General features: G+C 27.3%; 1 protein-coding gene and 1 long non-coding RNA gene across 3 annotated transcripts in view; both read right to left on the bottom strand.

Annotated features, from left to right (window-relative positions):
- Positions 1 to 42,687: 42,687 nt before the first annotated feature.
- On the bottom strand, positions 42,688 to 47,974 carry LOC136079670 (uncharacterized). The gene is made up of 4 exons (XM_065795837.1): positions 45,210 to 47,974; positions 43,887 to 44,184; positions 43,437 to 43,520; positions 42,688 to 42,902 (listed from the first exon to the last, which is right to left on the bottom strand). The coding sequence occupies exon 1, from the start codon at positions 47,721 to 47,723 to the stop codon at positions 45,798 to 45,800; it is 1,926 nt and encodes a 641-aa protein (XP_065651909.1). The 5' UTR covers positions 47,724 to 47,974; the 3' UTR covers positions 42,688 to 42,902; positions 43,437 to 43,520; positions 43,887 to 44,184; positions 45,210 to 45,797.
- A 22,864-nt stretch (positions 47,975 to 70,838) lies between these two features.
- LOC136079034 (uncharacterized) overlaps positions 70,839 to 72,089 on the bottom strand; it is a 2,347-nt gene continuing 1,096 nt past the window's right edge. The window contains exons 4-7 of one of the 2 annotated variants that reach the window (XR_010637884.1): positions 71,883 to 71,912; positions 71,780 to 71,800; positions 71,575 to 71,598; positions 70,839 to 71,499 (exon numbers count right to left, since the gene is read on the bottom strand). This is a non-coding gene — a long non-coding RNA (uncharacterized LOC136079034). Of the gene's footprint in view, positions 71,599 to 71,779; positions 71,801 to 71,882; positions 71,913 to 72,089 lie in introns of both variants that reach the window. The other variant, XR_010637883.1, reaches the window with a different exon arrangement.

Here is a 72,089-nt window from a genome sequence, read left to right on the forward strand (position 1 = left end):
ACATAATAATAATATAGATGCCAAAATTATCTGATTACCCGCGCATATCTGATTACCCTCATAATAATAATACAGGTCCGTAAAATATGTTTCACCGAGCAGTATGTTCAGTTGTTACTTAATTTCAAAAAATATGAACAAGAATTTAATTCGTACGGAATAGTAGCGAACAAAATAATGCAAAACATCGTTTGAAACAATTGAAGCTATCCTATTTGCAACGACATCGCAAATGGCAAACGCTTTTTTTTAAAGACTTTAAAATACTTTTTAAACAGTGTTTACATTTTAAAAAGTTTACATTTATTTATCAAAAATAGAATCAATAAAATAAAATAAACAACGAAATATCTAAAAAGTAAAAATTTTATATTATGCTTCATTTTTAGTTTGTTTAACTTTATGCTGTTAATTATTATTTTTTCATTTCTTTATTTTTTAGTATATGTAGTTCATATACATTTAATTATTATGTTTAGTTAATCATTTACTGCTTTATTCTATTTTTTTAGTTTTGACAAATTGTCCTTTTTTATAGCTGAAAAGTAAATAAATATATACTTATTTGATAATATTAATCATTGTTATAGTTTTAGTGAATATGGTTTTAGAATATTAAACAGGTTAAAACCATATTAAGAGAAAGACATAAATATAGAAAATTTGAAAGTGGTTTTAAAAAACAGAAGAAAACGGACAAAAATAGAAAGTTTTAAAATCACTACAGAGCGCGCCAGATAAATCTTTAACACAAGATGGAGCTGAACTTTATAATTAAAATGGAGGGTTTGCTGCTGTTGAAGGTTTGTGTATGGTAGGTAAGAAAACTGAAATATTTTTAGATCAATCCAAGTACAAGTAACGATAAAGAAGTAAATGATTTTTTACCATTTGATCCTTTTGATCATCAAAACTTTTCAGTTTCTACTGGATGGGTTAGTGTTTGATGTCAACGATTTTTCCTATAATCTGGCCTTTAAAATTTCTTAGTTTGTATTGAAGCTAAAAGAATTGTTTCTGACATTAAAAATCCAGTTGTTTGATTAGTTATCCAAACTGGGTCTTTGCAAGTTTTTAGGAAAACAAATTTTAGTTTTCCTAAGAACTCCGAAAAAGAGACTTTTCCGCTAATTATGACAAGAGAGTCATGAGCAACGGAGAAGAGGTGCATAGGTAATGGCTTGTTTAAAGTAAAACTAGTGATAAGGCGTTTCGTTTTTGGTATAAGTTGTTTGGTAACTAAACTGGGTCTAAATTATTTTGCAAAGGTTAGTTAGGCACATCTTGGCTGAGGACTTAAATGTCATAATTTATTGTGACGTTATATAAGCATGTTAGCTACTTCAACCCCGTCATTCAGCAGCATGTTAGGCGAATTCCATACTCTGAAAATCACGATCACTACCTAAGAGAGAACAATTAAAATGAAATAATAATGCTGCCATCTGAAAAAGTAAAATGTAAGAATGTTGCGGATAAAAAAGCAGCGAAGTATTTCTCAGTAAAGGTTTACTCCACAGCTAACCCTAGTCACAAGGAGCAGTATCCTTGGTCATATGATTTGTAAAATTTGATATTAATCGAAGATGTAAATATCCAAGAACATTTCCTTGGATTCTTAGAGATTAAACGAACAACGGAAAAAAATTCAATTGATGTTCTTCTACAAAAGCGTGATTTGATTGCAAATCAAGGACTGCAAGGGACAAGGGTATGAAAACAGGTCTAATAGAAAGTTATCCACCTGGAGTACAGACACAGATTACTTACATGTCCTGCTCTAGCCTCAACCTCTTGTGATGCTGCAAAATGTTCCCATAAATCTGTTTATATTTTTTAGTGCTGTGCAATAAATTTATGTACTTTTTTCTGCGTCAACAATACAATGGGAAGTTTTCATAAAACAAGTATTGAATCTGACTGTTAAAAGATCCTGCGACACGAAAAATTAAACAAAAAAGCGTAAAAGAACTTCAAATTAAAGAAGTTCATACTGCATTAGTTGAACTAGTTGAGTTCAGGATTCGAATGCCAATAGTGAAACACGATCAGTTATGAATGAAATAAGTAGTTATGAGTTCTTACTAGTCCTATGTATTTGGTATGATGTACTGTTTGCAGTAAACAGTGTAAGCAAAAGCCTTTATGATCAAAAAATGTTTCGAGTTACGTCGCAATTACTTCAAGGGCTAGTTGAGTTTTTTCAGAAATTTAGAGCTGAAGGTGGCAGCAACAGAGCTGAAGGTGGCAGCAACATTGATAGCAAGAGAACGTAGTGAAACTCTGAGTATTCAGCCAAATTTCAAAGAAATCAGGCAAAGTAAGAAAACAAGAATGTTTGAGCATAAAAGAGAAAATAATATATCGTTGGGCAGAATCCGCCAAGTAAACATATATAGTAATTTTTTGCAATTTCAGATACTGCAACACAGTTCTTGAGGCATCTATATTGAACAAATATCTAATAAAGATACTATGTTTTGATTTTTCTATCATGTCAAAGAACTAAAAACTGTAAACGAAAAAAATTGTTTCAAAAATGTAAAGACCTTGAATCATTTCTAGGTTTTGAAAAAAAAAGAATGTTTTCCGAAAGGATTTGCGGGGATTTTGAGATTTACTAACGGGAGTCAAAACCCATTTACCAACGGATTTTCAGCGTATAGATCTTTACAGACTATACTTGTTACTATGACAAGCGCAGAAAGGAGTTTTTCTAGCTTAAAACTCATTAAGACAAATTTAAGATTGTCCGTGGGTCAAGAAAGGCAACGTTATCAATTGAACCTGATACGACAGCCCAAATAAATTTTGATGACATTATTGACAACTTTGCTGAAATAAAAGCGAGAAAAGTATGGCTTATATATGGTGACTCATAGTTTATAATGCTTTTGACGCGATTTTAAAAATTATCTAACCATGGACAATTGTATTTACAGTATTATTAACAATAAATGTTATTTTTTTCTTGGTTAAGAAGAACTACTTTTTCTTATTATTACTTTACTAGAATTCGATTATGAAATTATGTTCTATTATTTTAGAGATGTGGACACTTATTATATAACATCTACTAACCTATGAGCACTCTTCATATCAATTGACAAAAATATTATAAATGCAGTCATAATATACACATAAATAACATAATTATTTTGTAACAATATGTTACATTATTTATAAATGATTATTTATTGATAACCCAAAAAAAAAAATACTTGTTATTCTAATTCAATATTAGGCCTATAACAAATTTAAGAATAAACTTTATTTTTATTATGTTAGATTATTTCATAAAGCAATCAGTCTTTTTTATAAATCTATGCGAAAAAAAGCGCGACATTCATATATCAAAGAGTCACCAACGAGTTCAAATCAAAAATAAATGCAGGACTATTAAAACGCGGCATTTCAGATCACTTTCCTGTATTTCTTATCTCACAAAAATGTGATAACATCTATGCACAAAAAGTTGAAAAATTAGCAAAAAAATAAAAAATCTATTGAAAATTTTAATATTCTTCTATGAAATTTAAACTGGTTTAAATCTGATACAATTTATTCTTGATATTAAACACACAGATAGGCATACGATAAGTTTCTTGATAAATTACAACAACTTTACAGTTGGGCTATTTCCGTCGTTACAAAATGTGCGGAAAAAAAAATTTCACTTATAACGCCGGTGTCACATTAAATAAGTAGATCATTAAATAAGTAGACAGTCAGTTCTGCTCAAGCGTAACGCATGCGCAGAGACGGCGTAGAGCTTCCGTTAGGTATGTTTAATTTATCGTTAAATAAGTAGCCTTGCTTCCGTTCGGTATAAGCTCAAAAAACAACAAAAATCATATTTTAAAATGTTTCAATACTATATAATTAAAATGCCAGTCAATAATTACTCTGTTGAAGATGTTAAGCAGTATTTCTCTGATGGAATAACAAATTATTATAATAAAAAAATGTTAACTTTGTGGTATGCGTATATATAACCCACTATTTAAGTTAAGTATATATCGTATGTGTATATATAATCAACTATGTAAGTTAAATTTTTACATAATTTATTATTAAGAGTTTATTATTATTGTATATTTTATATTATTGTATGTTTCTGAAGTTAATTTTGTACTATGTCTCAGCTCTCAAAACCCACAGCTGTTTTGGGACTTCCATTTTATGCATTGACTGATTTGTCAATTTTGCTCAGAACTATTAGTCAATTTTGTTATATATTTAAGTGTTGCAATTAAGTGTTACTAGAAATATTTATTGAAAACAATCTAAAATTTAATTAAATAAAAATTTATGAATTTGAACCTAATTGTCAGAAAGTGACCTTAGGTACAATTCAAAAAAAGCTTATTGTACCAAGGGCCACAAATTTTTAAACCCTTCTACTTGAATCAAGTAGAGGGGTTTAAAAAATTGTATAAGTATATTGACTTACACCAATAAAATTCTATCAAGTCTTGATGGAATTTTATTAGCGTAAGTCAATATACTTATACTAATACAAAATAATTAATATAGAGATGTGGTCGTATCAGTTTTGCCATTTTTAGACAAGTCTTTGGCCTTGAATTTGGGCATTGAAAAAATCTGGCCATTAGTACACAAACTTCCCTTAGACCTTATTGGACCTCTTGCCTTAATAAAACTTGGAAAAAAAATATTATTACAATTACTGATCATTGAAGTAAATATATTGAAAAAAGTTATGTAACTACTTTATTTTATAGATTTTTGGTACTTTTCATAAAACTCTAAAGTTTTAGATTATTTGATAAAGTCTGCTTATTTTCTTCAAACCAATCAATGAGAAAAAGGTTCAGAGTTTAAATTGGTAACAGGTAATGATACTATCATTTGTTAATGATATTATCATTGTAAAAAGGGGCTGTCGAAGTTTAAATTTTTCTATAGTTTTCTTTAAGGTTTGTCAATAAAGTCTTAAGACAAGGCCTTTGATATTTTAAGAGAATCATCTGGCTGGCTTGATGACACCTTGATTAATATAGCACAATGTTTATTTTCACATCAGTTTTCTAAAATATTTGGGTTTCCAAGTTTAAATATCTGGGTTTTTTGGATTTTTAGTTGTTTTAATTCAGGCGGTTTTTCAGAAATTTACAGTTGTATGCAAATGATTAATGTTAGAAAATCATATTGGGTGTTTCAAAGTAATGTGTCCTGATGTTGTTTCACATTGGAAGTGTGTTTAGTTTTATGATTCACTCTTTAATAGTTTAAGTAAAGATGATACCCCATTGTTAATGCATAGAGTTGCATATGAAAATGGTTGTGATCTTTTCTTAAAAGGAACTGCAACAGCTTTGTGTAGCAGTATCAAGCTAAGTTTAATTATATAAAAAGATAATGACATGAGGTAGAATTACCTGAAATGTATTGAGAATGATAAATTAGAGATGTTTCCTTTCGTTACTGTGTTATACTGTCATAAAAGGTGTGTCTTTAGTCCTATCATTGTTTTGAATGTATCCTATTATTTCTGCTGTTTTTGTCTTTATGACTTATTTGAATATTTAAATTCAATCAATATGCTTTTTTGTATTTAATTGTTGATTTTTTCATGTACCTAATGTTTTTGTTAATATTTAAAAAGTTCATGACTTATTTTATTTGTAAGTTTCTTATAAATTTCTAAAGTTATACAATTGGCTAATTTAGGTCAACTATTGTTTGTTCTTTATTTTGTTGTTGACATGATGATTTGTTTTGCTCACTTTGTAGTTGTTTTTTTCTTACTGTCATCAGTTATTCAGCTAGGGTTATTGATATATGGATATAGTTAATAGGTAGAGTTATTAAAGTCAGTTCTTTATTTACATACATTTGTTGCAGTTGCAGCTAACTATAGCTACTATTACAACTACACCAAAAGTAACATTTAAAAATATGGCTATGTAATTTTTAATTATAATGAGATATTTGATCAATTTTTTATAGAATATTGTAAAAGTATAGACTATTCTGGCATGTTCATACCATGAATGTTTTAACATTTTTAACATTTATATGATTTAAAAATTCAAATCCTTCTGGCACACAATTAGAGTTCATTTTGTAAATCAATTTATTGACATATACTGATCAATGCATTTATTAAGTACTCTTCTGGCACAAAAGCAGGTATTTTTATTATAATTTTTTTTTATTCATTGGGATTTTATGATACTATTTATATTATACTATATTTCTATTCTATATAGGCTTGTAATTCCATGCGGAAAAATCGAATTTCTTTTAAAAATGCCCAAGTTTTAACCAAGTTAAATTTTTTCGAAAGGACTTACAAACCATGTTATTTTATTTTGTTATTTATATTGTGCAAGCATATTTTGATCTTATTTTCAAAATAAAGTTTTAGTATAGTATGAAGTTTCTTTAATGTCGTTTTTATTCAAAACATTCACATAGTAAGAAATAGTCAACTAAGTTTAAGTCACATTTTATTATTATTGTGCTATACATACATTAAAACCGCTAAAATTGTCAAATAATACTCGTCTAGGTTGTTATTCAACGGTAGTACAGTAGTGGTGTAGTGGTAGAGCGCTCGCCTCATAATCGAGAAGTTCCGAGTTTGATCACCACCATGTCCCTGGCAGTACCGCGCTCAATATGTTTGTCCGCCAAGAGGTCTTGTTCGTCATGGTTTGTGTTTTGAAGCTATAGAGTTGAGAGAGGGTTGCAACAACAGCTAAAGCAGCCTCCTCGACTGTAGTGGCTTTTTCGGCCTTGAGGAGGTAAATTAACATGCAAAAAAAGGCTAGACACGAATTAATAAATTCTCTTCTTTTCTTATTTCTACAATAACATCAGATTTCTCTCCCTACTATTTATCTGCGTAGAATCAAGTAATAATTACAAATTTTACAATTGTTAGGTTTAAGGGTTAAAGATAAAAATTTAACGTGAAACATTTTGCTAAAATGCAGTTAAATTATTTAGGAATACAATAAACTTCCTTGTGAGATGACTATTTTATTTGATATTATCAATACGGTTGAATGACTAAAAAAGCTTACATTATACTATAAAGATATAAATTACAACTATAAATATTATTAATAGTAGTAAGTTATCACTATAAAAATGCCGTAAAATAATAACAATTCGCATGACAAAGTAAATGCTTTTAGTTCGGCTATTGTGTGTTTTTTTAAATTTGTTCGTCTGGGTTATTAAAAAAGTGCCTTGTCTGTTCAATTTGTCTACTTATTTAACGTGACTTAATACGTTAAATAAGTATCCGTAAACTAACGTATGTGCAAAATATCATTTTGTCTAATTTAAAGATCTACTTATTTAACGTAACACCGGTGTCACGTTAAATAAGTAGATCGTTAAATAAGTAGACTAATTGAACAACCAAGGCATTTTTTGTTAACCCAGACGAACAAATTATAAAAAAAACATACGTTAACCGAACTAAAAGCATTTACTTTGTCATGAAATTATTATTATTTTACGGCTTTTTTATAGTGATAATTTACTACTTTTAATAATATTTAACTCACGATGTGTATTCTAGTCGAAATTTGTATCATTATAGAATAGTATGACAAGATGAAATTTATATCATTATACAATAGTATGGCGTGTTTTTAAGAAAAAGCTTTTTTTTTTGGGTCACCCACTGAATAAGTATACTAAAATGAGACATCCTTTAATGATATCAAAAAAAAATTCATAAAATAGTCATCTCACAAGCAAATTTACTGTAAAATATTTCGCATTATTTATCTTTAACCGTTAAACCTAACAATTGTAGAAGTTTAGGATCTGTAAATACACAAGAATATTTAATTAAAGAGGATTTATTTAAAGAAAAGTTCTCACTAACAATTAAACTTTTCGATTAAAATTGTTGCTTGATTGTACGCAGATAAGTAATAAGAAAAGTATTCTGATTGTTTTTGAAAAAAAGAGAATTTATTAGTTCGTGTCTAGCCTTTTTATTTGTGTTAATTTACCTACTTTAGTTGTGGTTACAACCATCTCTGAACTCTATAACACCAAAACACAAACCATGACGAGCAAGGCCGGTGCGCGGAGAAACAAGTTGAGCGTGGTAGTACCAGGGACGTGGTGATGATCGAACTTAGTATTTCTTGATTATGAGGCGAGTGCTCTAACACTACTGCACTACTGTTAAATAATAACCTAGATGGGTGTTATTCGACGATTTTAGCGGTGTTATATATATAGCACAATAATAATAAAATGTGATACAAACTTAGTTTACTATTTCTAAATATATGAATGTTTTAAATAAAAACGACATTAAAAAAACGATACACTTCATGCTAAACTAAAACTTCATTTTAAAAACAAGTTCAATATATCGTTACACAAAATAAATAGCAATGTTTCTTAAGTCCTTTTTAGAAAGTTCAACTTGGTTGAAGCTTGGTCATTTTTGTAAGAAATTTGATTTTTCCTCATGGAGCTACGAGCCTATATAGTATAGAAATATAAAATAACATAACTATTAACATAAAATGATACTATTTATGTTATTTTGTGAAAAAAAATTGAAATTTACAATGAAAAAACAAAATTAAATCACCTGCTTTTGCGCCAGAAAAGTATTTTATAAATACATCGATCAATATATGTCAACAAATTGATTGACAAAATGAACTCTAAATGTGTGCCAGAAGGATTAAATTTTGAATCATATGAATGTTAAAAATGCTAAAACAGTCATGACATCTAGATGCCATGATTAAATATTCATAATAGTCAAAAATAACATTTTTAAAATACCAAATTTTTAAATACTTTTGTATTAGTTGTAATAGTAGTTATAGTTAACTGCAATTGCAACAATTGTATGCAAATAAAGAACTGACTTTTAATAACTGTACCTATTAAATATATCTTTTATAGATAACCCTAGTTGATAAAATGAATAACTGATGACAGTATGAAGCAACTACAAAGCTGTGTGAGCAAAACAAATTATCATGCCAATTACGAAATAAATAAAAAGCAAGAGTTGACCTAAATTAACCAATTATATAACTTTATGCATCTATAAGACACTTATAAAAATAAAATATATGATGAAATTTTTATTTATTAACTAAACATAAGGTACATACACAGAGCTGTGCATTTCCTCTCACAAAAAAATCCCAATCATTTTTATGTGCAACTCTGTGCACTAACAATGGTACATCATCTTTACTTAAACTATTAAAGAGTAAATCATAAAATTGAACACACTTTGAGTGTGAAACAACATCAGGACACATTACTAAAAAAACCCAATAAGATTTTCTAACATTCATCATTTGCACAAAACTGAAAATTTCTGAAAAACCACCTGAATTAAAACAACTAAAAACGCACAAAACCCAAGTATTTTAAAGTTTGAAACCCAGATAGTTTAGAAAACTGATATAAAAGCAAACTTTGTGCTATATCAATCAAGGTGTCATCATGCCAGCCAGATAGGTGTTTTACAATATTTAAGACCTTATCTTTAGACTGTATTGACAAACTTAAAAAAAAACTTTAGAAAACTTTGAATTTCTACAGCCCCTTTTTACAATGTTACCATCATTACCAAACAGCTTTCTTTAAAACTTTACCATTACCAGTTTAAACTAAGGTTTAAACTGAAGTAGTAGTGTTTAGTAGTAGTAGTGAAGTAGAAGTGTTTAAAGGTTAGTAGCCCTAGGTACAATATGCTTTTTTTGAACTTTAAGTAAATCCACTTTTTGAAAATTAAGTAAATCCATAAGAAATTCACAAAAAAGACACATTAACTTGATTTAAAGTTTATTTAATCTTAGATTGTTATTAATAAAATTATCTAGTGTTACTTAATTGCAACACTTAAATATATAGCAAAATTAACAAATAGTTCTGAGCAAAATTGACAAATAAGCCTATGCATAAAATGGTAGTCCTAAAACAAGTGTGGGATTTGAGATATAGTACAAAATTAGCTAAATTAAAATTTGAGAGTGTTGGCTGAGACATAGTACAAAATTAACATACAATAGCATAAAATATACAATAATAATAAACTCTTAATCATAAATTAAATAAAATTTTAACTTAAATAGTTGATTATATATACACATACGACAAAGTTGTCGTTTTTTTATCATATATTTGTCGTATTTTTATCATATTTTTTATCAATAATTTATTATTTCATTAGAGACATACTGCTAAATATCTTCAACAGAGTATTTATAAACGCTTTAATTAAATAATTTTAAATTATATAACTAAAATAAAAATATTTTTATAAATATGATTATTGCTGAAATTTGAGCATTTTGAATCTATGCCGAACGGAAACAAGTCTACTTATTTCACGATAAATTTAACCTACCTATCTGCGTATGCGTGACGCTTGCGCAGAACTGATTGTCTACTTATTTAACACGACACGGGGAATCATAGAGTCGTCAAAAAAAAAGTGCAACAATTATATAATAAGTTTCTCAAAAAAAAATGTTCAGTAATGAAACTAATTTCCCTAAATTATAAACGTATTTTTGAGATGGTTATTAAATAGTTAAAGAAATATTTCTATACCAAGCAGTTAATAAAAAATAAAAATGATCAGAAAAGCACTTGAAACACTATTTAGGAAGTATTTGGTACGAAACAGACTAACAAAAATAGTCTTCCCATTAATTTCAACATTGAAACTATAAACTTTTACAAATAAATCTTTAATCGCTGAAACACTTAACCTATATTTTGTCTGTGAAGGTTTCACTTTAGCGTCAAAAATAGAAACCATTGAAATAAACCTTGAGTCACATTTTACTCCTAATAATATCTCTAAATGAGATAATTATGAAACTAGTGAAAAGAAATTCTCAAATACAGTATATCTTTTAAAATTAAACAAAAGCGTGGGGTTTGATAATAATAATAGAAATGTAATTAAAAAATCGATAAAGTATTAGACAATTCCGCTTTTGCATATTCTTAATCTCTCTTTAAAACGAAGTGTTCATCCAGAGAAACCTAAAATTGCAAGGGTCATACCCATTTTCAAATCAGGAGACAATTCTTATGCTGAAAATTACAGACCAATTTTAATTCTCCCTGGCTTCTCTAAAACCTGAGAGTGAATAGTGTAGTGATTGAGAGTGAATCATGTAAAACCGAATTTTGACTTTCTAAATATAAATAATATTCTATATAATAAACAATTTGGATTTTAGCCAAGGTATTTAACTTACCATGCTATTAATTAATACTGTGCACAATATATTTAAAGCATTTAACGAAAGTAAGATTACCCTCCGAGTTTTTTTTAGATCTTAGCAAAGCTTTTAATATAGTAAACCACAACATCCTCATAAAAAACTCGAAAGGTATTAAAAGCACTAATTTAGAATAGCTTAACAGTTATCCGAAAAAACAGAAAACAATCCATATCACATGAAGAAGGAAAATCTTGTTACATGATTATAACTTGCGGTGTTCCCCAAAATAAAGCTGAATCCACTTTTATTTTATAAATAATTTTTATAAGTTCTTAAACAATTTAAACTCAGTTTTATTTGCAGATGACATGAATTTATTTTATTCTAATGAAGATATCAATCTTTATTTAAAAATGCGTCCCTTTTTTTTTTTATATTTTATTTGAAAATATTTCATCAAAACTTCGTAATTTTTATTTAAGCAAATCTAAAATAATTAGAGAGTTATCATTAAAGTTTTTAGGAGTGATACTTGACAAAAACGTGGCATTGAGAAAACACATAAAATTGATATAAGATAAAACTTCAAAAAATATTGGCACACTATACAAAGCTGAGTATTTATTAATTCAAAATTGCCTAAAAATCTCATATTTCTCCCTCATTCATTATTATATATAAACTATGCAAATATTGCATAGTGCAGCTCTGTTGTAAGTAAAATTAAAAAACTGCTTAGTAGATAAAACACACTGTCAGAATTATCTTAAGTGCAGGTTATTTCACACGTTCTAAAGAACTATTCAAAAATTATCACATACTCAATGTTTTCAATTAAACCTTCATCAGTTACGTATTTTTATGTACAAACTTCATAATAAAATAACTCCTATAATATTTAGTAATTTTAATTTTTCAAACACGATATTCCATTTACCCTCTCCCTCCCATACCTTAGTAATCTTTATTCAAGATGGCCTCGCAAAGTTTTTTTTTTCCAATGACACATATTTTCTAAGGACGGCTCTGTTTATATATGTTAAAATACCTTTAGTTTTAGCACACATTATTACAAACTTGAACTAACTACTTGTTGCACTACATTTTAGTTTTTTACTGCGAATTTCACATTTCGATTCGGATGGACAAATTCATTTTTTATTCAACTTTATGAATTTTCTTCTCACAAAAAACACTGTCTTCTGACTATACAAACCATAATACACTGGTTTATTCCAAAGTTCCATAATTATAATAGAGTTTTGGTTGAAAGTTTTTTCATGTATTTAAAAACATCTTTAAATGATTTTCATATAATAAATACTATTGCATATGAATATATATTATTATATATGAATATTCATCTCTTATCCACTAGTTTTTATATAAAAACTGTTATTGATACAGAATTTTTTTCTTTTTTATACTAAAAAGTTAAAAATATTAAAGTAGTTATATTAAAAATAATATTTTGCTACATTTTAATTTATGCAAGAGTTAAACATGCAATGCATGAATAATGTAATTTATGCAAGAGTTAAACATGCAATGCTAAATTAAATGTAACATTGAAAGTATGGTATAGTACACAATGTTAAAAAAAATTTTGAACAATACAAAATCTTAAAAGGTTTATATAATTTTTGTAAAATTACATTTTCAATCAAGACCGATACCGAAATATAAGTACATTTGCGTCGGAAAGCTTTAATTCATGTTAAATTTGATGTTAAAAAAAAACTAAAAATAAACTTTTAAAAAATATTATTATATTGAAATTTTCAACATTTGTTTTTAATGTTGAACTTACTTTGAGCTACCTTTACTTTTTTTTTCTGACGGATCAGTAAAAGAAACATAAATACGAAAAAAGAAAAGATATTTGATTTAACCTAAACTGAATAAAGTAAAATAAATAATTTGATAAAAAAATAAAAAATAGAAATTAAAATAAAAAAAATTAGCCAAATTCATTAGACGCGGTCCGCACACTTAGGTTTACGATGTAGGGAAAAAAATAAAAATGGTAGCTTTTCAGTTTGATAAAGTATCAACAAGTGTTCCATATCTTAATATTTATACTTTTTCTAACTAGATTTTTAAAACTTTGTGCTTCTGCTTTATGCTTTATAAAAATTTTAAATCAAAAGATTCGAATGGTCTGCTCAAATACTATCGTTTACCAAGATCAGAAAAGTGTACAAAACTATATGAAGTTGTTTAAAACAAGTTTATAAAAAGAGAGATTTAATACAAACAATTTGCCAGAAATACAAATAATTTGCCAGACATTATTATTTTAGTTAAATAATAAGAAAGAAGATGAAAAAAAAAACTGACTTGCTAAAATAAAACTTGAATCAATCATAAAAACAAAGTGGTACAGTAGAATTTCTCTAAATCGAATTTTATGGGGAAAAACAAAAGTTCGAATTAGAGAGATTTTCGAATTAAAGAAAGTTAATTTCTCTTATACGCATTTCACGGTGTCTTTGCATTTAATCGAATTATGGAGGTTTTCGAATTTGTTAAAATTGCTTTTATCTCAAAAAATTTACAATGGCAAAAAACTTAAGTTTTTTATAAACTTTCTTAATGATTTTAACATAACAAAACCAGATAGTCAAATTTGACTTTTATCACAACAAAATTAGATTGCAAAACTTGATTTCAAGATAATTTTAGTTTTTCATTTTCACACACATATAAACACACACACACACACACACACATATATATGTATATATATATATATATATATATATATATATATATATATATATATATATATTTATATATATATATATATATATATATATATATATATATATATATATATATATATATATATATGTATATGTATATGTATATATATATATATTTGTATTGTATATGTATATTGTATTATATATATATATATATATATATAAATATATATATATATATATATATATATATATATATATATATATATATATATATATATATATTTGTATTGTATATGTATATTGTATTGTATGTATATATATATATATATATATATATATATATATATATATATATATATATATATATATATATATATATAAATTTTTAAATCAAAGTTTTATTATGATTCATTACAATTTTTTCATGAGTGCTGTTGTATATATATCAATAATATTCTTCATCAGTTTTTTATTTTAAGAAGTTTAATTTGTATATAAGTTTTACAAACATTGTAATCTTAAGAAGTTCTACAAACTAGTATTTGATTGGATAAACTAGGTTATCTAGAAAACATGTAAAAATGTAAGTGTAAAAAAAGATTATAGTAAATGCAATAAACTTCATTGTAAAATATTAAACTTTATTGAAAAACAAAGGCCGGCTTATTAAAAATTTTATTTATTAAGTTAATTTATAAATAATTCTATATTTTTAAATTTTAAAATTATAAATTCAAATAAATTAAATTTATTTTTACTTAATAATAAAATTAAATTTAAATCAAATTTATTTTAAATTCTAAAAATATAATTTTAAATACTTTTAAATCTTAATTCTTAAAAAATCGACTTTAGCTTACATATAAGTTTTTAAAAAATTTTATTTTCAGGCCAACTCCAGCTTATTAGAACCCTCGCCCTGTTAATCAATTTTGAAGAAATCAAAAGTTTAAATGTTAAGTCCTTCTTTCTTATAAGAAAGAAAGTTGTCTTTTTAAAATGTGTTTTACGCACAAACCTAACTAATAACCTAAATACATATTTACCATATATCTCTATCATCGCAATAAATTGTGGGCGATAAAATTTCTTCCGATATATTATGATTCTAGAAATATTAGGCTTTTTTAAAAATTCTCTACGTTTCGTTTTTTATAGTATATAATATTTTCATATATGTTATGTAAAGATATCTTTTTTTTTATTTAAAAAAATATAAAAAGTATTAAAAAAACAAACAAAAATAAAATGTGCAAGCGAAAGGATTATATCTTCGAAAAAGTAATCCACAACAGTTTTGGAAAAATATCCGAAGAATTAAATCAAATTCAAACACTCGTATTTTCGCTATTAATAAAAAACAAGACAAGAAAGAAATTGTAGAAGAGTTTAGAAAAAACTTTGGTAGTATTTTGAACACTCTCACGAAAATCAACAACAATTACAAACACCGCCATATTCCACAACTCATAGATGAGCCTAATGAAATACTTGTGTCAACTTCCGACATCGAAACCAGTATTTTTAACCTTAGATCTAATAGATCACGTGGTTCCTGCAGAATTACTGTAGAACATCCTAAGTACTCCTATAACAACAACCTACTTAGTTGGCTTTCAAAGTTTTTTAACAATATCTTCAATAATGGAGCAGTGCCAGAGTACCTATCAACATCCCTAATTGTTCCAATAGTGAAATCCTATAAAAAATCTTGATAATCCCGATAACTATCGTGGAATTAGTATTATGCCAATTTTTAAAAACCTCTTTGAATATATTATTATGAAAAAATGTCCGGAAATATCAGATAGCCACTCTGATCAATTTGGCTTCAAGCACAATAGCTTTTCTTGGAATCTAATTGTAATCTAAAAATTCAATCCATAATATTTTTGTTAAAACTAAAGTTACATTAAAAGAAAATTCAGTCATCAATTATGAAGAGTCTTTTGCTAAAAAAATGCCGAGATCTTTCCGTTTTTGAACCTAACAAGTACATCAGACACTGATTAGCTTTGCTTGATGGATAGAAAGATAGTTATTTAAACATGCCCATAATTCATAATTTTGAAAAAAACTAACATCTAAATAATTAAGGACAGTCAACAAACCTTAAAATGTCCTCACGAGTGTTATAGTTACTGTCTAATATACTTAAAAATAATAGACACCCCTTTAAGATACTATCAGATGCTTAATCAGCTAAAATTGAAAAGTACTTGTTTTTATTGATTTCAGAAATGAGAACATCCTCACAAGTTTTACCACAACATTTCATTAATTGATTTTATATAATTTTCAGAAACATATGTGACATTTTTCAGGGCTGATAATAATGATTTTTTAATATAGTGTCACCTGTATAAACTCCAAAATTAAGTAGCTCAAAAATGTTTCCTACAACTTTACTTTTTGAGGAATCATCTATATTATGGGAGAGTCTCCTATATTGTAGAATAGTTGATTCTAGTGACAATAAAATCAACTTATAAGATCCTCTTTAATTTTAAGATTAAAGTTTTTTATAAAGAAATAAAAATGCAATATTTTAATTGTTTACATTTATAGCAAATGAAAATAGAAACTGTTTATATAGTTTTGTGGCAAAACTATTAATACTAGTATTAATCTGCTAAATAAAATAAGAATGTTATGGTTTAATGTTATGAGAATGTTATAACAATAAGCGCAAAAACACTTACATTTAAGTAAATATAGCTACAGTTTTAAAAAGCATGTTATTTTTTAGTCAAAAAATGTACTTTAAAGCAACAAAACCTTGATCCATTATAAAAGATGGTATAAAAACATTCACACTTGGGCATTTTTTAGCCAAAGATTTAACAATAAAATAAACTGGTAAGATATATAAACCATTTGGTTTTGTAAACAATTTTTTACGATATTTTATGTTTTAAATGTGAGAAGTATCAATAGCATTTTGAACAGTATTTATTCAAAACATATTAAGCATAATTACCAACTAACTAAGAAAATAATATAGGCGCTTAGATTATTTGAAGATAACTGGGCATAAAAAGACTGGGAAATGAGTACACCCACTAAGTAAAAAACAATCTAACCACGGGCTTGACGTTGACGGCATACGACACTAAAAGGATATTACTTTTAAAAAAAACAATAACTTAGTCAGTTTATGCCGTAAAATCAGGTTGTTTGTGGTTAAGCCGCAGAGCTATTTTATACGGTACAATGACCCATCTCTTTTTTCAATCCGGTTTTTCATCGCTTCTAAAGCCGATTTTACTCGGCAAAGAAAAAATAAACTGATCGTAATTGATTAAAGGCAATTATATGTTGAAATGCTATACATAGTTTTTTATTTTATTGATTATTTTTAGGTAAGCTTTAGCCGCAACGGCTATAATCTAGATCCACGCATGAGCTTATACAAACTACAATAAATGAAAATATTAATAAATAATACTCTGGTTTAACTCATAAAAAGCTGCTTTACATAGTTGAAATAGGAAACTGTTTCCACTAAATATATATACTATTTGTATTAAGAGCGATTTCCAAGACATATAAATTGTCTAATTTGTCCTCTTCAAGACGATCTACCCAACAAACACTGTACGTACAAAAAACTTATAATGTACGTTCCTTTTACGTTCTGAATATCCTAGACCTTTTCGAAACCCAATTTTTTTTTTGGTCAGCGTGGAACGTTTAAAAGATGTCTGACTTACATTCAGAAGTGTGTCTTTTCATAAAAAAAACACAGATCAAACGAACATGTAAACTAAAATTAAAATCTAGCTTTATTAGTATCGGTCAAAAGTATTTAGTTTTATGGCTAACTTTTTGTAGATATTATAATTTTTTTTAGTTGTTAAATGCACGCACAATTTTTTATTTTATCGCAAAATAACGTTGAAATCTGAATAATAAAAACTCACAGTTTCATAAAGAGTTTTTAGATAGTATGTTATTAATTTAATTATAATTAATAGATTATTTCTATATTTTTTTTAACAATTTGATTAATATTTAGTTCTAGTATATATGAAATAACAAATTTGAATAATAACTTAGACGGTATTTATATTTTTATATAGATACTTGTATCAAAACCTGTATTTATAGTTTTTGATACCCCGAGCAAACACGGGGACGTACGAAAAACGTACAATGAAAGTTCAGATGGAACGTTTTGGACGCGTTCTAAACTGATTCTAGATTAGACGCTCAAAGACGTCCTTTCAGAACGTTCTATAGACGTCGTACAAAGACTTAAATAAGACTTTCAGTTTAAGTACAATTATACAAAATTGGTCTAAAAAATAGATCTTTTAAACGTTCAAAAGACGTTCTAAACGTATTTTGAACGTTTAAAAGATCTATTTATAACACAAAATTAAAATTACTATAACACAAAATTAAAAGTATACACAAGATTAAATCATATTTCAAATTACAGATGCAAAAAACATCATAAAAACTGTTGTCGTGTTTTAGTTTTTCACGGTCAACGACGCTACCCGGCAATATTTTCAGGATTTCTCCAACGCAATTTTGTAGTTCATTCTTGGAATACTTGAGCATGGTCTCTGCAATATACAAAAAAAATATATGAATAAGATTTATAGAATATAAAATATAGAATAAAATAAAGATTCAATCAAGTTAGCTTATACAACGTGAAGGCTAACCCAACTATTTTTATTTTATGAGTAATTATATTTTAACAACTTAATATTATGCATAATATAACAGTTTGCAAATGGGTTCCTCATATACTAATAAAAGTCTTTACCAGATTTGCCTATGAAATTTTAACTCTCTTTTGCAATCAAATCCATATTTAAAAAAATGTATATATATATATATATATATATATATATATATATATATATATATATATATATATATATATATATATATATATATATCAGCGAAGATCTCAGAGTTTATTCAGGAATACCGCTTTTTTGTTTGGCAACGTTGGAAAGTGGGACGTGTGAAGGAAGAGGGGGAAAGAAGGTGATGTTTTTGAGTTTCTTTCCCCCATCTCCCTCTCTAGGTTATCCTGCTACCAAAGTTAAAACCGGTGCCGCAACAATGATTTTTAACTATTTACTTGAGACTTAACTTAAGAAATAACTATTTACTTAAGACTTAAAAAATGTATTTAATAAACGCTTTTATTGCAAATGCCACGCTATTAGTAATTATTGAAAATTATTTAAAGTATTTTAAATATTTATAAACTATATTTTTGTAAACTTAATCATAGTAGTTATTTATGTTTTAAATAATTAATACTTAAAATATTTTAAACAGTTTTTAATTAGTATTTACATTACATAATATATTTACATATATTTAAATTTTATATTTTCATTACGTAATACTGTTGTGTGTTGTTGTGATGTTGTTTTTTGTTACCTTATGAGTCGATTGACATTTGGCTTACCTTCACGTTGGTGTCTATTGTTAAAAATGAAAAATAGGTAATTTTATTATTAAATCTCACTGCTTTTAATCATTCACTAAAAGCCGAGACAATTTATTTTGTCATATATACAATTTGTTTTATAAAACTAAAAACTTAAAGCCAAATTATTTTATAAACTTAAAGTCAAGACAAACTATTATATAAACAAAAGCCAAGACAAATTATTTTGTCATATATACAATTTATTTTATCTCAATTTGATTTTTTGTCTTTAGCGCTGTTCATTACATGATTTTGTCATAAATTATTTGGAATCATGATGTACCAGCATAAATTATTTTCGAAAAGCTAACATGAAATAATAATATTTAACAACTACTACTCTGGTAAATCACAACAGCTATTCTCTATCAGGTACATTGATTTTTATTTTATGCAATGTTTTTCTTTTTTATGTACTGATTCGTTACATTTTTTATTTCAGATTTATCAAATGATGAATTTATGTGGTATAAAAGTACAAAATATTGTAAAGTTTTGTGAATTTTTTAAAAACGTTTACTAATAATTTTTTTAAAGTAATGATATTGAAGTTTAAAAATCACAATCTTCAAGATTTTTTGTTACCACTTTCAATTAAAAGTGAAGTTTAATTATACTATTTAGGCTAGAAGCAGATATTAGTTTAGAAAATGGAAATGCTAATTGGCAAGTTATTCTTTGCAAAAATGAAAGAGATATGCTTAGGCAAGATGAAATTAATACTTGAAAAAATCCTAGGTATGCTGCTTGGCAAGCAACAAATAATTTGAACCGAAATGAGGAGAGTGTGGTTACGCAAGTTGAACATAATCGTCACAGAAATGAAAGAGATAGGCTTAGCAGTCTTCTCTGTTTGAAATTTAATGCCAGTGGACAAAAAAGCGCTGTCAGGATGGTCTTTTTTAAGTCAGTCTGCGCGATTTAAAAAGTTCATTTTTTTCTACTATTTAAATTAAAATAAAAAAAGTGAAGAGAATGCATTGAATAAATACTTGATAAAATAATTAAACAAAAACAGGTAATAAAAAGCATTTTTCATAAAAGTTGAACAAATGAAAAAAAAGATTTTTGTTGCAATTTAAAACAAAACGCTTTTATTTTATTGGCAAGTGCTTTTTTATGTGCTTGCCAAAGTTTTTGCGGGCGTGTGGGCAAGCGTGAAAATACTTGAGCGCAAAAGCGTTGGCTAAACGGAGAAAACTCGTATAGGCGAGATAAAATTAATAGTCAATGAAATACTTGATACGCTGCTAGACCCGAAAGAATGCATTGTATAGCAAGAGGGAATACTATTTCAGATTATAATTATTTAGGAGAAATGAATTATATTTGTCAGCATTGGGGTGCTAAGAAATTTACTAATGAAACGCATTTTTATGTTGCCATAATAGAAAGCATTTCCGCAAGATTTATTTAAAGGAAATTATGCTGATGGAAATGCCAATCTGAATTTTTTTAAATATATTCGAAATTATAATAAAAGTCTTTCTTTTGCTTCATCAACGGCTAATGTAGTTCAACCTATGAACCATGGGCCGCCATATTTTAGCAGAGATATGACTTGGCAGTGTTTAGCTTCAAACTGTGTCACTGCTTTAGATCTAGGTGTTTTCCAGTCTTTATTATTAATTATTCTGGAAACACATAATAATGTCTTTTAATAATATTTTGTTTAATGTTGTTACTTATGTTCCGTTATATATGAATGTTATTTCACTTAAGTTATGTTATATACATGTTATATTATCTTATGGTATGTGCTATTGTTGTGTGTTTTTGTGATGATGTTTTTTTGTTTTTGTTTTTCTTGTTGTCATTTTTTGTGATGATAAACATTTGGCTTACCTTTATGTTGGTGTCAATTGTTAAAAATGATATATAGGCCGTTTCATTATTGGAACTCACTGCTTTTAATCATTCACTTAAAGATATTCACCAAGACAAATTATTTTGCTATATATACAATTTGTTTTTATCTCAATTTAAATTTTTGTCTTTAGCACTATTCGTTACATGATTTTGCTATAAATACTTTGGAACCATGATGTACCAGCATGAACTCTTTTCTAAAAGCTAACATGAAATAAAATTTAACAACTACTACTTTGGTACATCACAACAGCTTATCTCTATCAGGTACATTGATTTCCATTTTTTATTTGTAATGTTTTTCTTTGTATTCACTTTTTCCTTTACATTTTTTATTAGAGATTTATCATTTAGATTTCAGATTTTATTTATTCAGTAGTTATGTGGTTTAGAAGTACAAAATGTTGTGCATTTTTGTGAATTTTTAAAAACATTTACTTATAATTATCTGAGTCAACACACAATGTTCAACGTTGCATTCACCACTTTTAGGTAGTTTCTAGGCTTTTCTAAACACTTTTCTTATTCACACGACTTTACAAGCAAGGCCTTCAAGCAAATTTGAGCTGATAAATTTGTCTAATCTTTATAGAAGAATTGATGTTATTTTTTGTTTAATATAATTTGTTTGAATATATTAGTTTTAATAAATGTTTGTTTGTTTTTGTTTTTTTCTGTTTGTCAGTTTCTTTTATTTTATTACTTAGAGTAATTGAAAAGAGCTAAGTTGCTTTTTGGTCTCTTGAATTCTTTTTTTTTTATTTTCCTAATTTTCATTTTTTTTATTAGTTGGGGTAATAACAATAATATTTTTTTAGACAGTAGCGCTGATACTAATTGGTGTTAACAATTTTGTTTTATTTTGTATTATTTTTATTTTATATTATTTTAATTTGTATTTTTACTACGTTTTGGATATCGAAAGCATTTTCCATATATACAAGTTAAGGTATATACATTTGTAATATATATATATATATATTTTTAAGCTTTTTCACTCATCACTTATAAAAAATGAGGAACAATTAAAAAAGAAATATTGAAACAATTTAGCTGAAAGCAAAATCAATAAGAAAATAAGGGAAAATATAATTCTTGATTTTTCCCAGATATTTCACCCAAATAGTTTTCCGGATTTTAAAAATATGACCTGGATGATCTATGTATTTTTTATTTCTCTGTATCTATGTAAATACTTTCTCTTAAAGAAAATAAATAAGTTTTGTTGAAAGTAGTAAAAAAAAAAATTATTGCTTCTCCATCTTTTATTTTTTAAAGTGTTATGTTTCTTTTTAAAGGTTTTATATATTTAATTTATATATATATATATATATATATATATATATATATATATATATATATATATATATATATATATATATATATAAATGTTAAATTTGATCTTCAGTTCTTTCATCTTTAAGATTGTGCATTGTAGTTTGTATTTTTTTTTAAATAAAAAGTAATTAATGTAAATCAATATTGGTTTATCTTTTTAATAAACTCTCAGTTTATTTAATAGTCAGTTTGTATTTATTTTTTTGTCATACTAATTTTTAACTTATTTATACAACTATCTATACAAAGATATGGATTTCAATAAATCAGTTAAAATATAATCTTTAATTAGAAAAGGTCACAATTCCTAAGACTTTTTTTCTTTTATTTATTCAGTTGTAACAGTAGTAATATTAATCGTAGTAGTAATATAATCAAAATTAATTGTCAATAAAAAGAAAGTTTTGCTGCTTGACAAGCAGAAAGCATACTTGCCAGAATTCAGTGTCAAAAAGTGTTAAATTGATTTTACTTAAGACACTTGAGTGTAATCAAATTAATTTAAGAACAAAACTAATTATGAATTTTACTATTTATAATAACGATTAATAAGTCTTAAACTTGAATGATTTTAATCCTTTTTATAAATTGAAACATATAATTATGTCCTTTTTTAAGTTGAATTTGTCATCACTTGATTATCTTGCTTACTGTTGAAACGTGGTTTTAATTTAGTAAATTTATACGATGTAAAGTTTACTCTATTAATCATTAGTCAACAGTTAAGGAGAAAGGAATTTTACATGACAAGGTAAACAAATAACCATAAAAACCAGTTTTTATGGTTATTTGTGTTTTAGCTATTTTGTGCTAGGATGTTGTTTTTGTCGTTAACAGAAACACTAACTTTTCTTATGCTCATAAATGTTTATTGCGTGCCTTGTTTACTTTTTTTAGCATGCTGCCTTGGAAACACTGTTTTAGGTATTGGCAGCCTTTTCTTGAATTTCCTCTTCTGGTACCTGCTTTGTTGTAACAGATTTTAAAAAAAACTTAACTGATGTTAAGTTCTTTTTTGTCTTTATATCGTTAATTATAAACAATGACATTGCTGATAGAAGCCCAATTTAAAATATTATTTAAAGATAAATTTGTACTTAATTATATATTTTAAGATAAAACATCAAGTCATACTGTTACTAATGATTTAATTACTAATAAACCGCAATACGGGTTGGTCTCTATATTTAAATCGTGCAATATTTGTTGTATTAACAAAATTGTTTTACGTCTCGTATAACTATTCGAATAACTATTCGAATTCAAATTCATTTAACTTTTTTTAATTTAAAGTTAATAATTTTTAAAGTAATTTTAAGGCGCCTTTCAAATTAAAGATAATTAAAGAAGAGATAATTACGGCAACATAATTTTTAAAAATGTTATATTTTGTTAATTAAAAAACACACTATGTTTAAAATAATATCTAATACTTTTTTAATCATTAACTTTAATTAAAAAAGCTACCTTTAATAAATAAGTTACATTTACTATGGGTTATTTTAAACAGATCTTAATGAAACTTTAATTAAGTTATTGAATCGTTATTTTTAATATTTTAAAAGTCAAAAAGTATATGGAAAAGAAAAAGATTTTTGGTTTTCCTCGCGTAAACTTAAATAGTAAGCTAAATATCAAAAGTTCATTCATTCAAAAACTAAATTTACGCGACAGTTATTAAGACCCGTTTTTTCTAAGAATCAGGCAAATTCCTGAAACTGTGTGAAGTGACCTCCTCCAAATTGCTTGAATTTTTTATATATTGATCAGAATATAGAGAAAACCTGTTAGGAAAAAAAAAATTTTCAAAAATGTTTCGTTTACTCGGAATCTGGGCTTAAATTTTTGAGATTTTTTTAAAAATTTTTAGAAATTTAGTTTTTGCCACCTTTGAACCCATTTTTTTGGCAAGGCAAAAAGTTGCACATAGCTTTTGTAGTTAATATCAGACGTAACCCAAAAGCTCTCTCCAAAAAATATAAAAAAGTTGCGTGACACTGTGCGGTTGGCTAATTATCATAGTTCAAAAGTACAAAATCAATCACTTTTGTCAATTTTTAATCGGAGTTAATTCTAGCGGCGAAGTGTTGCACACAATTTTTCTTTTAGGATTTGAAATTATCAAAGGTATTGAGTCTAAAAATGCAAAGAAAGTTATGTGATACCTAAGGCCTATTAATATATTAAGGCTTGAAATTGGAAAAAAATGTTTTAGTATACTTACAAAATGAACCATTACGGCAGAGGCGCTTAGTTTTGTAAAAATGTAAACATATCCAACTGTCAATACAAAAAGGTCCTAACATAATAATAAAAAAAATTCGTGTGATTTTGTCACACGCATGATATAACATGAATTAAAAACTGAACAAAAATCTAACATCAAGATAACTATATTGCTAATTAAATAAAACATAAATCAAACATTTAAATGTTTTTCCATTTAAAAATTAGTTTTTCATTTATTAATAGAGTCATTTACACACATTATCCACCACATCACACATAATTTCTACTCTGCTGCAGTAAGTTTCTCTAAGAATAATGATATGACTGTATTATAGTCTTCTTCGGATAATGAATAATCGCCACAACCACTGATTAGAAAAGGAGCATTTACTAAACAGATAATTTTATCAGTTTGGTTATTTATCTCCTCGGTAGTAACTGGCCAGCGAAAAGTATTCTTCTCTTGCCCGTTAATCATACAATTAACTCTGATCCCAGTTATAGATACCTAAAAGTATTAGCGCAACATTTAAAATAATATAATAAAGAGTTTATGATTTGTTTAATTTTGCTTACATTCAATAAAACTTGTAAAGTCTTATATAATGTCATTCTGAAATTATTTTTACATTTTATTTATATTCCTTTTATTTTAGAGCACTGTTTTGTAAAACAAAATAAAAACTTGAAACTAAAATATACTTTGAATAATATTACCTCCACAATATATCCAATATTCCAATGTTTTTCATATGCAACAGCAACCCAGTCATTCACTTTCCATACAAGACAAATTTCTTTTGCAAGATTGGCGATGTCTTCCTCATATTTATTATCATCTTCATTGTCTCCTGCCAGATTAAAGTCATCATTTTCGCCATAAACTTCTTTGTTATCGTTAACCTGACTATTTTCATTATTTTCTGTTGTCGGTTCTACCAGCTTACCTTTTCTTTTCAGGTTACTAAATCTATAACAATATCAATTGTACATATTTTTAAACATATGTAAACAAACACACAAAATTATAACTTTCACCTAAATTTTAATTTCATATTTGTAAAAGAACTATTTAACAGTCAGAAACATAATCTAATTTGCAAAAGTTTTGATAGCAACAATGCCTACCTTGAAAATAAAGATCTTATCTGTTGGCTAGTTACATATTGACCAGGCGGAAGTTCTCTCCTCAGCTGCATGTGAACCTGCTCAGGGCTCATTTTATTACCTGATTCTTCTTCACGAATAAAGTATTTATACAACAGTTCTTTCTGCTGATTTGAAAATCTAAAAGAACTTCTAACTGGTAATGCCCAACCTTGCAATAGAAAAATGTTCATGCAATGTGGTTTGTCTTTTACGGAAGCACTGTTAGAGGATGAAGAAATTGGCATATTTAGTTGTGAAGTAATTTTCATCTTATGAACAACGAGTTGCGAACTTTATCCAATGATGTTAATGATTTCGGAACTGTATGAAGACCGGATAGCATGTGTTCTTCTAACTCAGCATCGCTTTCAAATGATAAAGTACAATTCATTTCAGTGCAAAATCTTAATGAATATAATTGCCTGTCAATTCTTTTCTGTTTTTCCTTAAGTGACTTGTTACGCTTAATTGAATTATCTGTTTTGCTATATGGCAACAACAACTTAATCGAGGGTTGAATTTTAAGATTTCCATACTCTTGTTCAATTCCCTCACCGATATTGAAATAACGCCACATCTTCATACTTTTCTCACCAAACTCAAATGAGTGATAGTTGCTAATGTTCTTAATCTTTGGTCCAGTAACTACAGTTTTATCATTGCTAATTTGAGCAACTGCTACTTTTGCATCATTAGCGCCAAAACTAAAATGCATAGCCTTGTGTATATCTTCAGCAGTCAAAAGATTATTACCAGAGTCAACGTAACTCCTTAAAATTGTCTTTACAACTGCACTCTCCCTGTCACATTGATCTTTTCCACAACAGGGTTGATTATAATCATATCTCAGCAACTTTATATCTCTCTCTTTGCATACATTGTAGATTGCTTCAGCTGAAAGATTTCCCTGATAACAGCCGGCATTATCAGATTTGGTAAACATTTTCTTGATATGCGGTTGATCAATTCTGAATTGGTCTAAAACTGCAGTGGCTAACGAAACAACATCACCTATTCCCTGATCACACCTATACATTGAAGTAAAGTAAACACGTTTGAATAACTTTCCTGCTATTTTTATGAAGAATATATCCACATGTAAACTCATTCCTTTCTTGCCAAAATACTCTCTTTGGCCCTCTCTGTATCGAACCGGAAGAATTTTTTGACAAAAATCTTTAAGCCAGAAAGCAGTTTCATCGTTTAATTGCTTAAAAGCTTCGATTTTTGCCTTTTTCTGTTGAGAATCTCTCATCAGGTGTTTTATGTAGTTGAATACATCCTTTACAGCAATTTTCAAATCATAAATAGAATCAGCATCGTCAGAATTTTGAATTGTTAGTTCTTTGATCATCTCGATAGCTTTGCACAAATCATAGCAATCGGCACATACCACTTCTGATATCTCTGTGTTGGATTGAAGATTTTTTTAGATGGATCTGATAAGGCATGTTTTGAGCTATGAGAAGAAATGTTTGAGTCATTGACACTACAATTGGTTTGATAACTTGTTTTCAAATACCTTTTTCCTTTTTCAAGGGCAGCTTCGAGAGATTTAGAACTAAATCTTTGTGCCAATTTTTGTAATGTTTGAAAACCATTCATGCCTGAAGCAGTAACATCATCTAATCCAGCTAAGCTTTTTCGACTTGGAGGTTTTATTGCATGCAATACTTTCCACAAACTTGAATCAGATAATGGTATATAATTGTTTTCACTACAACTTTTTCGATAGAACATGATAGCGTGGCTATATTTTGTCGTCAGTATTGCATGCACTATCTTTTGTTCTTCACCGCTGTCGTATTTTAATTTGGTTATTCCATAAGCAACATCATGCAAAATACCGCTTGTAAATATAAAGTCTAAGAAATGTTCACACTTTGTTTAATCAAGACTAGATCGGACGAATACTTTCTTCTCTGGAAATGCCAACCCTTTATGAGATGCATGCCATTTTCTTGCTGTTTCTATACGATGTTTGGTACACTCAAATGTGTTCATTATAAACTTTTTGGTATACTTGGTATGGTCTAATAATGAGAGGATAACTAACTTTCCCATGGAATCACTTTGCTTATATACTTTCTGAGCACGAATAATTTCAATTGGGAGAGGGCTATTTATTTCATCAACATTTTTACTGTTAAGAAAATCTATAAGTATTTCCTCTTGTCCAGGAGCAACAGCTTCCGCAAATTTTTTCTTTAATAAGTTTTCTAGGCGAACATACTTGCGTTTTAACTTATCTTCAGTAGTATCTTCCAGATATTCGAACTTCTTTTTTAATCTAAATTTTATTGGACTTGCATTAAGAACCTCAGTTACACTCTCACGGCTTCTTAGAGATTCGTCCAAAATCTCCTGTGAAACATTAATTTCACCGGGATCAAATTCTTCATCTGGAGTAGCAGATGTCATATATGTTTGTTCTTGCTGTGTTTGTGTTTCTGTACATAAATTGGTGTTTTCGTTGACTCTAGATAAAGCAGTTTCTTGCTTTAAATGGGTAAAACACTGCATTGCACCAACTGAAAATACTTCATTGTATCGCTTTGACATTGATATGACGACATGTATTGGTGACGCCCTTAAAGCGGGAGAATTTTTTTCTTTTATATTTAGATGGTGAGGATGAAAGCATGTTTTTGGAGGACTCCATGCAATACCAAACGTGTACCGGCGAAAAGCACATATTTGTTCATCCTTTTTAAGATTTCTTTTAAGTCTATTTGCAATAAGTCCATTTTCTTCCCAAATATTATTATCGTTTAATCGCATGACCTAAAACCAATTTTTTAAACAATTATTAAGTGTGTCATTTAAAGCATTGTTTATAATCTGACTCTTCACGAAAAATGTTTACAAGTTTGAAATACATTGTTGTTATTAATAAAATACAATATTGCATGAGTGTGATTAATTTAGTGATTATTTATTAAAAGAATGAGGAATTAATTAAAAGAGCTATTTTTTTTTGTTTAAAGAACTTTGTCTCAAAATCTTATTGCAGAGAAGTTATAAAGTATGTAATTATAAAAATTATATTACAGTCTGCGTAAATTTAAAATACATAATTACCTTTAAGTTGATGAGGTGTTTCTTAACATCAACATCTCCCAGCTGATGAATGTAGAACATTTTGTTTATAATTTTATGTTTTTTGAATGATCCACAATTTCCTTTTGAAAAGCAACAACAGTTTTCATAAAAATATTTGTTTTGTTTCATACTCAACTAAAAACAAGTTCTATTTATGCAGTACCTATTTCTCAATAGCAATGATAAAATATCTACTCTATTTATGCAAATTTTAAAGATCGTTAAAATAAAGTTAAGACATTTTTATGGTAAAGTAAACAACCGCCCACTAACTTGTTTCTCCACAATCGTGATATCAGCGATTCTTCTTCCATTCGATCACCACAAGTTATTTGGTTATGACGTAAATTTAAATAATTCACTTCTGATCATGTATTGTTTTTTATTATTATTTATTTCAATTGTTATGATTTCTATATCATAGTCAGAAACGCTTAAATTTTTTCTTAACATTACGTGCAATGTTTTGTGTAATGCTAAATGCTAATTTTGGATGATAGAAATTTTATTGTGAGCGAAAACCTCATCTGTGTGTCCAAAAAAATATCTCTTCGTACTTAATCATTTTTAACAATTTGTACCTTTATTTTTAACTTAATATCTAAAGATCACACGAATTTTTTTTATTATTATGTTAGGACCTTTTTGTATTGACAGTTGGATATGTTTACATTTTTACAAAACTAAGCGCCTCTGCCGTAATGGTTCATTTTGTAAGTATACTAAAACATTTTTTTCCAATTTCAAGCCTTAATATATTAATAGGCCTTAGGTATCACATAACTTTCTTTGCATTTTTAGACTCAATACCTTTGATAATTTCAAATCCTAAAAGAAAAATTGTGTGCAACACTTCGCCGCTAGAATTAACTCCGATTAAAAATTGACAAAAGTGATTGATTTTGTACTTTTGAACTATGATAATTAGCCAACCGCACAGTGTCACGCAACTTTTTTATATTTTTTGGAGAGAGCTTTTGGGTTACGTCTGATATTAACTACAAAAGCTATGTGCAACTTTTTGCCTTGCCAAAAAAATGGGTTCAAAGGTGGCAAAAACTAAATTTCTAAAAATTTTTAAAAAAATCTCAAAAATTTAAGCCCAGATTCCGAGTAAACGAAACATTTTTGAAAATTTTTTTTTTCCTAACAGGTTTTCTCTATATTCTGATCAATATATAAAAAATTCAAGCAATTTGGAGGAGGTCACTTTCATTGACTGCCTGATTCTTACAAAAAATGACTCTTAAGAATGTAATTTTTTACTTTTGTTAATTATCAAAAGCTCTTAATTGCCAAAAAACAAAAGTTAACTCCGAATGGAAGTTTTAAAATCGTTCGATCTTTCAAAAAATCAAATTTTTTATACAATTTTATTGTTATAAAATTTTGCGACAAGTTTTTAAAATTAAGTTTCACAACGACATTCATTTTTTCAAAACTAAAGTTTGGTTAGTAAACGAAGAACAGTTACGTCGCGTAAATTACATTAAAAAGCTATTTTTTTATCATTCATTTTATTCACGAAAGAAAAAATAAGGCAGCCAAAATAAACTGAAAATTACTATACTAAAAACTGAAATTTTCTTTTCTATTTTTAATAAAAACACAAAAGAAAATAATAATAATAATAATAATATTTGGGCGTCTATACCGCTCCAGCTATACTAAAACACTAGGGTCGTCCCTGTCTATATATATACATACATACATACATATATATATATATATATATATATATATATGTATGTATGTATATATATACATATATATATGTATATATATATATATGTATTTACAGACTGTATTTACAGTTTTATCATAAACGAATTATACAGTTTTGATATAATTATTTATACGAAAAAATAAATACAGTTTGAAGCTAAGAATAAGTGTTTTTTTTTAATTTATTAGTTCATTTCTACTAAAACTAAATATAAATCAGGTTGTTAAAAAAATCTAAGAAATAATCTTTTAATGTAATAATGGTTAAATTAACAACTTACAGTCAAATAACCCTTTATGAAACCGTTATTATTGTTTAGATTTCAATTTTATTTTGAGATTAAATAAAAAATGACGCACGCATTTGACAACTACAAAAAAAAAAAAATTTCTACAAAAAGTTAACCATAATACTAAATATTTTTGACCAATAGTTATAAAAACGAGATTTTAATTTTAGTTTTACATGTTTGTTTGATCTGTATTTTATTATGAAAAGGCACACTTCCGATTGTAATTCAGACGTCATTTTCAACGTTCCATGCTGACCAAAAAAAATATTTTGTTTCCAGAAAGCTCCAGGACGTTCAGAACATAAACTGAATTACATTTTACGTTTCTTGTACGTGCAGTGTTAGGTGGGAAATAAAATTTCCCACCTAACACTGCACGTACAAGAAACACTAACAGTTTAAATCAACTAAAAGTTTCTGCCCAAAATGTAGAAAAAGCTTAAATAAACAATATTCCATAGTAATAATTACTTTTAATCAACAATACAGTTGAATAAAAATACTTTAAGTAATCAATACTTTTTACAAATTTTATTATTGCCACAGTTATTACAAAAATTAAAATTTTTTCACATTTCGTTTGTTAAAAAAGCATTTTTCATAGTAAAACCATTGTCATTCTCACATCAATGTTAATCAGGCCACCATTTATTCAAACAATCCGAAATATAAAGAAAAAGTGTATTTTGGATTCAGCGAAACATCTTTTAAAGTTTAGTATGTAAATTACTTAAAATCATTAAATGCAACTAGATATAAGAATGATACAGAGTTATTTAAAGAAGAATGAAAATTAAAAGAAAAAAACTTTACACCTTCTATCAAACGAAAGACTGTTAAACAATGCAAATCATACAACTCAGCATTAAAGGTTTGCTACCTCTGTTTAAATGAGAAGTTTTAATTTTTGCTGTACAAAGGCGAAGATTGGTATCGCAGATTGATCCTGGTTGCTTTACGCGACGTTATACTTTTAAAACTTCCAAATTTTTGTTTCCATGAAGCCATTAGAATTCACGCAACTGTAATTCTAATTGTAATTTTAACGTTTAATTTTTAATTCTGTAATATATGGCTGATGATTGCCGTGAGGCATGAAATTTAAAGTTCCATAATTAGTTGCTTTTTTTTGTTTTTAAATATATATATACACACACACACATATATATATATATATATATATATATATATACTTTTTTTTTTTTTTTGTTATTCACCTCCTCAAGGCCGAGAAGGCCACTACAGATGAGGAGGCTACTTAATAGTGGTTATAACCCTCTCTCAACTCTATAACTCCGAAACACAAACCTTGACGAACAAGGCCGCTGCGCGGAGAAACAAGTTGATATATATATATATATATTTTATTAAAAGAATAATAGAGCCACATGATATTAGATAGTAATGTAGCCTATTTAGTGTGGCCTTGGTGATATATTCTGTAGCCTAAAACCCGCTGTCATATACATATACACATAAATGTATATGTATATATAAATTTATATATATATATATACATATATATATATAAAAATATATGTCATATACATATATGTATATATGTATATGACATATATGTATATATATATATATACATATATGTATATATGTATATATATATATATATATATATATATATATATATATATATATATATAATATAGATATATCTTTACACACACACACATATATATATATATATACATATATATACATACATACATATATATATATATATATATATATATATATATACATATATATATATATATATATATATATATATATATATATATATATATATATATATATATATATATATATATATATATATATATATATATATATATATATATATATATAATATATGAATAAACTTTTTCAAAATTAGATGTAATTGCGAAAAGATGTTGAATTTCATACACAAATCTAAATAAGATTTTTGTTAGTCTATGTGGAGCCCATTTTCAAAACTTACAAAGTCCGCGTAAACTGATATTGACAAAATAATAAAAAACTGAACTACTAATAATTGCGCATCAACAGAAATCGGTAATTTCCTTTGCTATTTTTTTCAAACAAAAAAACTTTCAATAATTCTAACATTTGAATAGATAACGAATATCAGTATATAGAATGAGGAAAAACCCACTATTTTGTAGATCCTTAGATATGATCATTAAGTGATACGGTTGATTATGATCTTTAAATAATAAGGTTAGATTTTTTTAATTTTGAAAATCTGACTATAAAATTAATTGATGTATATAAAATGTGTGAAAAACTCAAAAGTTTGCAGACCCTAAAATATGAGCTTTAAATGTTAAAGTTGATTATGATCTGTAAATTATAAAGTTTGGTTTTTTAATTTTAAAAATCTGACTATAAAACTAATCGATTTATTCCCAGTGGGCACGGTACGTTTTTAAAACGTTTTTAAAACGTTTTTTAGACGTTTTTTTGAGGTTTAAACCTAATTAAAACGTCCAAAGAACGTTTTAAAAAAGTACTGTGCCCACTGGGTTAGTTTCACAGTTTAAATCAAAATATTATATTATGCATAATAATAAGTTTTTTGTTGTTAAAACAATTACTCTTTACATAATAATAATAATTCAGTTTGCCGTCACATTTGTATAAGCTAACTTGATTGAATCTTTATTATATTCCTTATTTTATATTCTTTAAGTCTAATTTATATATATTATTTTGTATTTTGTAGACTCTATGACCAAGTATACCAAGAATGAACAAGAAAATTGTTTTATGCCTTATTTTAAAGAAATTATAGAAAATTTGTCTACTTTTATTAAATAAAAAACTAGGTCGTTTGATCGTTTGTTTTTAAAGTTGATAAATATTTTCATTATAAGGTATGTCATTGAAAAAATATTACAAATATAAGGTTATATTTGTAAATGTTCCTAATTTAAATATATTTTTTAATTTGCATATTTAATTACTTTTATGTGTTATTTATAATATGTTTATATTTGTTAAAGTTATATGGGTTTATATTTAGTAAATGCATAAAATATATTGGGTTGAGGAATAATTCATGAGCGTTTTTTTCAAATTTTAAAATGCACGCAGAAATAAAATGCATTGGCAAAATGTTTTATGTTGTTTGAAAGAGAATGTTTTGCTCTACAAGATAGTGTGTTTTGATTTGTTAGTTTTTTTTATTTTTGTGTATTTTCAGATCATCAAAATGGAATGTCAAGTGGACAAAACTGAGCATTTTCGACACCATTTGCTTTTTGCATTTAATCGAGGTGTTATCATAGACTTCATATATAAAATATCTTTTATGTATGTGTTTCTATGTTTGCGATGTGTTATGATGTTGTGCGTTTACAGTTTGAAATTGGCAAAAATGTACACGGTGTACCCCAAACTCGATAAAGTTTATAAGCTCTTAGACGACAACTCAAGGAGTTCTCATTCGGTGTTTTGCAGAATACACGCTAAAACACTGTTTAATTATTACGCACCATAATGGTTGCGTTTTTGAAAATAATAATAACAATAAGTTTGCGTTAATGCATTTTTAATAAAAACTATTCTTTTTATGAAAAAAACAAAAAATTAAACACATAATATTAGTATGTAATAATTAGTAATTAATATTACAAAAATTAAACACAAAAAATTAAACACATAGATACTCAAATCTATTTCACTCTATTTAATACTTTATTAACTTTTTATGTCTCCAAAGTTTGAATTAAATTTTAAAATTACTTTTAATAAGTTGAAAAGTTAAAACTTTAAAAAGTTTGTGATTTTCATAAAAATCTGTTATAAATGTATAAATATATAGAACTATTTTAAAGATATTAACAGTTTATACTCAAGTAATCTCAATAAATACAAGAAAATATATTTTATAATAAAATTAGTGTTTTTAACATACTTTCTTATCTTCTTAACATATCTTTCTAATGTATTTTCTAAAAGCTTAATATGACTGCTTCTGAAAAAATTTTTAACTTACCCTCTTTTAGGTTAAGGATTCTTCTATTAATAGGTTTTCTAAAAGTATATTCTTGTAACTTATCTTATTGCATTCTATATTTGTGTTCTACATAAACAAAATTAAGTTATTTACAGTGTAAATATAAAATTACAAAATGACTGCAATTTAATGATTTCATGCATTTAATATAACTAAAATCCCTAAAAAATTAATATTAATTACCTTACATTCTTATAGTTATCATTCATTTATAAGCTTATTAAATAGACAGCTTACATTGCATATAATAATTATAAACTATTTTGCCAATTTTAGTGTTTCGTCCTCCTCCAATCTTTCTAACTGAAACATTCTTTAACTTAACTCTGACTTTTTCACGAATTTCAGCTTCACTGACTAGTGGAAAAATGACAAATACGCTTTTTAAAAAAAAAAACATTTTAAATACTTAAAATGAATAATAAATAATATAATTTTTTTAAAGTTTTAACTTTTAAAATTAAAATAACAAAAATGATAATCGACACAAAAAATTGATGTTGCTTTGTCGTAAAAATTAGCTTAATATAAAAATGGAAAAAATATACATAATTATAACTTTTTATTTATAAATAATTAAAGTTTTAATATATAGTTTATAATATATATATATATATATATATATATATATATATATATATATATATATATATATATATATATATATATATATATATATATATATATATATATATATATATATATATATATATATATATATATATATATATATATATACACTTGTGGTATTATTGACATTATTTTACGGAGGATAAATGAACAAATATGTTCATGTGTTCTGCATTGTTAATGTCAAGACCCTACAGTGTACATTTAAAATACTTATCTTACGTTGTTTAAAAAATCTATCTTTAAATAGTATTTTATAGAGATTATATAAAAAAAGAGAGTAAACAAAAAGACATTTCCTGTATCTTCAAACTATTGTATAAATAATCTTAAACTCTAAACCTTAGCTAATTTTAAAAAGAATAAATTAGTGATATAAGATAAAAAAATTAAAGCTGTTTATATTATTATTAAGCAAATCATAGTTGACGACGCTCAAATTTTTTTACAACCATTCTTTGAACACAAAGTTTTTGATTGCATTAATCTTCTTTGCTGCAGAAAATCAACCAATTTTTCTTCTTAAATCCTTTCAATGAACTAGGCCAATTTTACTTTATTTAAAGTTGTTTCAGAATGGACTCCGAAAGCGTGGCTTAAGATAAATTTAAATTAATTACAATAGGCCAATTATAAAACGGCAATACTTTCGCTTTTAACTTTACTGAGTTTGCTTATAAACTTAACCGAATTTTGGGGTGCACCGTATACAGGTACGCCGGTTATTATGTTGTTTCCATGGTTTCAAAGTGTTGTACTTCGGTATAGTTTAGAGCCGAGGCACAATACTTTGAAAGCCAATTAGAATGTTGTCTTTGCTAGCCAAGTTGTGTACTTTTCTATAATGTGACATAGGTTTGTTGAGAGCAAGAATGTTGTCCTTGCCAGTCAAGTGGTGTCAAGTCTTTTTTTCTTATTTGTTAATGTCTGCTTAATAAGTTATAAGATCTATAACCTTTATATTTAAAATAATAATTAGATGCAATCATAAAGTCTCTAGTAATAGATAAATCTTGTGTTATTTTAAAAACTTCAATGCAACTTATAAAATAATTAATTTGATTCGTTTTTAACAAAAGTATACATTTTTCAGAGCCAACAAATACATTTTTAAAGCCGAAAAAAAGTGAGATATTTTATTGAATTTGATCGTTTTTCCCCACGCATCGCGTTTTAGGGGCATCATCAGATGACAAAAAACTATCATTATTCCAAATAAAAAATTAAAGATATCCAATAAAGATATAAAATTGTTTACTTTGTTAGCTTCATCCATCAGATTACAGAGAGATTTCAAGCTCTAAAACAGCAATGTAGAATAATTTCGTTCATCTAGTATACGCCTGACATCAATTTGGACTTAACAAACAGTCAAGAATTTTTCAGTCAAGTAAAGTTAAGGATCTCTTACTTCTGTATCTAAATGATCTTAATGAAGACAAGTTAGTGGATGAGTTCCGCCAATTTTTGTCTGTTTGACGCTATCTACTGACACATGATCGGCCCTTAGATCTTCTGAATAGCATTTATGCAAACGGAATTGAAAAAAATTTTGCTCAGATATGCATTTGTCTTTGCATCTTTTTTACTTTGCCAGTATCTGTGCCTAAAGGCGAGTGATCCTTAACCAATTTAGCTCTTGTCAAATACTCCTTAAGAGCCACCAATCCTTTCAATCACAATAGATCTTGCAGAGAAAGTTAATTATGATGTTGTAACTTCCAACTTTGAAAAGGTTGGAAGTTACAACAGGGAAAATACCCTGGGCATCATGAAGTCTCTGTGCGCTCCTCCATACACAAATATATATATATTTGTATATATATATATATATATATATATATATATATATATATATATATATATATATATATATACATATATATATATATATATATATATATATATATATATATATATATATATATATATATATATATATATATGTATATATATATATATATATATATATATATATATATATATATATATATATATATATATATATATATATATATATGTATGTATATATATGTGTATATATATATATGTATATATGTGTATATATATATTTATATATATATGTGTGTGTATGCATGTATAAATATATTTGCATACTTATATATAAATATATTTGCATACATACACTCATATATATACAAACTATGTTAGTGTATTTAAATACACAAATATATATATATATATATATATATATATTTGTGTATTTGAATACACTAACATAGTTTGTATATATATGTGTATGTGTATGCAAATATATTTATATATAAGTGTGCAAATATATTTATATATGCATACACACACATATATATACATACATATATATATATATATATATATATATATATATATATATATATATATATATATATATATATATATATATATATATATATATATATATATATACATACATATATATATATATATATATATATATATATATATATATATATATATATATATATATATATATATATATATATGTATGTATATGTATATATATTTATATAGTAGAAAATCAGCACGAAACTTTTATCTAATTTTTTTCTTCTATTTGCTGTTTCCTGATGATCCTACTTCGGCCTTCAGATGATTCTAGCAAAGGAGAAACTGCAGTTCTTTTTTATTAATTTATATTTGATTTGAGAGAGGAGAGGTGATATTGATTTTATTCAGGAGAAGTATGATCCTGAATAACACGAGAAACAAATTCAATGAAGTTAATATTATTAAATAACACAGATACATGATTTCCTGTCATTCAATTTGACAATATGAAAAAGTTATATAGTAAAAATAGTTAAACTGTAAAAGAAAAAAGAAACTTATAGCTTGGATTTTATAAATGAAAAATACTTTTAAATGCTTTATATATATTTATATTTTCATTCAAATATTTGTTACTAACAATACAAGTAATTTAATTTTCAGAACTTAATAGTTACTAACTTTATTGTTATTATCATTATTAATTTATTGATTTAGAAAATTGTAATCAACAGAATAAAACGTTATAATTTCGTTTTATAATTTCAGTAACTTTTATGAAAACGATTTATGCTTCATTAAAAATTTATATACTCTTACTTTTTTAGTAAGTTTTGTTAAAAAGATATGTACTCTGTTCCATTTTCCTTTTCAAAAAATTCTTTAAAAGACACATACTCTCTCACTTTCTCTCTTTATATACATATATATATATATATATATATATATATATATATATATATATATATATATATATATATATATATATATATATATATATACATATATATATATATATATAATATATATATATATATATATATATATATATATATATATATATTAGGGTCCACTATGCAAAAAATTTTCAAAGCCACCCAAATGGAAATTTTTCCCATTCTAGTGTTTGTGTACAGTGTAAAAAAAAGTTTTACTAAATTTTAATGACTATTCTATAGCCCCCTCAAAGCCCCTAAAAAGATAAGCCCCAATTTCCTGTTTAACCCATTAGTGTCTGAGTTTTTTGTTACAATTTACGATTTATAGAGATGGCATGAATGGGTTAAAACAGTAGCACATTTTTGCAGTGATTACAAATTTCATAAACGAGCAAATTAATATTATGATATTGACACAATTTAATATGTAATATTGACTGTTATAATTATTTTGCTGTTTCCTGTTTTAGTTAAATAAATTAAAACTGAAATGTTGACAAGAAGTGGTAAAGTAGTAGAAACTGAACTCAAGTCTTTGCCAACCAGTTCCAGTTGTTTGTCAGACACAACCGACTAGCCTTCACCGTCGTCATTATCATCAACAACAAGGCCTGTTACTCGTGCCTCTACTAAGTTTTGGTTAATTGGACACCCATCACCATCAATAACTGGTTCTAAACTACCCGATTGCAGACAGGTTTTAAATTTTTTTCTTTTTTTACAACGCGATGAAGAAAATGTCCAAAATCATGTAACAAATCAAGAAATTGGCTGTATAGTAATCGACGCCGTTGTAACTTTCTGGAACATGGCACGCATCAAGACAAAGACAAGACAAACGGAAAACGTGCTAACTTCTTGGCCAAGTTGGATAGTCTTTTTAATATTGGATCACCTGATGCCATACAGGAAATCATGAATTCCAGGCTACTGACTGCCAAAAAGAAAGATGATGATGTTGCATTCTATTTAGATAAAAAAAAGACAGAAAGGCGACCATGGATGGGTATGACAAAATCTTTGAGATTGAAGCAAAAATGAAAGAAGTCAGATATAATCGGAAAATCATGCTTAGAGATGAAGAAAAAGAAAGAGTAGAAAAAGGTAGAAGGTAGACAAAAGTAGAAGGTAGACAGGATGATCAGGATGATGAGAAAATGGAAGTAAATGACGAAGAATATTAATGAAAATATTGCTGTTGCTGAAGTAGATATCGGTTTAGGGTGGGACTTGAATTATGAACCTCCAATGAATAGATGATCAGAATTTTTTACTCTTCACCTCCACAAAAGAATTATGCAATGCGAGGAAATCACTTTTGCAGCAGACAGGCTGAAATTGTCTGGTAATAAAAGAACTATGATTGTGTCTACTGTAATTAAAGCTGCTGGTGGAAACTTGGACGATTTTGATATCTCCAGATCAACATCTCGTCAAAGTAGAATGTTAAATCGACAGAGGATTGCTGAGAGTGTTATAGATAATGTGAGGCTCAACCCACCACAGTTTGTGCCCTTCACTGGGACGGAAAATTGCTAAAAGACATACTAGTCGTGCAACATGAACAGTTGGCTGTGCTTGAGTCGGGTGCTCCAGAATACAGTGAGGGAAAATTGCTTGGTGTTCCCGTTCTCGTTGATTCGAAAGGAGAGACTAAAGCAAATGCAACATTGGATCTCCAAAAAGCTTAGGATCTAAGCGACAATGTTGTGGCATTGGTATTTGATACCACTGCCAGTAATAGTGGCATCCACAATGGTGCTGCTAAATTGATTGAAGAAAACTTAGGTTGAAAACTTCTCTATCTTGCCTGTCGACATCACATTTTTGAAATCTTTGTCATAGCAGTTTGGACGAAATTATTTGGAAACATTTTTGGTCCGGAAAATAAATTCTTTGCTGAATTTAAAACTGCTTGGCCAGCATTGGATAAACAGTTGCCAATTGAAACTTTAGCTGTTGAATGCACCTGGTTGCAAAACCTCAAAGAACAGACCATACAGCATTTGACACATCTACTTGCTAAGGAAGCTGCTGCAACATTTCCAAGAGATGACTATCGTGAATGTGCTGAGAACACACTGATCATCTATACTTAATTATTTCTCTGTGTTTTAACTAAAAAAGATACTGTTTTTAACAGGAAATTGGGGCTTGTCTTTAGGGGCTCTGAGGGGGCTCTAGAATAGTTATTAAAAATTAATAAAAAAATTTTTTACATTATACACAAACACTAGAATGGAAAAAAATTCAATTTGGGTGGTTTTGAAAATTTTTTGCATAGTGGACACCCCTAATATATATATATATATATATATATATATATATATATATATATATATATATATATATATATATATATATATATATATATTTATATAATGTATATATTTATTATAAAATAAATTCTCTAAGATGGTTGAGTGACATTATGTTTATCATTTAATTTTGTCATTTATTAACTTTTTTTTAGTTTAAATAATTGTGTTGTATCTCTTCTGTACTTTAATTTTTTATTTGTTATCGTTATGGCAATTTTTTATATTGTGATGAAAAGGAAAGAAAAGATTTTTTTAACATTTGTTTCAATATTAAACTTTTACAAATAATTAAATTATGTTAAACAATGTGTAAGGAGAGAACAAAAAAGTAAGTGGGGGATGGTATTAATGTTAACTACCCCCCCCCCCCCAAGATATGTCAAACTTCAAAATATTATTAATAAAATTTAAAAAAATAAGAAAAAATACAAAAAATTGTATTTCAACTTTTTATTATTTTTCTTAAAAAAATAAGTATTTATGTTGCGATAAGATAAACTTTTTTATCTTATCGCATGCGGATAATCAACAGCTGGTAAACAATATATAGGGGAACCTGTTGTACCTTTGACCACTTTTTGCTTTAAGGCGTTTTTTGCGTAGCCTATTGAGTAAATCCAAACCATTCAAACTTTATAATATTCTCTTATATTTTGCCCAAAAATTATACTTAGAACTTTTTTTTCATTTGACCAAGAAGTATCTTTTTCCCGCGTTTTAAAAAAAGAAGCCTATTGGTCAAAGGTACAACACGTACGTTGTACCTTTGACCGATGCGCGTTGTTCCTTTGACCAAAATGTTATTATTAAAAAATCATGCAATGTTTGAACCCTTTTTAATATTTTAGCTTGTTATATATTATATAGAAACTTTTGGTCCATCTTATATCAATAAAAAAAATCTACCCAGATAGCACATAGACGTTGGCCCAACGTTGGATCAACGTCGAAAAATTCGTTGGCCGATGGTCGGCAACCGACATCGAGCCAACGTGGATTTGATAGTCGGCGCGACGTCGCAACCAACCGTTGGGCTATCGTTGGCCCAACGTCGGATTTCGATGTAGGGCGAGCGTCGCATTCTGACGTTGGTCCAACGTATAATTCAAATAATATTAGTTTTACTTGTTTGCAAAAATTTGATTCAAAAGGTGTGCTCATCTTTTCCATCAAAAAAAAGCTTTTGCAATCAAATTAAAACTATTTATTTGATTAAAGTGTAACTTTTTTCAACTAAAGGGTAACTATTTCTTTAAATAAAGCACAACTATTTCTTTGTAATGTTGAATAAAATGTAACGTCCAAATAAGTTTGAATAAAATTTGACGCTGATGAACGAAAATAAAAATTGATTAATGAACCAACTTAAATTAAACAATTACTTCGAGAAAATCAATGTTTGTTGTAATAAACAATATAATTATATCATAATATTTGTACAAATGTTCAAACAAAATGTTCTTCTTGACTGCTAAGCATCCTTACGAATCTTGCATCTTTACTTCACTTGAGACTAACAACAACGTTGGAATGCTCCTGGTTATACAATTTGGTAGAAATCTTTGAATTTGCATCTTTCGTTTGATGAGCTTTAGGCATTGCCATAACTACTGCTAAAATTATAGGTATTCATATATTTTTGTGTTTATATATATTATTAGCAAACACTTATCAGTTTCTATTTTTTTACACAAAGTTTTGTCAATAAAGACTGTTCAGAAATCTGGAGGGGCAGTATGTATGTATGTATGTATATATATATATATATATATATATATATATATATATATATATATATATATATATATATATATATACATATATATATATATATATATACATATATATATATATATATATATATATACATATATATATATGTATATATATATATATAAATATATATAATATATATATATATATATATATATATATATATATATATATATATATATATATATATATATATATATATATATATATATATATATATATATATATAAATATAAACACACACACACACACATCGAATATAAAATCTATATTTAAGTAATAAAATAAATAATAACAAACACATGTTAAATATAAGCACAATATACAAATAAAATGTCCATAAATAAAAACAAATTTTTTTTTGGATATATTACCTGCATTAACATGGCGAAAAAAATTTTTTTTTTCAATAATTACTACATTTGTTGATATTTCGCTTTCATTTTTTAATACCACATCTAAACAAGAAATTATTGAAATATTAAAATTATTGAAAATTATTAAAATAGTATCAGTATTTTACTGCAAAAACTAGAAGTAATATGCTTCAAAATTCTCTTATACAAATAATATATGAATTCCAATCACCATTAAAATGCTGCAAATGCATATAAAATACATTACCATATCCCTTTTTAACAGCTGTTAAAGAGGGATATGGTAACAAATGACGAATTACAAAACAAATGCTTCACTAGACATAATTGAAAAAAAAATTAAACTAAAGTTTCATTCAGTAAATAATGACACGTGTTAGTAAATAAGAATGAAACAATGAAAAATCAAAACATACGAAAGAAACATACTATAAGATGTGGTAATACCTTTTTCATCAGTATTGCTATCCAGATCACTTTCATTTTCTGAGTCTGATGTGAAATAGCGTTTATCCTGATCATCGTCATATTGATTATTAGGAATTTGAAAAGGAAAATTATCTTCATCATTGTCAATATCAACCTCATATGCATTGTCATCATAATAAACATTTTCACAATCATTAGAAATGCTACAGGTAGACACATTACTTTTCTGATAATAACTTTCACCATAAATTTCTTCCATATCTTTATCAACTTGCTCTCTCACTCTTCTTCTGTTTGTTGCATATGAAGCAGCCATCTAAACAATTATCAGTTAAATTATAATGTATAATATTAGTAGCATAATATTATTAATCATTGTTAATACAAAAAAACAAGATTTTAAAAAGATTTAACTTGACTACTTTAAAAATTAGAAGAGCAAGAGGTGATTTGATTTAATTTTATAAAATAAGTAAAAATATGGATAAAGTTAAATGGAATGATCCTCCTAAAATAATTAAATATGCAATAACAAGAGGTCATACTCAGAAAATGCAAAAGCAATTCACACATAAATTCACTACCACAAGATTTAACTTCTTCACAAACAGAACAGTTAACAATTGGAATAATTAAACAGGAGAGATAATCAACTCTAATAATGTGAATGTCTTCAAAAACAAGTTTGATTGTTTCAAAAACAAACAAAAGAAAATTAAAAAAATAATGAAAAAATGAAAAATAAAAAATAAGCACTTTTCCAAATGCTGTCAAAGTTTAACATCTACATTGTATGTTAGATTCACCACATTGTATGTGCACAGCAAAAAAAAAGTTTATTATTATTATCATTATTATTATTATTATAACATTCTAGCATTTTACATCTTTTACCAATTTTACATCCTATTATAAATATATAAAAACAGTAAATTACTTAAAGTTTTTTAAGAACATTAAGAAATTTACTATCAATATTGATTAGTCCAAATATTGATTTATCAATTCAATTTTAATTAAGAAACATATCTTTTAAATAAAATAAAAATCTAAGAGCATAAAATGTAGTCTTGATGCATGATATGGTAGCCTAATAGAAATGTTATAGCACAATTTTGTAGATTCTCCTGCAATCAGTGCTGCTCTGAGGAGAATTCGGTGAAGCAGCACAAACTTCGTTCAGGCCATGATAATAAATGGGGTACTCAAGTTCTCGATATAAAATTAAAAATTCTACTATCTTTAATGTAAAATAGACAAGTTTATTTACAAATTATGTAGCTACATAACTAGTAAACTACTAGTATAAAGTTAAATAAACACAAAAATGAAAATAAATACCTGTATCTCTTTAGCCAACTGGATTCTAACAAAGGGGATTTTTTTTCACAACCACTTCTTCGCGTGATTCAATCTTTTTTGATTCTTTTAATACCACTTCTTCTCGTGATTCAAACTGTTTGTTTTAAAATAATTTCTTTACAACTTCTTTGCATAAACCACAGCTAACATTAAACGGGATTTTTTTAAGAACGGCCAAAATTTTTTTCAGCACTAAAACCTGTAACACACTGAACGTATTCAAAAAAGCAAAAATTCAGTCGTATTCCGACGTTGGCCCGACTTTGGTTCGACGTTATGACTTGAGTGATAAAATAAACCAACGCTTCCGACGTTTTGCCGACGTTGGCCCAATGTATGTGTGCTAGCTGGGTAATTATTTTGTAATCAATCCTAATTGTCTAAAAAAAAACTAGAAAAATCAATCCTTACAATCTGGCAAAGACTAATAAGAAAAGAGCAAAAATATATTTTTATAACTTATGTTAGCTGGCGGTCTATATTCATTTACATATGATCATAATGCTTTTTATAGAAAATATCTTAATGATGACAACAAAAAATACAATGATAAAAGAGTAAAATATATTAACTATTGCAAATAGTCAGATCAACATCAAACATAAGATACTGACGCTTAGATGAACCATGACCAATACTTGGTGGTGGAAGTTTCATAATAATATCCTTAAGTTCCAAATCATAAAGATTGTCATCTTCTCTTATAAACTTGTTACAAAAGTCTCCTGATTTCTTAAGATACTTAATTTTGTAAACTATACCAACAACTTCTAAAACTTCTGCTACATAAAATCTAGAGCATTTCTTTCCAGCCAACTTGACAATTAAAAAATCTCCAGAAACAATTTCACTTTCATTATCAAGTATATTTACTCCAAAATCAATTTCATTAGAGCTTTCATCATTTAAACATATGTCAGACTGACTAAAAATAATCTGCTTTGCCATTTTTTTTCTTTTGCTTGAAGAGGTCTTTTTAAATTGTTGGTTATTAGATTTTGAATCTAGAATAACTTTAAATTCAGGGGTATCAGTTAAAATACATGATTTTCTATTACGTCTTTTTGAAGTATTTGTTTTTCTTAATTTGGCTTTAGGATGAGGTCGTATTATCTCAGGTGAAACAATTGATCTTGATGGTAAACTCACAGTAGGGATTTCCCCTAAAACAATAGATGACGTTGATGGTACACTGGATGGAGCAGTTTTAACATCAATAATCTCATTAGAAAGGCAAGCTTCAGTATTCACTATTGGCCTATCAGTAACATTTGCAGCTAAAAAGTCAATATCAGTAAAAATATTTTCATTAAATGGATAAAATCCAGTACATTTAAAACTGTTTATAATATTATTTGGTACAAAAGCATGAAGATAAGCTTGACCAACAAGGTAAGATATATCATAAATTGTGACTGGTTTACCAGCATTGCCTGGTGATATCATCCAGTTATTCATGGCATTGTTATAAAAAGTTTTAAATGGTCCAAAAACACCACGATCAAGAGGTTGCATTTTATGGGTTGTGTGAGGATGAAATGTCATTAAAACTATGCCTGATTTTTTTGCTAACTCAATAACAGAAATGTTTACATGACTCTCATGATTATCTATTAATAAAAGAACAGGTTTTTTAATTGACGGTCGCACATTACTAATAAAATGTTCAAGAAATTGCACAAAAATGACTTCATTTGACCATCCAGACTTATTAGCTGCTCCTACACTTCCAGGAGGACAATTATTTAACATGTAGTCTTTGAATTTAGCATGTGGAAATACAAGTAATGGTGAGATGCTATTTCCAGTAGCATTAATGGCTGCAATCATTGTTACATTGTTGCCTCGTTCAGCACTAGTTATGCTCCCTATTTGTTTTTTACCTTTTGGAGCTAGAATTTTTGGTGGTACGTGGACTGTGGTAATTCCTGTTTCATCACAGTTCCAAATATTTGATGGGTCAAAATGATAACGTTCTAAAACATTTTTGTAATTTTTATATACAATTCTTACAGTTTCTCTATTGAATGCAGAAGATCTACCAAGACTTGTAGGTTGTGGTTTACGTAGAGATAGCTTGTTATTATATCTTTTGCGAAAATCTCGCAGCCATTGTTCACCTGCACATTTATTTTTCATCCATGAAGTTTCAATTTTTTTATGATTTGCTAAAGCATACTCATATGCAAAGGATCTTATCTGCTTTAATGTAAGTCCATAATGCATATTTGCTGCATCTGCCAAGTAGTTTACCAAAATTAATTCTTCTTCAGTTGAGAATACTTTTTTTGGTTTGGTATGTAAATATAAATATTCGCAACTACCAGATTTTTTAAACTGCTTCAACTGATATATTAAAGTTGACTTTTTAATGTTGCAATGTCTTGCAGCTTCACTTAAACTCATTTTTTGTTGAAGCACAAAATTCACTGCATTTAGCATATCCATTTCGGAAATCTTTTTGCGAAAAACACCAATCTTGCTCCTTGGCATTTTAAAACTAAAATATATTAACAAAATTAATTAACTATTTCGATACATTTAATTCCCTATAGCTGAGCAGAAACTAGGTAATAAAATGAACTTGACAATAATATTGCTTCAGTTGTCCAACTAACTAAATTAACAAAATTGATTATTCTAAGTGTAGTAGTGGTTCAAGAATAAATAGTGAATTGCATTAAAATTCAATGGAATTATTTCATCATCATAATACTAGAAACAATTTTGCATTAAAAAGCAATAAAGCACAGACGACGCCGTAGACGTACGTAGACGACGTACGCCGACGACGCCTAGACGACGACGCCGTACGCCGTAGACGACGTAGATTATAAATTTTACAATCTTGCCCTCTTAAAGTCCGCAAATTACCGAGGAAGCAGTTTTTATTGGTCAAAGGTACAACGTCCTTGACTGGTCAAAGGTACACGAGATGGGTTTCTTTAACAGTTATTGTCTTAATCCCCATTTACGGTCAGACATAATCATCCAAAATTTTCTATAACAAAAAAAAGTTGTTGGGTAATGTTTATAATGTCGTAGATGAATCAAACAACAATTTATCACAGTTTTAAAATCAGAATAAGATTAACACAAATATTTACTTTTTAAGAGGCAAAACTTATAATTGCTTGTGGATCAATACCATCCATCCCAAGTATAATGTTTTACGATAAGAAGAGTTGTCATGGACTACTATTTCAAATGACACTTCCCGTTTTTTTTAAATAATAATAGTAAGCCAACAGAGTAGAGTGACCAAAGGTACAACGTGGTCAAAGGTACAACAGGTTCCCCTACATTTAAATTTTTATATACTTGTTAGTAATAACAAATATATTTATATATATTTGTTATTACTAACTATCTTATAAATTTTCTAAAATCATTCTAAACGATCAAATGAAACAGTTTTATTTTGAAAAAGTCCTATTTTGAAAAAACGTTTTTTTTTGAAAAAACAGTTTTATTTTGAAAAAACGCAAACCTTTTTTATTTATTTTTTTGGTCGGGCTACCCCCCTTACACAATGACCTGAATTTTTTTTTCTTTAAATATTCATTAAATTTATACAATAAGATAATTAAGATAAAAATTGTTATACAATAAAAAATTACACCAAAATATATAGGTGTAAAAATAAAAACAAAAAACCAAAACGCAGAGACTCGCAAAAGACCTTCAGGTTTTATCATCGCTCGTGAATATAACCATAATAAGTACATTAAATTAACATGAATATAAAATATAAAAACAAAACAACGTCGTAGTAATAATTAGCGAGAACATAAACTTCGTAAGAATATATAAATAAAATTGGTATAAAGAAATTCTTGATACTTTTATATATAAATTCAAAAAATATTTTATAAAAATACTGTTTTCTTAAACACTAAGATACAATAAGATGTGGATCAGATATACTATTATATATTACCTTATGTAATAAGCTTCATATTCATTTTCAGAAGAATTTAAAAATATACAAAAATGTCTTGAAAAGATAAAATAACTTCTTTTAGTTTATTCTTGTATAAAAGATAATTCCATTCATGCGAAATATTAAAATTTTTCAAAACTATTTTTTTCTAAAGAAAAGCTCCTCGAAATAAAATACACGACTTACCAAAATTAGTTAGAGAGAAAAACGTTTCTCATATCGTTATTCCAATTCTATTAATTTTTTATTTCAGTCAGGCGAAAATTTTCTGTGTGGAATTTATCTCTAAGGAAGTAGTATTGCAACCATTAAAGAGAGTTTTTTATAAAATTCTCCAAAGGGTATTGCTTGAGATGCAATCGTTAATGATTATTCTAAACGAATATTATTAAATGATTGTTGAAAGGGAACTGATTTTGTAACAGTTATTACAATTATTTTAATTTATATAATTGGTTGGTATCGCTTCCATATTTTAATTTCTCATCTAGTATCGTTACTTATATCAAATTTTTCATAGTATAGTTTTTCTCGCCTGGTCTTTTATTCTGTGTTCAACATTCAACAATTAAACTTTAGTTTTAAACAATAAAACATAAATATACTTTCGTTATTAAAGAAAATTAATCTTCACTCTTTATGGCTTTTTTTTTGAATTTATCAAAGTAATAATTTTGGATTTAATAAATTTTTTCTCGTTCCCCGAAAAATAGCTTTTATGACTTAAAACATTTTTGTATACATCGATTCAATTCATAAATCGACTGATTTTTAGGGAGAACGCGCAAAGAACAGTGTGCTAAATTGACCGCCAGGTTGTATGTCTGCCCACACTGAATTTTTTTTGTTTCATATAAATATACTTACTAACTAATTGTAAGTCAAAAAAAAAAATTCACGCTTATAAAAGGGTCTTTTTTTGGAAATAATATTTCTGAAATTATTTAACTCCTTTGACATTTTTTAGATGTAAAATTTACAGTAAATGCCCTCAAAATTTAATTTTGCTCCAGGCCCCAAGTGAGTTCGAAGCGTCCCGGCTCTTTGTTGCTTAAATTAAAAATAAAATAAAATTATAATAAAAAAATAAAACCTTTTTATTTGTTATTAAACTGTATTATACATTTCCAGGAGAATCTGCTTTTGTGGAAATAAGCTTGCAACAAAGCAAGCAAAGACTAGTGGCTTGCGAAAGCATATTCAAAAACAATATAGGAAGTTATTCATCAAACTTCAAAAGAAAGAATACAAGCGACGATCACGTCGAGGCATGTATTTCTGTATCCGCAAAAGATGCAGTCTTCAAAACTCTAACTCTCCTAAAGAAGGTGGTTACAAAAAAGTTCGGGTGTTGCAAGATCCTGGTTGGCAACTCCACCAACCTCTACATCATCTGAAATAGCATTTTCTACTTCTAGTCTTGTCATCACTGATTGTAGATACAAACTCGATGGTGACAAGTCAGATAAGCTTGTATTTATAATGCAGTACTATTCCGCTCTTGAAAATTACATCAAAAAATGGCCCATCGAACAAGAAAATGAAAGTGATATGAGGCATGAATCAGACTCTATTAATATAGGCAATATCTTGCCAATATTAATAGAAGAAAACCTAAAATACCAACAAAAGTACAGCAAAGGAAAAAGCAACGAATGGACAATAGCCAAAGTATTGTAGAGTAAAATAACAATCACTAAATCTCGAAAAAGCAATTCTAGTTGCAATTAGTTAATAAAAAATTTAACAAGTCTTTTTTAATTTTAATTCTTTTTTGTCGTATTGAGAGTCTTGATTCGAGACCGTACAATACTATATAACTCTTTTTATCATCGGTATTGTTTGGTATCGAACCGATACTGATAGTATCGACATTAGTATATAAGCGATACCACACGATACGAGACCATTCTTCTTGGTATCAACTTATATGATACCGATTATCTAGAGTCTCGTTGTTATTGTATATAAAATACTGTTTGCAGCAATTTATTTGTCTGATTTTTTTTTTTGAAGTTTATGCTATGCTTGTGTCAATAGAAGCAGAATATTTTTCTGAATACCTGAACAGTTGAATTGTATAGATTTCAAGTTCTTAAAATTAAATTTACTGACAAAAACTTTATGAGATGCTATTCTTACAATATTATAACTGATAATAACTCTCACAAGTTTGAGTCTCAAGTCGCAAAAAAGGGTAAAAATTAATTTTCTGTATTTGTATTAGTTTTTTTTTATTTATTTTTTCTTGTTATTCCCCTCTTAAAGGCTAAAAGGGCCATTATAGTTAGAAAGGCTGCTTTATTTTTATTACAACTCTTTCTCTCTCATCTATTTCAATTCGAAACACAATCCTCAATTGAAAAAGCCACTGAGCAGAGAAACAAGTTTAGCGCATTTGTTTTAGAGATGTGGTAGGAATCGAACTCCGAACATCTCACTTATAAATCAAGTGCTTTGCCACTACACTACTAACTACTATAATCAAGCATTCATTTTGCTATTTCAATTTTTTACTTAAAAATTTATTATTAGTTATTTTTTTAAATAGGTTCTTTTCGGCACAATGCAGTACAAAGTGTTTTGTCTGAAAATTAAAATTGATTTTAGAAATAAAAAAAACATATCCTACAAAAACAGCAACAGAGCATGTAAGTTTTACACAAGAGCTTGGTCATATTAAATAAAATAGTGATTTGAATCAATTACACAATCAGTTAGTAATTTTCATATTTTTATTAGAAAAATATAAGATTTAATATTTCATTTTAAATGACATATTTCTCTAATGTTAGTCTTCAGACAAACAAAAAGCCAATTTTGACTTTACTTATTGAAATTGAAAATAATTTTTTTTATTTTAATTCAACTCCTCAAGGCCATAAAAGCCACGACATTCAAGGAGGCTACTTTTCTAAAACTCTGAAACATAAACCATGAATAACCCTCTGCCCAGAGAAACAAGTTAATCTTACAATTTAATAAAATACAAGTTAAAATACATTTTTGTATAATTTTGATATATAATATGTGATATGATAAAGTTTTTATATGATTTTGTTTTTGATATGTTTTTAAATGTAATATGTGATACAAAAATGATATATATATATATATATATATATATATATATATATATATATATATATATATATATATATATATATATATATATATATATATATATAAATATATCATTGTAGTGCCATCATTTACCCATTAATACAAACCTTGACGAGCAAGACTTCTGCGCTAAGAATCAAGTTAATTATATAATTTAATAAAATACATGCAGAGTCAAAATTCTTTTTTTTTAAATGCTATAACTGTTGTTTTTTTTTGGCAATTTCTTGCGTGCAGAGTTCCAGTACAAAATTATCAAGTTGTTTGAAATCAAAACAAGTCAACCGAAAAGTACATCATCACATCATTTAGTCATAAAAATTTCAACTCACTTGTTAAACAATAGAAGATTTAAATGAATTTACGCTAAGAATTGATAATAAAGGTTTTGCACAAAATTTTGCGTATTTTACTTTAATACATTTAAAACGATTTAGAGTGCAAAACCTGAAAAATAAAACATGGTGAAAAGCTGATTCTTTAAACACCAGTTTATTAGAAAATGATAATTTTTTAAACTTTTTTTTGTTAGTTTTTTATTTGCCCAATTTACAACGATGTTGATGTTTTCGAAGGTGGTTCTATGTTATCTTTAACTAAGTTCTCATCAGTTCTTATTATTTTAATATTATTTTTCTGTATGATTATTTTAAAAATCGACACACGGTACTCCAGTACGAACAAAATATTAAATCTATAAAAAGAAAGAGTTGTTTGCAATTAGATTTTTATTGTTACTTTTAGATACTTCATCTTCGTTATACTTCATCTTAGCAACCAAACAGTTGTTAAATTGAGTTATTAAGATCATGAACTATCTAAAAGTATTTAAATTGATTTACTTTGCATTTCTAGATTTGTTTTGGACTATATGCACTTAGTGTGTTTTTGGGTTTTCCGTCAATTATTAATATTTTGAAAGGGAGATCAAAAATACTCCATTTGTCAAATGTTTAAAAATCATATTTTTTAAAAGTCAAATGGCTTATTCGGTAAAGCCATCTAATTTAGTCAGACAGTCTAGATTACTGGTTGAGTTTAAAAGATAAAAGGCCAGTTAATTAATATCTTTTGTATTCTGATTTCTATATGCTGAAGATACAAACCAAATTAACATTATCATACCGTTGAATTGGTTTGGATTGCTGGATTTTTGAGGCTGTGGATAATTACGATCAAACATTCACAACATACAACGCACATAACCTTATTTGTTTGTTATAAATTGAATGACTGCTTCTTGATATGTTTGCTTTTTTATAAAAAAATTGTTGAGTCTGAAATTATTGGTTTTCAGTAGAAAGATGCATCTTGCTCAAACTGTCAGTGTTTAAGTGACGTATAAGTAGTTCGGATTGGAAGATAAAATACCCAACAAAGTGGTCTCTGGTTTTTTTATTCATATATTTTTCTATTTTAGTTTCAAACAAAAAATGCGTAGTTTTTAAGATATGGTTGAGTTTTGGAAAAAAACTGCTTGGACCAATATAATTACCATGCATGAACTTGATGCATAAAAAGAAAAAACATTGAGCATTTTTTTTTTTTACAGTGTAGAACAAACACCGTGAAATAGTTAGAAAATTGTTAGACTTTTTCTTACCACATTTGACCAAAATTCGTCAAAATAACATCGACCTATGTTTCATTTCTGCTATTATTTCAACATCTAAACAACGATAGAAATGATATTGTCTCAACGTCATTTCAATCAAAATATAATTTTTGTAAATAAAAACTTAACGTTGCTCTAACGCCTTTCCGACGTCATTTAGCTCAAATGTAACATTGTTACAACGTCATTCTTGTTATAATAACGTTAATAGAATGACGTTTTCCCGCTATTTCATTTTAACATCTAACAAGCGTCTTTCCAATGATACAAATGACGTTGGAACTACGTAGTTCCAACGTAATATTTCTTATTGGGGTTATGAGTGATGCTGCAGCAGCTGCATTGGCAACAGCTGTATTAATAGAACATGACGTTTTAAAAAAATATGATAAATCGCAAATAATAACCAAAAAAAGTTTTTTGAGAAAAATGACACTTTGCTGTTGGTAAAAATTTAAAGGTTATCGGAATGATTAAAAAATTTAAACATTCTACATTAATTAATTCTGTCAGGTAGAACAACAATAATGATGATTCTATTATTGCTGGTTTAACTAAAAAAAAATATCGACTTGAACGCTACTGCCAATAATTTGATAGAACATAATAGTGTGACACTGCGGCACATTATACGTGAATTAGATGGAAGCACAAAGAACCCTAAGTTTTACAAGGTGCCTATTAGAGATCCTGCATCTAATGAAACTCTTTATGAACAGCCATTGGTTGAATTTATTTCCATACAGTCAGAAATATTTCCATACAGTCAGAGTTATTTGTAAACAGGGATGTTATAAGCGATCTTAGTTCAGACCAGTGAAAGCTTTATAAGTATTGTGTCTGTATCTCAAAAAGTTCAGTTTCTAAAATAATGCTTGCAAAAAAATGTGGACCAGTTTGTCATGCTAGATGGCTAACTTTGGCTTTAAGAATTTTTGATGATGGTTTCTGTTAGGACTGGTAAACCATATATTTTTATTATTAAATTTATATTTAGTTATATTTTTTAGTTTTTAGCTTTTCTTTATATGCCAAATAAAATATTATTTGTAGGCAAGAATCAATGTTTAATTTAATTAAGTTTCAAATTATATGGACCGCGAGAGCCGGTTTTGAAGGAGCCACAGTCTATGTGTTTTGAGGTGGCTAAAATACAAAAAAAAGTTGTCTTACATTTTTGAAAACTAAATTCCTACTGCTTTAAAATACTCAGAAAACACAAAATATTTTTACTCTGGTGATAGTAATGCCAGAGATAGTGACCATCAAAGTCAAAAATGGTTGCCAAATTTAAGTTTTCAAAAAAAGTTATATATTTTTGTTTTTCTTGCAGTGTTTCGTGAGTAAATTTTTTTTCTGCTTATTTATTTATATATTAAAGAGTATCAAACTATATACGACTTAAGACGCTCAAGAAAAATATCAACTTTTTTTTTTTTCAATTTCATGATGTTTTAAGCCGAAAAAAAAGTTTAAATCACAACTTGCAACTTCCGTGAAAGGTAAGTATCAAAACCCTCGACCAAACTATATTAAATAACGTGGAATTGAGTCTATTTTTAAGAAACTAAAAAATTAGCTGCGACTTTTTGCGACTGCGAGAAATTTCTATTTGAAGTATGCGCTACCTGGATTAAAGCCAATTTTCAATTTTTTGTTTTCGCAAGTGATAATTTATTAAAAGTCTACATAAGACTTTGTATTCAATAATCAATTGAAAATGATAGTTCATTATTGATAATTGACATTTAATTAGGTAATTATTTGCATATGAGTTATTATCCTATGCTCAAAATTACCATTCCATGCTTGAAATTAACATAATTAAATAAAATTAAAAATTAAAAAGTTAAAAGAATAAAAAGTTATATATTCTAATAAAAATTAAAAGCAATGGATTATACAACTAAAGATATTATTAGCTGTTTCAAATATTCAACTAAAGAAGAAAATAGAAACAATACTTTACTTTTCATAACTTCTAGAGTTTGTATGAATGATAGTAAAAAAAGAAAACTTGGTACAAAAGTTAAATGGAGTTGAATCGAATAACCAAAGATTTTGAGAGATTCATCAAGAAACACAGTTTTCTTTAAAAAGAAACAAAAAAAATGGTCAAATCTGAAGTTTGAAATAGACTTTTTGTCATTGGAATTGGCACAAAATTTTGATGATATGAGTAAAAGAAGTAAACGTCGGTAATTGCATGAGAGCATACAAATTCAAATTTTGATTCAATTGAAAAACCATTACTTATAGCCTGTAGAAAAGTATATAATCAAAAAGATTTTTCTTTATTCAATGGGTTTACACATGTCATAAAAAACCATAAAGTTTCACACTATATGTTTGTTCAGTTGACAAATGGCAACGATAAAATGACAGCTGAAAAAGCCGCTGCAAAAATAATTGACGTAAATCTTAGCGTATTTGGCTTTAAAAAAATCCAACAGACATCTAAAATAAGATATCCATATTATTCAACAGTTGAAAAAGCACTTAATTTGTGTGGTCCACTAGATAATCACTTGGAAGTCAGTGATTTACAGTCAAAATAGATTTACAAGCACTTATAAATCATACCGCTGAAAGAATTGTAAAAATAAGGCAAAAAGAAATAATGGATTATTTGGATATCAGTAACAAACTAAGTGAAAAAAAGTTTTCAAAAAGTTGGGGCATAGATCTACTGGGCAGGCTTTGTACAACCAATCGTTTTCCGATTCTCTTGACAGTCAAGATTCAAGCATGTTTGCAGTTGTAACAACACCTTTGAGGCTTAGTGTGTCAAATTCAAAAAACAACTTTTTTTGGACCAACTTAATGCCTCTTAGTGTATAATTTTGTTTACCAATTGAACTTCATTTTATCAAAGAAACTACCGTAGTCGTTTTAGGAAAAAAGTGTCAAATAGAAAATGAAATTTTGATTCACAAAAAAAACTAAGAATTCAAGACAGTATACGATAACAAAAAGAAATTAATCCGGCAATTAATGTTTTAAAAGGAAGCATCTCCAAGTAAATTTTCTCGCAGTTAGTGGAGCAGGAACATCTAACACCGGAAATTTTTGCAGAAAATTGTTCTCTGACCCAAAAGAACTAAGCGAAATATTAGGGATTGATAAGACAATTATTAAAATGTTCAAAAATATCTTAATTGCAATAAGTTGTCAACAAACATTGAATCCAGAGTTATTTGAGCTATACTGTAAAACAGCATACCATCGATATTTAGATCTGTATGGTTAGTATAAAATGCCGTCAACAGTTCAAAAAGTCCTTGCACATGGGGGAGAAATAATGATAAACTCGTCAGTTCCCTTGGGAGTTTTAGCCAGGTAAGCATCTGAATGTCGAAACAAATATTACAGACAACATCGTGAACTACATGCTAATAAATGTTCAAGACAAGAAAATTTTAAAGGTATCTTTAATCGTGCAATGAGATCATCCGATCCTCTTATTAGTTCTATCTCCTTGGAATCTAGACGGACGAAGAAAGTTGTGCTCAAACTTCAAGAAAAAGTAAAGATTTTTTTAATTTTAGAAGCGGACAATAAGGAATCAATAAAACCAACAGAACTAGAATCCTCAGAACCAACAGAAGTTTTTAATTTAGAAGATAAAATAATGAAGGATTTAGAAGCTACTAATGAAGATTATTTGGATGATGAAAACATTGACGTGTAAAATAAATATAGCAACATTAAAGTAAAAATTTTGAAAAATTATTACTTTTCTAAAAGATTTTTAAATATTCTCTTTTTAAAAATTAAAACAAGTTTGTAACTTTTTATAGAAGTTCTAGTGCCCTCTTAGGAATTTACGGCCTACTACACAGTTTACTAATTAGGTCTGTGAGGGTAATGGGTTATCTTAACAAATTACCTACGCCAACGAAACAATATAATTAATAATTAATAATATAATCAGTGGCACAGCTAGTTGTTTGGAGTTGTCCCCTAAAAAAACAGTCATTAGGGCCCTAACAAATCTTAAAAATTTTCCCTTCATTAAGTTTAACTATTAAAAAAAAAAAAAAATTTGTGCTTTTATAAAAAACTCTTAAAATTGGGTCAAAACGCAGCGCCGTTCAGGTGTTTGAACTAAATAAGTTACTAAATTGTTAGTTTAAATGACATAAAGATAAAAAAATTACATTAAAGTTATTACTCTCTTCAAAATTATTTTTGGCCTCCCATTTGTATAAAATTACGACATAGTGCAGTCGCGGCAAAACACGCGGGCTCCACGATATTAAAACTATTGTCTAATTTATTTGTTTGATAGACTTTTGTTTTCTATCTTTGAAACATTTTTTTCAACCAACTACAGAAGTTTAACAACCCTTTTTGTAAAAAGTTTTAATTGTATCTTCGAGCCACCGAACTTATGTTGTAACCGGGCATCTAGAAAAAAAAACCAGTCCTTTAGACATCTGAAAAACAAGTATTAAATAAAACATATTAAAATGGCTGAAAAGTAAATAAATGCAGTTATTCAATTCCTGAAGGGATTGTAACTTTAAAAGAAAGTGTTTTGTGTTATTAACATTGCAGTAAACAAATGCTAGGGTGACTTTTTATGATTAAAAAATTATGAGATTGTTATAACATTTAACTATAAGATTTTTGTTTTATAGAACAGATTAATACTATTAATAACAATTTTGTCACAAAGCTATATAAACAATTTCTATTTTCATTTGCTATAAATGTAAACAATTAAAATATTGCATTTTTATTTCTTTATAAAACGTTTTAATCTGTAAATTTAAGCTTTAATTAAAGAGGATCTTATAAGTTGGTTTCATTTTCAGTAGAATCAATTGTAAACAATATAAGAGACTCTCCTATAACATAAGAGACTCTTTTATAACACAGGAGACTCTCCTATAAAATAGGAGACTATCCTATAACATAGGAGACTCTCTTATAACATAGGAGAGTCCTCAAAAAGTAAAGTTTCTATTGACATATGCTATAAATGTAAACAATTAAAATATTGCATTTTTATTTCTTTATAAAAAATTTTAATCTGTAAATTTATACTTTAATTAAAAAGGATCTTATAAGTTGATTTCATTTTCAGTAGAATCAATTGTAAACAATATAGGAGACTCTCCTATAACATAAGAGACTCTTCTATAACATAAGAGACTCTTCTATAACATAGGAGACTATCCTATAACATAGGAGTCCTCAAAAAGTAAAGTTATAGAAAACTTTTTTGAACTACTTAATTTTGGAATTTATGCAGGTGGCACTATATTATAAGATCATTTAATATCAGCCCCTAAAAATGCCACATATGTTTCTGAAAACCACGCAAAATTAACTTATAGAATGGAGGATATTCTCATTTCTGAAATCAATAAAACCAAGTACTTTTCAATTTTAGTTGATAAAGCATTTGATAGTGCCAATCTTAAAGAAGTGTCCATTATTTTTTAGGAATATAGACAGCAACTATAACACTCGTGAGGATTTTTTAAGGTATGTTGGCTGTCCTTAATTATTTAAATGTCAGTTTTTTCAAAATTATATGGGCATGTTTAAAAAATTATATTTCTATTGGTCAAGCAAAGCTAATTAGTGTTTGCTGTACTTGTTAGGTTCAAAAACGAAAAGGTCTAGGAACTTTTTTTAGCAAAAGACTTTTCATAATTGATGACTCAATTTTCTTTCAATGTAAATTTAGTTTTAACAAAAATTTGATGGATTGAATTTTTTAGATTACACTTAGATTTCAAGATAAGCAATACGATACATCTCAAATCTCAGAGTCTTGAAAATGACAATTAAAAAAATATGCTTCAAGAAATTAAATTTGGTATTGATTTATTTCACTATAACTGGTTTAATATTGCTTTTGAATTAGTTATAGCTTCAAATGTAAAAGAACTATAGCCTAGAAAATGTGGAAAACAAATAAATCATTGTAATTACTCGTCATCATTAGTATCTGATTATTCAAGTTTTCTTTCGCTTTGGCTATTCTGGACCATCTTATTAATGATCTTATTTATAGTATAAGACTTCAAACAGAAAGCATGTTGGTTTATATAGGGTGTTTGCAGTTCCAACCATCATTATAATTTGCCTGAAAGCTAACTAAAATTGGCAAATCTACTTTAAGAAATTTCTGGATATCATTCCTATCTTCACATTCAACCTCTATTCATGCAGAGTTGGTATATGTTAGCTTTTTTGGAAAAATTAATCAAAATCTCTATTTTGTATTTCTTAAAAAAAAGTTATGCCAATGACTGGTTTCTCCAACATTCTCTATCTTTTTAATGATTTAGTTCTAGGTACCTGAAAATTAAAAACTTATTCAAAAAATAGAGTGTTAGAAAAGTGATTCAACGGTAAATTTATACAGAAGTTGTTTCAGATTTAGGAAGGGTTATCAGCATATTTTCAGCTTTTGGAGAGAGACGTTTAGAGTAGCTATTCCAGCCTTAAATAGTTGGCTATGCTTGAATGATAATAATTATTAACTCTTATAGTTACATTATTTTTTTAACTAAAACATTTTTATCATTTTCTCTTAAAACATCATATTTATTTGTTTTAAATGTTTAATAAATAAATTCATTTTCTATTTTGTGTTCATGATCTTTGACTTATGTTATATGTTTTAAAAAGTGTTCTAAACTAAATACAATATAAACTGTTAAATAAAAAATTTATAATTGTGTGTAAATTTTGTAAGTGTGTGCTACAAAAAGAGTGCTTAATATTCATTAAAAACAAAGATATAATAAATTAGCATCTTGATGATCTCGATTATAGATGGTGAAACTTTTCAAATCGTTTTTTTTTTTATTATATATAGTAGTATGAAATAAAAAAATATTTTTAAATTCAAAATTTTATTATATTCTTATTGCAATAATAATTGCAGTTGTGCCAAAATAATCACAGTTGTGCAATAATAATTGCAGCTGTGCATAAATAATAGTAATTGTGCAATAATAATTGCAGTTGTGCAATAATAATTGCAGTTGTGCAATAATAATTGCAGTTGTGCAATAATAATTGCAGTTGTGCAATAATAATTGCAGTTATGCAATAATAATTGCAGTTGTGCAATAATAATTGCAGTTGTGCAATAATAATTGCAGCTGTGCAATAATAATTGGAGTTGTGCAATAATAATTGCAGTTGTGCAATAATATTGCAGTTGTGTAATAATAATTGCAGTTGTGCAATAATAATTGCAGTTGTGCAATAGGTAGCAAAATTATAAAGGAAAGAATCCAGAGAAGAAGGGTTTTTTTTCGTTAACAATAATATTTTTACGTTGATGCCTATTTAGAATAGGAAAGAATTTAAAAATTGAGAGCTAACTTTAGGCAGCATTACAACTTACATATAAGATGTAAAGTACTATGGTTTACCTTCTAGTTGGTGCACTTCGTTAAGTAAGTTAGACATAGTATGTTTAATTTACGAACAGAATAACTAAGGCAAATTTTATACTATATCATTAGTTATTTAAATAGAATCCATAACATATATATATATATATATATATATATATATATATATATATATATATATATATATATATATATATATATATATATATATATATCGACCCTCGGAGCTAGGAAAAACTGTTAGAGGCCGGCAAAAAACTTTGACACAATGGGGTTAACATAAAACATAGACACGAGGTCAGCATTTTTTTGCCGTCCTCAGAAACTTATAAGTCGGCACTGTCGAATGCTGACCCTAATTCTGAGGACTGATATATCATACCTTATATGTAACTATATATGACAGTCAAATATAGATGTGTGTGTTCTCTCGAGCCCTTAATACTAATTTCAAGTTATAAATTCAAACTAATACTTTATACAATACACGCATAAAATTTAATTCTAACGTGGCTTAGGGTCAAATGCGCATTTTCCATTAGCTGTTTTATCACAATTTTAATAGGATTTAATATGCTGATAAGATTTATACTTAGGTGAGAAATAAATCAAAGGCTCGTTTTCGAGATTTACTATGACAACGAATTTTTAAGCCTGTTTACTCCGAAAGTTTTATCGTTGACTGAAATAGCTTTTATCGGTGACTGAAATAGTTATTACCTTATTTTTAAGGGCAATTTTAACTTAATTTTTTTTTTTAGATTTGAGATACAAATTTTTCGTTGATAACAAGTAAAAATTAAAAAAACAGGGAAAGAAGTGGGTGGGGAACGGGTTAAAGTTAGGTGTGTTTTACTTACTTTTTTTTACTTACACGAGTTAATTTTTATCAAAAAGTAAATTACATAAGTAATTTTAAACGTTTTATGTAAATTTACATTTCCGTGTATTATTTCTTTAATTAATTCTTTTAAAAAGACTTTTTTAATTAATTAAAGTTTTTTCACTTTCAAAAGTAAGTTATGTAAAAGAAGATTACATCAAAATGTAATTTACTTTTACATGTAAAAGTATGTCATATTAAAAACGTGTTTACTATTTTTATTATATATTATGAAAATTAGCATTATATTTATTTGAATTAGATATTATTAACATTAGCAGGTGTTTACTTTATATTAGTAAATTTACTATTTGTAAACTTCCTTGAGTGTAAAATCTTATTTCAGAAATAAATTATTGTATTGTATTGTATTGTATTTACTTTTACATTTAAAAATTTATTAATTTTGAAAATTACATTATATCCCAGTGGGCACAGTACGTTTTTAAAACGTTCTTTGGACGTTTTTATTAGGTTTAAACCTTATAAAAACGTCTAAAAAACGTTTTAAAAACATACCGTGCCCACTGGGATATTATAAAAGTTCCTAATACTGCAATTTACATTTGCCTATAAAAGTAACTAATTAAAAAAAATTATATTAAAAAGAAACTTGCGTACGAAAGTAAATTACGTTAAAGTAATATGCTACCAAATGGAAATTAAATTTACAAATAAAATAATATTTTTAAGTGTGAATTTTTTATATTAAAAGTAATAACAAATCTTTATTAAGAAATAAATTATATAAAATAAAATTTAAATTACATAAGCTTATATTTTATATAATTTGTAAAGTAAATTAAAAGTAATTTATATAAAGTAAGTAAATAAACTTACTTATATTTTAGAATAACTTTGACAGGATCTTGTGCAAAAGTAATGCAAAAAAGTAAAACTTTAAGGTACTAGCATTTAGTTTGCCGCAAGTTTGAAGATATCAATAATAGATTTCCGCCCATGATTAAAACCCTCTTTAGTTACGGTCCATGAAAGTTTTAGCTATAATAAACATTCTCTGAATAAAACCGTCTCAAAAATGTTCACTCTCTGGCCAACCATTCGAAAGGTCTGGAATTTAGACAACGCTGAAACAAGGTAGTTAGCAGAAGGCGCATACACCCATGGAAGACTTAGAAAGGGCAGTTTATTTGAAAAGAAAATAATTGGCATAACAGTTAGTTCTTTTTAACAAGTTTTTTGCGTAAATGTATTTATTATTTAAAAACTAAGTAGAGAAATTTCAAACCTGTCCTGAATTAACAACATGGGGCTGTAATAACATGCCTTAAAGATTACGGAGCCCCAAACTTTTTAAGTGGACGCTTTATTTTGTAAAGATTTTTTGCCACTTTGTTACAATAAATATCCACCTGCTCAAGAATATCCTTTGACTCTAAAAGACTTGGTTTAGAAAACTACGGTAGTTTTATATGGGCATGTAAATATAGAACTTTTCACGTAAATATCTTTATCTGCGTGTAGTATCAACGGCCTAGATACCGTAAGGCCATTATAATCAAAAACTTGCGATTTCACAAGTAACTGATCATAGAGCCGCAAGGTTTAGGAGCCCTTAGATATATTTAAAGAGTTTTTTTTGTTTTTTTTTTAGAAAAGTTATTGTTCCAGAGAAACAGAAATTGGGCGCCTTCGCCACGTATGTCTACTGACCAAAAATACTTTGCTACCCTACTATGTAATATAACCCGAGCTGTATCTCAGCAATAATTTATACGTAGATTAAGGAATAATCTTAATCTACGCATCCAGTAATTGGTGCCTGGAAAAAAAACAACCCTTAAACATTTACCATCCCCACCCCAAATGTGAGGGCAACAAATTATTAATTTTTATTTTTCATTTTCTTATACTAAATTTAAGACCGCAGGTTTTAAAATTCAAAATTCAAAAGTTATGATTATATAAAGTTTGCACCCAAACCAAATAAGGTGGTTGTTTCAATTTTTTCCTAAACTTTCTAATGTGATATAAAAAAGAACATACTTAAGTTTGGCACTTAAGTATGTTTTATTGACCAAAGGTAAATAATACATACTTAACTTTCAAAATTTACGCAAGGAGACATCATTATATTATTGGGTACCATAAAGTCTTTATATAAGTTTAATATGGGTTTTAACAACACAATAAAAGACCTCATCTGTACGTAACTATTAATAATACTATTAGTTAAAGATGTTGTTGATTAAGTAATTCTAATCCGCTTGGTGATAATAGGAATCGCCGCATTTTCAAAATATGAAACCTTTTTACATTGCTTTTCAGGTGGTATAATACCACGCAATACTTGTATTTAAATCAATTTAAAATTAAACCTTGCATTTTGTTTAATTTATATTTTCATGGATAATATATTTTTAAACCTATTTATTTATATGTTAAAAAAATAAAATTATTTAAAACTTCTGTTATTTAAGCAATATTTCTTCTGTTTTAGTATGTTATTTTAGAAAATGATTTCTCTTTTTCCAAAATAACATACTAAAACAGGAGAATTTGGTATTTCAGCTACACATATTTATTAATTTTAAGAAGTCACTTATAAAAACTTAATTTTCTTCGTTATTTGTTCAACAAGTTTAAAGTCCGCCTCATTTGATTACTTATTCACGAAAAAAGAGTTTCTTTCTTTCCGAACATTTGAATGAGGAACAGAATTTGATTGTCAGACGAACTTAAAACTTAATTAAAGATAATATTTTAAATCCCCTAATTTCTGATTGAAACCTGGTTGTTTAAATATTGTGATTTACACTTTTTTTAACTTTTTTAGTTTAAACTTTTGAAAATTTTAAGTAAGAAAAGTAACAAAATTTAATAAAATAAAAAGAACTTGAAGTTATTTTATCTCTATGATAAAATAACATCAAGCCATTTTTTTTCACAATCGACTATATACTTTTAAATTTAAAAGTGTGTTTTTTGAATCATCCTTTAAAATTCGCTATATTAAATAAATTATCATAAGCGGTTGCTGTGGTTATAAAAAGTTATAAACTTTTTTTAAGTTTATTACTTTTACTTTTACTTTTTTAACTTTAATTTTTTTTTTTAATTAATCTTAATGCCATTTACACCAGTTAGTTATAAGTTTTTTTAAAAGACTGTCTGGTTTAATGTTCTTGCTTTGGAAATGGCTCTGCATTTTGCAACTTTATTCTAAGTTTTGTATTTTGGCTTCTTTGATGTTAAAAACCAATCTAACCAAAATGATAGTTGTTTCTGGAAATGACTAACTAGAATAATTGTTAGATAATTGAATAATATAGGAATGATTGTTGTCTAGAATAGACTAATTGAAATTAGTTCATTCCAGACAACAGTTTTATGAATAGCTTTTAATAACAAATCAAACACAAAATGGAAAACGACATCATTATTTCTCCAAAAAGGAAATGACGGAATGGGTTAAAACATAAAACCACTCCCAGGACAGCCAAAGTTATATGCGATAATTGCCTATAAAATAGTAAAAATTCATCATTCTTCCGTACAAAACTTGTTTATGAGTCTGGAATACAAGTTTTGAAGCGCGCAGTAGGGATATGCATGATGTTTGGTCATGTTGGAATTTTATTACACGGTAAGTCTCTAAATAATTTTAAAGGACCCTAATAACTGATGGATCTTTTTTGTGTGTGTGTTTGAAAGACGACTACTATGTTTTGCCGATGTTTTTTATTTTCTTATTTGAACTTTTTTTGAAGGTTTTGGGTATTTTTAAGCTGCTGGCGCTAATAGAATCTATCAACTAAGATGAGAAAAAAAATCTCCCACAGTAACTAGGTTAACTTTATTAAAAAATAATGAAGTAGGATTTAATAATTTTGGAATTTCCGAAAAACCAAAAAATTTTAAAATTTCAAAATTTGATATTTCATTGCTTTTTACAATAAATTTCAAATTTAGAACTTAGTGAATATTTTTTGTTGTAGATTGTAGTTTTCTCACAGTAAATACGGTGAAAAATTAAAATGTTTTTAGTCTTTGCTATATCAAACTCTGATTTTTACGTAAATTTCTATTGCGTTCCGGTTTATTTATTTTTTTCTTAGTTTTTATTTAATATATTTTACATTTTTACCTTTATAACTCGTTTATGGTGATTACTGTTAGTAATGATTACAGCTGCGTTTAAAAAGTGCTCACGACCTCTAAAATTTGTAGCATTTATAGAATGATTACTTGCAGAATTGAGTGACTACTTGCAGAGATTTAGTGGTTAAAAATTTTATTTGACTAAAGTAGAGTTTATCATTGTTATTAACGAAGTTGTTTAATCGGTTAGTACTTTGGTCAAAAGATCCATTTAATCAACTTTCTATTGCTTTTTTTTTCGAACACGGTATTTCGAGTTTTAGGATGTTTCGAGAATTGTGTGTTGAATAGTTTCTTGCTTTTCGAATATTGTGTGTTAATTTCTTTAGCTTTTTTAACTTTCTATTACGTGAAGATTACGTGTAGATTACGTGTATTAACTTCTATTGCGTGTAGTGTTAAACATCAGCACGATATTCTTTTAAATAACTGATCTAAATAACATTTAGATTAATTTAAAAAAAAAAATTATAGTTAAAAAAGTGAAAGTAATTAACTTAAAAAATATTTATAATTTTTCATAACCGCAATAGCCGCTTATTTTAATTTATTTAATATAGCAAATTTATTAGGGTGGTTCAAAAAAAACATATTTTTAAAATTAAAATAATATGGTCGATTGTGATAAAAAGTGTCTTGATGTTATTTTATCATAAAGATGAAATAATATCAAGTTATTTTTTTTACAGCAAACTTTTGTTACTTTTTTTACTTTAAATTTATAAAAAATTAAAGTAAAAAAGTTAAGAAAAGTGTAAATCACAATATTTAAACAACCAGATTCCAATCACATATTTAAAATCAGGCCCGTATCAAGCTTTTTGTTTTTGATTGAACTTAACTGTATGCAACGACATTGAATAAACTCCAAACATATATTCATGTTTATGTAAAGGTTTTCAAAAGTTTTGCGATAATCGGAGTCTATTAACAATATACCCCTAAAATGTTTACCTCCCTTTCATGCCATTAGGATATGGGGTTGTAGCCCCCAAAATCCAGGACTGGTTTAATTTTTCCCTCCTTAGTTTTCAATAATAAAAACTTTTGCGGAAAAACCTGTAAAAAGAACTAACAATTATGCCAAATATGCCTTTCAAATAGTCTAACCTTTCTGAGTCTCCATTGGTATGTGCGCCTTCTCGCTGCCATGTTTCAGCTTTGTCTGATTTCCAGACTTTACTTTTTTGCATTACTGTTGTACAAGATTCTGTCAAAGTTATTGTAGAATATAAGTAAATTTACTTATTTTATGTAAATTACTTTTAATTTACTTTACAAATTATGTAAAATGTAAGCATATGTAATTTAAGTTCTTACTTAAAAAACATTATTTCACTTGTAAATTTAATATACATTTAATAGCATATTAGGGGTCATCCATAAATGATGTCAGTAAATATAGGGGGGGGGAGGGAGTGCTGGAAAGTTTGACACTAATTGACAATGGGGAGGGGGGTGTTGAGGCCAAAATGATGTCAATTTAAACTATTTTTTTAGCTTTAATGAGCAAATTTTAACGGTATTTACAACTACTAAATGGTATAGAAATGATGTTTTGTTTGTGGGGTAATTAATATTAAATGCAGGGAATTTGATATTATATTTTATTAAATTGTTTATAATATAATATTATAAAATAATATAATAAGTTTCCCAGAGACATTAAATAAATAACAACTACTAACGTAAAATAACAATTACTATCGTTTTATTAATATATTACCATTTGACTGCGAATCAAATTATGTTAGAAATATTAACTGTATATAAAATTCACAATCGTTATTCGCTCCCTCGCGGATTATAAAATGTGGTTCAAAGTAAACTCATAAAAGTAAACTCATAAATTTGTCATTTTTTCAAACTAAATTGTCGTTATTTCAAATACGAAACTCTAATTGCTCTCTAGTTGATTGTAAAACGTGATGCAATACAAACACATAAAGCCTATTGAAAATTCAAAACGTTAATTTCTCCCTAGCGGGTTGAAGAAACTCTTTTAAAAAGCTTGCGCTAACGATGAGCAAAATCATTATTCTGATTGTGATGTAAACAATATTAATAAATCATTATTAAAATATGAATAAAACCGCATTACTTAACTTACTGATGGTCTCGTATGGAAATGCTCATCCCGATAAAAAAAAGGCTAATATCCAGAAAGAAGTCCATAGTATATGGAATTCATTAAAAGAAGAGAAACTGGTGCATAAGGATCTTGAATCAAGAGTAATGTACTTAATCAATTTATTGAATGAAAAGGCAATGAAGTTCAAGAGCAAGCAATTATCATTTTGGGCCAATACTCCATAACAGTCTGCCCCCACGTATACTCCACTTGAATTTGACAAGAATTCCTCACAGTTTGTTGAGCCCACCAATGAGCGATCTGTTATTGATGATCAACAAAACGCATTATCTTTGAGTTTGTTGACCACGAAAAATCAAAAAAATGCAAGAACAGTGGCTCAAGATCGACTTAATTCTGAGATTGCAGCTTTAAATTGTGAAGTTGCTGGACTGAAGACTAGAAAGAGAAGTGGATTCATTGCTGAAGCTGAAAAAGAATGATTTGAAAAAGAAAAAGAAGAAACTAGCTCATCTATGTAAAGAACTGGCCAAAAAAAAGTATGATCAAGCTGAGGTTCTTCGGGTAATGATAGTTTAGCTATGTTGTTAATATTGTATTTGTTAGAATTTTACTCGTAATTAGTACTTGCACTATTGTAAATACCCTTGAAATGTTAACAACTAATTTCAAGATTTGATTTGAATACAATTTACGAAATAAACCCCGTTTTCTGTTAAAAAGTTAATTATATCCAAATATATTTCTTTATTATTTAGAGCATTAAAACTGACGACAAATTGACATCCGAGATGAACAAAATTGGATTTGCAATCAGCAAGAGCGCCCTCTATACTTGTCTACTTCCGATTGACTCTTTTGCAGTTCAACTATAAAATATGTTTGTTCTATTTTAGGGCCAAATGAAGTGTGTTTCATTAGCCAAGACGACAAGGCTAGAGTGCAAATTGGAATCACAGCAGCCAAAAAACAGCCGCCGTTGGTTATGCATTTAGAGTACCGGGTAACTCTCCCGGATCACGACTGGGTTGTGGCTGCTAAACACAAGCTTAGACCATCTGTATACGCCGGAATTATAATAAAAAAAAAAGTCTCGGAAAAACAGATGCTGTTACTTACTCTGGACCTACCTACATTGATGTTCGATCAGGAAAACACGCATCCTCGACCGCCTTCGCTCATGGATTAGACTTTCAGCAGCTTTTGGATATCAAAGAAATCGACTCTATTACCAGAGATCCTCAAAGTAATATGGTTAAGCCTATCGTTGTGTTTAGCGTCGATGGAGGACCCGAAGAAAATCCCAGATACCAGAAAGTAATTGAAATCGGGATTCACCATTTCTTGAAGAATAACCTTGACGCTCTTTTCATCATGACGAACGCTCCAGGCCGCAGTACATTCAACAGAGCTGAGCGACGAATGGCACCTCGAAGTAAAGAATTATCTGGGGTGATTCTTCCGCACAAACATTACGGAACTCATCTTGATTTTCAAGGTAATTACATTGAAAAAAGTTAATTTGTAAAAATATTTATATAATTTTTAACCTATAATAACCAACATATCTTTCTATATCTGGCAGGACAATAGATGAATATTTAGAAAAACAGAACTTTGGTTTTGCTGGACAGGCTTTGGCTGATATTTGGTCTGATCTATAAATTGACGGCTATCCAACCATTGCAGAGTATATTGATCTAGACAAATCAGAGCTAGAGTCAAGGAGCCTTTTATTACAAGATCAACGTTGGATGGCTGATCATCCTCGTACAAGTCAATATTTTACTCAAATTGTGAAATGTGAAAATCGTTCTTGTTGTCGGACTATTAGAAGCTCTTACTCTAGTTAGAGCAAGATTTCTTCCGCCACCTGTCCCTGTCAACCAAATGAGAGACGGGCTCAAAGCAGTAGATGTCTCAGAAGGAGCAAAAGAATTGTTTCCATCATCTGTCTTTATGCTCATCGCATCAAACATTGAAAGTATTCTTCCTCGTACTGCCAAAGGATTTCTAATTTTGCCGTATGATGCGTTTTGTCCATCAAGTCAGTCTAGCCTAGCTGATAGAATCTGTAAAAAGTGCAAATATCTACTTTGTCTCTCAAGCTATGTTGAAAAAGCACGCTTCTATCCATTTTTCTGCTACAACACTCCCTCTAATCAAAAGGGTCCAACCTGTTCGTATTGCTGCTAAGCGTCAGGCAGAATTTTTGGCAGTCATCGCCTTGCAGAAGAGTTCGGAAACTGCTGAATGGTTAGATGAAAATCAAGTTGACGCAACGAATTTGATTGCACCTCAAGAATACAATATCCTTTTAGAGCGCGGAGAGCATTCACTACCTATTGTTTCAAGATTGGGAAGATTATATTAAAGATATATAATACTATTTGCTTAGTTGATTATTTAATGAGATATCGATTATTATATAATACTAGCAGAAAGCAACCCGTAATACGGGTTTCGGTCGGTCTGTTAATTTATAGTGGCTGTTTTCCACAATTTAAAGTTGCGATACCTTAACTAATACCCTGTAAGAAAAACTCCTTCAAATTAAAAAATTAAACCATCTGTAAAATTAAAATAAATTAATTTACCAATTATTTAACGTTATTTGAGTAATTTACAACTGACACAGGTCATATCAGTGTATGGCCGAACCATTTTCCTAGACATTACTAAGTTCAACACAATACGTTTTTAGTTACTGACACAAAATAATAACACTTCATCATGCCTTAAATTGACGAAAGATTAAAGCTAAATTCTTGTTATATTTTTTATAACATGAACTTTAATTAATAAGATTAATATGAAGTGAAGTAATTTATTTATGAGTTATTAATTTTTTGGTATCCCCTTGATACATGTTTCTTTAAAAAAGGAAACTGTCTTTGAAACGATAAATGCACACATCTAAATAAATTTATTATAAATAACTAAGCAATTGAGTACAAATACGTTTCAAACAAAAAAAAGTCGATTTACAATCAAACATGTGTATTAGGGTGGAGCGATTTTCATAGCAAAAAAAAAAAGAGTTTAAAAACCAATATTACGGAGCGATATCTTTTGTATTCCTCAAATGTTAACGACTCTAAAACTACAAATAGAAGGATATAATAAAATTTAAAAATATTTACAATTTTTTTAATCAAAATATAAAGCATAACCTCACCATTTTCACAGGATGAAGATGATGCTAAAAATAAATTAAAAAAAAGTAAATTAAAAAAAGTTAAACTTGTGAGAAATTTAATTTTAATAAAAATATGAGTAAAATGCAAACAGTTTAAAAATGCCATATTTATATTAAATAATTCTTTCACCTATTGCACATATTTCTCCATAAAAAATATATAAAATTTAAAACACAGCCCTACCAGTTATGCCTCTACCAGACACTAAAGACAAAAATTATACCTCAGAATAATTGATAGAATTATATTTACATATAAATAAATATTTAACTATAATTTTTTTTACCTATTCCCCTCATTTCTTCCATGAAGTTGTCTAAAGTAAGATAAAAGATAACTGAAGCTAAAACTAATTAAAACTAAACTAAAATTACTAATTAAGATTAAAACTAAACTAAAATTATTAACTAAGATTACTTTATCCTAGTTTTTGGTATACAGGAGCACTAAAAATATAAATAAGTTTATGGACTACTAATAGGTAAAAAATTAA

Source organism: Hydra vulgaris, chromosome 04 (assembly GCF_038396675.1).
Source record: "Hydra vulgaris chromosome 04, alternate assembly HydraT2T_AEP".
Classification (NCBI taxonomy): domain Eukaryota; kingdom Metazoa; phylum Cnidaria; class Hydrozoa; order Anthoathecata; family Hydridae; genus Hydra; species Hydra vulgaris.

What these genes read in the sequence shown, in the direction of transcription:
- LOC136079670 (XM_065795837.1), bottom strand. Translation starts at nt 47,723, where the DNA reads ATGCCAAGGAGCAAGATTGGTGTTTTTCGCAAAAAGATTTCCGAAATG.